The sequence below is a fragment of the Chlamydotis macqueenii genome, chromosome 15 (genome assembly GCF_036417535.1).
Source record: "Chlamydotis macqueenii isolate bChlMac1 chromosome 15, bChlMac1.mat, whole genome shotgun sequence".
Classification (NCBI taxonomy): Eukaryota; Metazoa; Chordata; class Aves; order Otidiformes; family Otididae; genus Chlamydotis; species Chlamydotis macqueenii.
This window is the reverse complement of record NC_141570.1, coordinates 12,355,616-12,426,090: the sequence shown is the minus strand read 5'-3', so window position 1 is coordinate 12,426,090 and position 70,475 is coordinate 12,355,616. Positions and strand designations below refer to the sequence as shown.

At 51.5% G+C, this 70,475-nt stretch overlaps 1 protein-coding gene across 3 annotated transcripts; it reads left to right on the top strand.

The window, feature by feature from the left end:
* Positions 1 to 44,149: 44,149 nt before the first annotated feature.
* Positions 44,150 to 70,055, top strand: TBC1D24 (TBC1 domain family member 24). 3 transcript variants are annotated; one of them, XM_086760173.1, is made up of 10 exons: positions 44,152 to 44,218; positions 44,724 to 44,770; positions 47,618 to 47,660; positions 56,220 to 57,254; positions 59,395 to 59,412; positions 63,747 to 63,905; positions 64,851 to 64,914; positions 67,069 to 67,164; positions 67,624 to 67,858; positions 69,105 to 70,055. In XM_086760173.1, exons 4-10 carry the CDS (start codon positions 56,296 to 56,298, stop codon positions 69,257 to 69,259), a joined length of 1,686 nt encoding a protein of 561 aa, XP_086616299.1. In that variant the 5' UTR covers positions 44,152 to 44,218; positions 44,724 to 44,770; positions 47,618 to 47,660; positions 56,220 to 56,295; the 3' UTR covers positions 69,260 to 70,055. The 3 variants fall into 3 exon arrangements, with proteins under 3 accessions (XP_086616298.1, XP_086616300.1, XP_086616299.1); XM_086760172.1 differs by lacking the exon at positions 44,724 to 44,770 and having other exon boundaries at positions 44,150 to 44,218; XM_086760174.1 differs by lacking the exons at positions 44,724 to 44,770; positions 59,395 to 59,412 and having other exon boundaries at positions 44,150 to 44,218.
* The last annotated feature ends 420 nt before the right edge of the window (positions 70,056 to 70,475 follow it).

The following is a 70,475-nucleotide window of genomic DNA, read 5'->3' as shown; positions in this document are numbered from 1 at the left end:
TTCACCTTTCCAGAGATTTCAATCTTTTTCCTCAAGATGCGTTAGAAAAAGGAAACTGACTTTCCGGAGCCTGGTGCTCACAGGGCTCACTAGAGACCCATGGCTGAGTCCCTGGAGGGCTGGGGCAGGCCACCAGGTCTGTCATGGCCCAGCAGACTCCAGCCCCATCCTCCTTCCCCCAGGAGGTGGCCACACCATCAGCGCCTGGAGCCAACCCATGTGCCCATGAAGGCTGTGTTTTGACTCTTCCAGCGGTGACCAGCTGGAGCTGGAAGAAGGCACCACTAGGACTCCCACCTACACCTATGGGATTGCTCCTTCCTTTTCTCGTCCCAGCTCCACTGGTCTGGTTCAGATCAGACCATAACCCCTCGCCAGTGAAGACCCTTTGCAGCCACCATTGTGTAGACCGGGAGGCAGAGCTGGCAACACCACCGGCTCCCAGACAGAAGGCGTCACTGCCTCAGGTTGGGTCTTGGGCTGTGGCTTTCCAGCTGTAAGAGGAGTTAAAAGGCCTCTTCCCAGGAGGGTAATTTTCAGAAAAACCCAGTAGGCAGCTGGAGACAAGCTCCAAAACCAGCCGGCAGAGCCGAAAATCCTGCTTGAGTGTAGAGATTTCATCAGCAGCCAGCTGACGGTCCCTACGGCAGATGGGATCCTCCCTGCCCGCAGCCCGGGGTGTCCAGCGGAGGAAGCCAGGCAGCCGGAGGACCCAGAACAGATCCGGAAAGGCAGACTGTTCCTGCTGCTGGGCCAAGCCAGAGCGGTGTCCGATGAAAACCACTGCATCTCCTGGGACACTGCAGCTGCGAGCAAACCTCTGGACAGGGCTAAGAAGGACCTGATGACAGCAAAGGGCTTGGACAGGGAAGAGGGAATCTGAGACACTGTATTATTTGGACTCATTAGTAAGCAAAGCTTCCATGCAGTTAACACCCGCCCTGCTCCAGTGCCAGGACCCAGTGTGCCAGACAAATCCATTCCTGACCTAAAAAAAGGGTCTGGGAAAACGGAGGGTGGGTTTATCACCAGCCCTGCGGCCACGGCTGGGGTGGCCATGCCAGTTCCATGGCAGGGGGCTTCCCCGGGGTCCCCCCAGGAGGAGGCTGCACCACCTGTGCCGGGCTTCAGGGCACGGTCCTGCTGCTACAGACCAGTGCTGCTCGCACCCAAACCCCTCACCCCAGGCACCCCCGCAGACACAGAGAGGTCCGTGGGGGCAGCTGGGGTGGGAGAAGAGCCAGGAAGGATGCAAGGGAGGCTGCTGGCCTAATCCCGGCACGGTCAGGCATCCAGGTGAGACCACGGGAAGGGTTTGTCACCTTCCCTGGGTGGCAGGGGCACGGAAGGGGTGGTACTGCATCCTGGCAGGCCCGGAGACGACCGATATTTATAGAGCACTTGGGGATGCTCAGAAGCGAGGCGCCACACAAGCACGAAATGTCATTACAAAGGATATGATTTAAGGCCAGGCAGGGCTGGGAGGGGAAGGGGATCCAGTTTGCATAGAAGACTATACAAAATAAATCCTGTCCAAAAGGCTTCCCGCCTCCGCAGCAGAACGTGGAGCTGTATCAGCCGGCCTGTCTCTGCCACGCTCGCCTTCTTCCTTTTACAGGCATGAAGAGACTTTTTTCGCTCATCTTTGCTGTAAGACTCACTGGGTCCCGCCAGCTGATCCACGGCCAAGGGGACCATCAACGGAGCGGGGAAAATGAAGGGATTCAGCTCTCCTCCAAGGTGAGACCTCCACAGCCACCTCTGCCCTCAGCCGGGCAACCTGCAGGGTCACCAGAGGGATGCAGGCTGCGGAGGGACGCAGCGCGGGCACCACTGGCCACACTCACTGGGCGGGAGGAGGAAAGCCGGTCAGCTGGCAGCCACATCTCCAGTGTGCCACCGCTCCACTCCCCCCAGCACAGCTGAACTCAGGGTTCCTCTGTGTCACCCCGGTACCCGTAGCCATGCATCTCCTCCTGCTGCCGCTCACACCTGGACCTCTGCTTGGAGAGCGATTCAACCAGCTCTCCCCTTCCCATCTCCAGGGACAACCCCCACCGCACTGCTGGTACTGTCCGTGCCACACAGCCAGAGCCGAAGCAGTGCACACGCCAGCTGACATCGCTGCCGCCGGGAGAAGAGCTGTGGAGAAGCTGCAGGAAGGGCTTTGCTCGAGCTCTCAGCTATCACAGACATGCAGACACGGGCAGGAAGAGCTCGGCAGGATCCGGCCGTCAGAGAGAGACCCGTGAGCCACCGGCAGAGGGGAAGTGATGGGGAGGCTTCACCAGTGTCTCAGTCCTCTGCCCCCAGCGATGGCTTGGGCAGACCTTGCTGGTGCAGATGAAGACATGTCCGGGTGCCCGCCCTGCCCCTCTGCCAGAGGCCGAGTCCCAACGTACCACAGACCATGTCTGTCCCTCGCCAGAGCTCTGTGGGGGCCAGGCGGCGATCTCGGGGTGGCGGCAGGGTGCTCGGGGATCACTGGCTCGTGCCCCAGCCCCACCACAGGCTGGAGATGCCCTGGGTCAGGGCTTGGCCCCACACCGCCACCAGAGCAGAAGTAAATCAAAACAGGGCTCCAGTCAGCAGGAAACCCCCCTGAGACTCCTCTCCTTGGCTGGAAATGAGACAAAAGGAAATTGTGGCCAGAAGGGTTTGCCAAAAGTGTTACTTTTTTATTTTAAGGGAAATTTCAAAATGAAAATTCCTCATTTTCAGATTTCCCATTATTTTTTCCCCCTCCCCTCACCCAGGGTAGGTAAGCAGCTGGATGCCATTTCCATGGGAAAAGAAATCTCCTCCTCTCCTCTATCCTTTGCATTTTCTAGGAAGGAGAAGAAATTAAAAATAAAGTTAGAGGAAGGGGAAGCCCATTGAAATAAATTAGCCAGGAGCAAAGTCATTGGGAAATGTTAAATGAACAAACAATAGTTTGCTGCTCTTCTGAAATTTCAAACTGAACGGCTCTGCAGAGGATGGGGACATCCATCCCCACTGAATGGGGATGGAAGACTGAATTCAGGCAGAAGAAGAGGAGGTCCTCTTTGGCTTGTCTTGGCAACACCACTTGAAGATCTTTGCAGTTCCTTCTCGTGGCCACCTGGTCTCCACCTCTCGCTGCGGAGAAGAGGAGCCCATTTCCTAGGAGAGCTCCCTCATGGTCTGGATTGTTTTTTTTTCTCCACAGGCTCCAAAGGGGGGCGAGGAGATACAGCCCCAAGCCTGGATACCTCTGTGATTTGGCCTTAAGTGAAGCAAGACGAACCCTGGCCTGCAGGCAGCTTTAACAAGGAATTTGCAACCCTAATTAGAAAAATAAGGGCATATTCATGCAACATATAAATATAAAACAAAGGTTGAGTTTAAAGATTCAGGGTCTACAGAGGAGCGAAACCAAAGAGGCCCCAAAGTTTCCGAGTTCCTGTTGGATTTGGAGAGAGGTCCACACCTGGGGAAGTTCAAGCTTCTCCAGATCTCCAGGGTCTGCAAAACCTGCATCGAGGCTCTCCAGCGAGCAGGCTTGCTCCCACGGTTTCCGGCATTTCCTAGTACGGGAAGGTCTGGGAAACGCTGCAAGAACAGCCTTTCGCGAAGTATTTTGGCACCTTTGCTTCCAACAGGGATGCATAAAGTACAAAGGCTGCAAAACCTAAAAAAAATATAGGAGGGGAACTAACCAAAGGTTTTTCAAGCATTAGTAAGTTTGGCTTGGGGGTGGTTCAAGTTGGAGGTGAAAGTTGGGGCGAGGTGCTTATTCTCCATGAATCAGAGCATCCGCATTTATCCTAACGATCACACGATGGAGTTGCAGGAAGACAAGGCGACGGCTGAGGGGCAGGGGCTTGTCCCAGAGCCAGCCCCCAGGGCCGGGGCTGTGCGGTCGCCCCGGCTAGGGCAGGCTGGGGCTGGGAGCTGCACCAGACATTGGAGCACAGGTGGAAGGTGACAGCCCAGGCAGCATGTGTGAGACACGCCAATGTGGGCAGGGAGGTTGGGCACCCCAATGGGAGCACCTCCTCTCCAGTTCAGCAGCTGGAGAAGATCCCAGGATGACCCGGTTTCCCTCCGAATCCCTAATGGCATGCGCCCACCGTGACGCGGCACCGTGCGGCTGGTGTCCCCACGCAACCCCGCAGCATGGCACGGCCAGGCCGAGCGGAGGGACGTGAGCCCCCAGCACGGTGCTCAGGCTCACTGGGGAGCGGGGCGGCAGTTGGGACTGGGTGTTGGAAAGCACTCACGGCTGGCACCGTACCCCTCCGAGTGGCTCTGGGGAGTTTTGAAATTCTCCAACAATGGAAAATTCCTTCCTCTCTCTCACAGAAGAAAAAAATAAGCACAACTAAAAAACTCGCTTCGGGCAAACTGAAGCATTTTTGCTCCACTTCCGACTTTCCTTGATTGTGACTGTTCCATTTTGCCTTAGACAACATGATGCAACAGCAAATTACAACAAAGTATCATTTTTTCCCAAATCTGCACTGGAAACGTCCTGTCCAGAATCTGCTGAATGGACATGTGCTGACACTGCTAGAAAAAAAAAATGGAAAATAGATCCCAAACCGAAATCCATGCAGCTTCCCAGGCGTCAGCCACACCGTCCGGCTCAGCGCTGCATCCTCCCACCGGTGTTTCAGCCAAAACACCACATCAGCATCCCTTATTCTGCTGTTTAGCCAGAGTCCGTACTCTGGCCTCCTCCGTGTCCCCTCATTATTATACTGGGTGTCGTACGCTTTGTGCTCAAAGGATAAACAGGCTTGCATACATGTAAGAGATGCTTGACAGCGCTCAGCGCCTGTGAAAAGGCAGAACCAGCATCCCCATTTTCGCAGACAGCAAAGGATGAAGGCTGCTCGTGGGTCGCGTGGCTGCCCCAGTACCGCCATCACACCTCGCTGGAAACGGCTAGAAAAAAGGCTGGAGGGTTTCTTGGGTCTCCAGTGGAAGCTGCAGCTGGGACTGGCCCCCACACCCCAGGGTGGCCTCAGGACCTCCAGGACGGTCCAGTCTGAAGCCCACCCTGGAGCCCCCAGCCCATCCTGAAGCCGTGCTTGCCACCGGGGCCGAGACGCCACAGTCGGAGCACCGCAGGAGCATCCTTAAAAAGGCCTGCAGACTGCGGAGAGCCTCTCCCAGCCCACTCTGCTCGGCAAACCCCCTGCCAGTCCCTGTACAGTAGCACCCATTTCTTCAGAAGACTTTGAACGGGGAAGAAAACAACATATGCCATCCAAATTACAAAAACAAAGCCCAAACAAAGGCCGTAAAATCTAATAATTAACAGAGCAAATAAGCTGAACGCCCATTAGGTTGCACACATTAGGTAATGACAAGTAGTTCGCAATAACCACTTCTGAATGGACTTCACCCAATATGCATTTAATTAGGGTTTAATAAAGCAGCAGCATGTTCTTAAAGGCCAATTAGAAACATATTCACTGAGGTTTAGAAGCTATGTAATAGATGCCTGTAGGAACCAGATACGTGCTGATTACATAGCTATTAATCCTCAATAAAGGGCCTAATAATCATTTTGTGCTTCAGGAGCAGGCAGCTGCTTTATTAAATCTTAATGAAACGCATATTTGGGAGCTTTCCTTCAAAGCCAGCCTGCATCAGGAAGATGGGCTTAGAAGTGGCAGTCTGCTGAGAGAAAAGACCCCCTCCTCACCACCATCTCTGCCACCACCGCGGCGGGTGTGAGGCCGACTCACTCCCCAGAGCACAGCCAGGAAGGGGGCAGTTGATTCCTGCTCTGAACAGAGTGAGAAATCTGTGGGTCTGGGAGCACCCCAAGACATTTCACTTCGTGCTGAATACCTGCTCACACGGAGAAATGTCTCTGTGAATCGGAGCATCCAATTCACGGCTCTGTGTTGGGACCATCCCTGGTCAGCCCAAACCAGCGCTCCAGGCAGGATGGGAGCTGTGGGGTTTGACCCTGGCTGGACGCCCGGTGCCACCAAAGCCACTCAATCCCTCTCCTCCTCAGCTGGACAGGGGAGAGAAAACACAGCAAAAGGCTGTGGGTCGGGATAAGGACAGGGAGATCAGTCAGCAGTTACCACCACGGGCAAAGCAGACTCGACTTGGGGAAATTAATCTATTACCAATCAAACCAGAGTAGGATACGAGAAACTTCTCTGCAAACTTCTTCATGAACTGCTCCAGTGTGGGTCCCTTCCATGGGGTGAGGTCCCTCAGGAACAGACTGCTCCAGTGTGGGTTCCCCATGGGTCCTCCATGGGCTGCAGGGGGATCTCTGCTCCTCCGTGGGCCTCCATGGGCTGCAGGGGGACAGCCAGCCTCACCCCTTCTTAACTATATTATCACAGCAATGCTACCACCATCGTTGATGGCTTGGCCTTGGCCAGTGGCAGGTCCATCTTGGCTGGCGTTGGCTCTGTTGGACACGGGGGAAGCTTCTCACAGCTCCTCACAGAAGCGAGCCCTGTAGCACCCCCACTACCAAAACCTTTCCACGCAAACCCAATAAAGAAGTCAAGTCCTGGGCTTGGTGGGGTGGTGCCACATGTCATGAGTGGTTCAGCCACTTCTCCCGGAATGTAACTCCTGCTGGGATTCATGGCTGCATGGAAAGGAGCCAGACTGAAGCGAGCTCCCTCTCACCATCACCCAAAGAGGAGCTGGTCTGGTGCAGGGTCTGTAAGAGCCAGGTGATGGCATCTTGCCACATCATCTGTAGGATGGGAGGTTGGTCTGAACCTGCCAAGCCATTCCCAAGACCCTGTGGAGACACTCAGACAAGCCATGCCCACTCCTTTCCACCACTCCCTTGGAAAGCCAACAAAATGGCACGGCTGACTTTAAACTGTCAGATTGCAAAAACTTTTAATAAACACCCATCTGTTTCTTCACCTTTTGGTTTCCCAGCCCTCTGACTCATGGGTTTAGGTTTTCCATGGTGGCTGGAAACTTCAGCAACTGCAATTGCGATGCAGCCGTGCTTCACCCCTACACAGCCCTGGAGATGAAGATGTGCCTGGTCCTCACCCCAAAACAGCCAGGAGCAGTGACTACCCCAACGCAGCAGCCAGATGTCAGCTCAGAGTTTGTCAGCTCGGTCCATCCTCTGCCACCGCCCAGGAGGACGAAGGCACAGCAAGCCAGAGCTGGTGGAATGGGGACCCAAGCCCCGTGGCTGTAAGTGGCACCGTCCAGCAGCACGAGGCTCTGCAGTGCTGCCCACCAGTTCAGACTGAGGCTGGAAGGTGCAGGTCCCAGTGGAGTCCTGCCTCAGGCCAAGCCTGGCTCCTAATTAGCAGCCCTTGTCAACCCTGCGGGACCTCAGCAGTGCTGGGACCGGCAGCCCCCGCGTTGTCCCGGAGATGCTCATGGATGCAGTGAGGGTGGGCCATGAGGTGGTCCCCGCAGCGCTGAGCTTCAGCACCCTCCCGTGTTCCTCTGGCAGCGGGAAAGGGTAAATAAGGAAAAACACCTGGGACACCCAAGTACGCCGCCTGTTTGAAAGCCTTCTGCAGTGTCACACTCTAATTAGCCCAATTAAGCAGAGCAGGGCTGGCCTCTTGCTGATTCCCACGCCGGGCAGAGGGTCTGGCTCGCTCCAGCACGGCAAAGTGCCCCGAGTCCTCCTTCCAGACATGGGGCTCTGCGGCCGCGGAGCAGCTCGGAGGGCCAGTGCCCTACCTGCCTGCGGCCATGGGGCCAAGGAGGGCACCCCCGGGACGCCCCAGCTCCGCGATGGGGCTGCCTCCACCTGCCTCTCTTGCTCCCGTGGATCGCGCACTCACCTCACCTGCAGAGCCCCCACCCCAGCTCTGCACGGCACCCTCCCCTCCAGGGCACCCGTATCCCCTCCTCACCCAGACCCCACGCCACCGTCCCAGCCCCATGTGGCATTGCTCATGGTGCCTTCCTGCAACCGGAGCAGGCGTCCCACAGCAACCAGCACCCAAGCATCCTCCATTTTATCATCTGTGTCAGGCATGTGCACACCCAGGATCCACATTCCCCAAAACGGCGAAACTGTCCCCTCACATGCCAACAGCTTCCCTGCCAAAAGTCTCAGAAAAAGGAGTCATGATGGGCCATAGCAGGGTGCCGGGGTGCCTGCGGGCGGCTCCAAGCCCAGGAGCAGCTGGTTTGTGTTAGGTGCTGTTAGGCCTCACCTCGCTACAGATGGACAAAATCACAACTTGTGAGTTATTAATGAATGTGTTTTCACAGAAGTTGGAAACTTCTTTCCAGCCTCGCAGAGGAGTTAATCTGCTGCACAAATTGGCCGTACCGACAGCCCGAGTGGGGCAGGAGCCTGTGGGGACAGCCAGGCCCGGGGGAAATAAAGGGACAAGGCATTTCGTTGCTATTGTTTCTCCCAGTGAAGAAAAGCTGCATCTGGCCAGGGTGCAGATTGCTCCCACCCACCCATCTGTCCCTCTGCGTGCCCTCCCGACTTAGCATCCCGCTGCCTCATGGGGATGGACAGCCTCAGCGGTGGCTCCTGGTGAGACCCTGCGTGTGAGCTGGGAGCTCCCTCTTCTTCTCACTGGTAACCACAGATATCCACTCTTGAGCATCATCTCTGCATCAGGGAACCAGGCCAGAGAAAGATACTCCATGTGACCCTCACAGGCTCTGGGTACCTCCATCAGGAGCCTTGGGTTGGCCCTTCCCATCCAACCTCACTGCTCTGCTGATGAGCTCAGAGTAGAGACACCCTGGCTGAGCAGGGGTGCTCAAGGCTGGCCTCTCTCCATTTTTGGGACATCCCGCTCATCTTGTGCAGCCAAGCCTCGTTTGCCCACAGCATTTCTGGTCAGCAGTTTTCTGGTGGAAAACACAGCTTCTGCAAAACTAATGTTTTCCCCGCAAGACAGTTCTGGTTTTCTCCCAAAGGCCAAGCCTCAGGCTCATTTAACTGAACTGGAATGGTTTGAGGTCAACTAAACATAAAACCTCCTGTGACACGTCCAGGTCGCTGACGTGCACCCCGAGTCCCACCATGAGAGCCCAGACCCCTGTGAAGCTCAGCCCAGTGAGAAGAGAGGGGGCTGGTGATGCCCCACCAGCTTGAGAGGGCATGGGCCGGCATGTGGGAGCTGAGAATGAAGTTTGCTGAATTGAGCGTTTCTGACCTCATTTGGTTTTTTGCTTTTTGGAACTTTCCATCCCACAGAAGATTTTAACAAGTTGATTTTTCCACCCTCTTGAGGACAAAAACAAATTCTGAAAGATCATGATTTCCGCAAGGGCAAAAGTCCTGATTTTCAGCCACTTTCTCACAGGACCTTACCCCAGCAGTGCTGCCAGGAGGCCCCAGCCACCCACGCAGAAGATACCCACATATATATGTTTAGTTTGCAGCCCCTTGGGTGTTTGATAAGGCACAAGCCCACAGCATCTCATCAGAGCCACTTCGTGGTCCTCTCTCCCAGCCCAGCCACAGCATCGGGGTCGAACACCAGGGTCATCCCCACCAGCTTTTGCTGAGCCACGGAGGAGGGAGATCCATGGGAATCACAGGGTGCACAAGGTAGGCCAAGAAGGACACTCACACACATTTGGGGCATCCTGAAGATCAAGACCTCAGAACAGATATGGAGGCAACAGGGCTATATTCAATGACAATGCTCAAGGGAAGGATATTTTCTCACACAGAAGAGCCACCAAAAGACCTGCTTGGAAGTCGAGCTTGAGGCTGAGCCCCCAGTAGAGTGCACAAGGCAGATGCCTTCAGCAAGGATGCTCTTGTACAGGGTCTGCCTTGCCTCATTTCTCTCCCTGTGCTTCTAGCTGGTTGTGTCCTATGTTCAAGAAGGAGAGTGCCAAGAAAAAGATTAATTTTATTGGGAGGTCTCAGGGATGCATTTAGAGACACCCCACAAGGTTACACCAAAAGGCCCATCTGACCAGGGTTTTGTGTCCGACACTGGCTGACCATGGACGTTTAGAAGAACTGAAAAGAGACCTTCCCAGGAGCAGTCAGCTACTTCGGGACATCCAAATCACTGCCTCCAACAGCCACCAACACATGAAAATTGTTCTGACCCCTTTTTGAATCAAACATTGTCAACTGATAGTGTAAAACAAGCTGCCTGTTGGCTAGCTCTGAACAAGAACTGCAGCTGAGGCACTGCAGATCATCACAAGCCAGTCCTCGTCCCACGGGGGCTGCCTGCAGAGACGAGAAGGCTCTGTCATATGGCAATTAGCTGCAAGGAATCCCCAAAACCCTCCAAAGCTGCTGCTCACTGCCTCTGGCCCTGCAATAAACTTATTGCCGCTCTCTGTTTCAGATGGCCAGCTGTTCCGTATTTCTAGACCTGTTTCCTTTCTACTAATTAATCAGCTCCAAATGTCTCCCTGCACAGCCTGCCTGAACATGAGGCCAGAAACACGATGTCGGGACACACTCGCCCAGATCCACTCATGCCGCAGGTGAGGGGCCAGGAGCACCGGCAGCAGAGCTGGGATGACCCTGTGTGGCCACCCCTGTGGCCACCACGCTGCTCAGCATAGCCAGACCTCGCGTTGCTCCGGGTCCAGGGCACAGGCGCAGCTGCCTGGTTGGCAGAGGACGGTGGATGCAGCGTATTGATGCTGCTCAGTCCCGACTCCAGCAGCCCGCAGACGGAGGCAAGCATCGGCCCCATCATCACCTGCGACCGCAACTTGCCTCCAGGCAGAGCTGGGGCTGAAGTCTTGGGGATAAAAAAAATGAGTTCACAAAACAAAAGAAAAGCAACGTGTGGATAAAGCACTCTGCAGAGCGGGCCACACCGAGATCAGCTTGACTTACCCATGGCTGACATATCCTGAGCAGGGCTGCCTGCACACGCAGTCAGCTGTGGGGAAACACGAACAGGGACTGGTGTCCAGGGCACCGGAGCCAGCGGCTGTCCCAGCCCCGAGCAGAGGAGCTGGGACCGGAGGTGCTGCCAACGCGCCTGGGCTCCGCTGCTTCAGCTCGTGGTCAGACTCCCTTCCCCTTGAAAAAGCTGGAAGGAACCAAATTTTTCTTTTATTATCTTGGATCTGACATGCACAGAGAAGGTGCTCCAAGGCCGCCTGGGCCAGGACGTTCACAGAGTTTCCCAGCAGAAGAACAAAGCAAAACAAGGGGAAGCTCTTTGATCTTTATGGGCCTGATGCTTTGAGCCAAGGAAGCAGCAAGCGTGAAGCTGCACTTCCCGTCCAGGTTTGCGATCGCTCCTCCTGGTCACGGCCTCAGACAGCAGCACTGAGCCCCTTCCCACGGCCAGCGGGGTCTCGTTGCAGAAGGGCTGACCACGGAGGGGTGCTGGGGACTGGAGCTCTGACCTCAACTCTGCTGCCCACCTTGGGCACAGAGACATGTCTCAGCGCTTTGTTTTCATGTGACAGAAGGGACATCTCCCGGTGAGCAGGGTGGGAAGTGCATTTAAGTGTGGGGTTCCCTGACGTGTTCAGCCCAGCCGTTACAGACAGCACAGGCTGCCTCACCACCATCAAGCTCTGCAGATGGAGGATGCCAGCTGAACCACAGGCTTTTTGCCATTTAGTCCCTTCTGAACCAAAAGGGTCAGTTGAGAAACTCAAATTGAAATCTGGATTTTTAACGTTTCGTAGTACCAAGGAGGATTTTGGTGCTGCGTTCATCCAACTCTGCTCCAAAGCCCCATCTCCCCTGGTAGCTAACCTCCAGAAATGAGAAGGTTGCCATATCCAGCTTGATGGCCTGTTCCTGAGGTGGTGAGTCCCCTTGGTACAAGGCTGTAAAATATAATGTGCCTTGGGTTTCTGCAATGGAAAGGACTGTGTGGAGCCATGACTGTCACCACGGCAGGAATTCAGGTCCCTCTTTAGGGTCTCAGATCCCCCCAGCAGCAGCAAGCCAGGGCCAAAATAACACCCAGAGCAACACAGGCAGGCCCGAGCTGGGGGGGGCTGGCCAAGTCATGAAAGCCAGGTCTTGGTTTTGTTTGGGCAGTGGTGATTCCCACCCCAGCTCATGATTGAAGCCACAGGATGGCAGTACCCTGAGAAAAATGCACCTTCTCATTCAGCTCCTAGAGGTTACATGGTGCCAGGATGGATTTCCTTGTGCTGCTGAAGGAAGCGAAAACTTACGGAGTATTCAAATCCCACCGTGCAGATCCCGTGCATCACTCATGCCACGGCATGGGTTAGATCACCCAAAGCAAGCAAGGGCTCCAGCCCAGCAAGCCAGCAGCTCTTCATACAGTAGTTATGTACAAAGAGTCCAAACCTTGGCAGATCACACCACACAGGGTCTGCAAGCCCCGGAGCCTCTCTAGAAACCACCCCACGTGGAAAACGGGGTTCTGCTGAACAGGGAGGACGTAGCAGCTACAGCACCAGGGCAAACAGCTCACTGGAGCCATTCCACAGAGCCTCTAGCTTCTCCCTCTGCCCTGCTGAGACCCGCCGCGCTGGCAGTGGGCTGACCCACCAGCACCAACACCTCCAGCCTGGAGCATGCCCTGGCCACACACCTTGTGCCACCCTGCACTGCAGCCCCACTGCCAGCTCTGCTCCGGCACTGGCTGCACGCGGGGTTTCAGGGCCGCTTCCCACAGACAGATTTGTTTGTGCCAGCCAAGTTGCTCAACAGGGTATTAGCTGCCTGGGCGGCTCACAAACCTCCGCTGAAGGGCCGACAGACACCCTGCAGGCATGGGGCTGGCAGCATGTAGCTGCCATCCCACTCTCCTGGGGCTGTGCAAACCCTGCAGCAGGCCCCCAGCCCTTCTTGGCACATGAAGAGCCCTCATCTTCCCCAGGACATGAAAGGACAGATTCAGAGTTGTACCCAACATGTTTCCACATTGCTGCCCAGGGAAAGGGCCAAAACGCCTGTGCGGCTGAGGCCCTCAGACTCGTTGCACCAGTGGCAGCTGCAGAGCAGCCTGTGAGGTGGACGCAGGGGGCAAGGACAGCATGGCCAGCAGCGGAGCTCCAAAACCCCAGCTCTTCCCAGCCCTTCCCAGCACACTGGAGAGGATGTGGGAGCCCCGGCCAGAGGCGCGGGGCGGCTGATGAACGAGGTGAGAACATCTCGGCAGATGGCTCCAAAGGCTGCACCGCGCTTGGGGGGCGTAGACATAACACCGAGGTGAAGCCCAGATGTTTAACTTCAGCATCTGGATGTGATTCCTAAACAGAGACGCTCACATCTGACCACTCTGCCTGAAAATAAATGGTTTGTTTGACCTTCCCCGTAGCCTGCCCAGATATTTTTTGGGTCTCTCCTAAACACACGGCAGCTGCTCCCTCCTTGCTGGGACCAGCCGCGTGTCAGACCAGTGCCGCAGGCACCGCTGCAGGCACGGCAGCAGCCGTGGGTGCCTGGGACATGGCATCAGGGGTGCGGGGCAGGGCAACTGAGGAAGGACAGCCCAGTGGGATGGAAAACGTCTTTCTGCATTGCTCTCGCCCTGTTCTGAGCTCCTGCTTGGCACGTTTTGGAGCAGGGCACCAACCCTGGGAGCCCACCCTGCCCAAGAGCCCCACTCATGGCCTCCACCTGCAAGGTGTGTCTCCTGCCCCAAAATCCTGTGGGAATGCAGGGTGATGGGACTGCAGAGAGGGACTGGTCTCCAACCATGTCCTACATTCAGCCCATGCGAGACCCACTGGACAGCCTGGGTGCCCGAGCCCTGCCTTGGCTCACCCAGGTGGCCTGAGACCCGGCACAGCCCGGCTCGCATTTCACCGCAGCACCATCCCGTTGCCTGGCAGCAGGTGGTTTCTAAGCCAAGAAGGGACAAACCTGCTTGACGCCCTGGGAGCAGTGGAAGGGTTGGGACGCATTGAGGCCGGGCGATCCCTTTCAGAGAAGAGATATGATCTTGGATCACAGACACCACATGCAGGAGAAGCCACCACGCTCCTAATAAGTGGAAATTGTAGGCGTTGGGTGGTGTTGAAGCCGACAATGAAGACAGAGATTAGTGATGACGGGCAGTACCAATTAAGGCTAATCTGCTTAATGGCCAAATCTGAGGATAGTGTGTGTGACTGATGGTGACAAGTAATGGCAGCTGGAGGAGGCTACAGTGACCACAGAGATGTAAGACAATGCTGGTGGCAGACACAGCAAGCAAGTGGTGACACAGTGATCTGTTACTCAGGCTGTTTGTAATCCTGCAGACACGTCTGGCACCAAGCACTGGTCCTGATCTCCAGAAGGATCAAACAGGCAGCACTGGAGGCGAGACCTCTCTCCATGTCTTCCCGTGGGCAGCTGGGACGGACTGGTGTGGCACATCAACAGCTGGTATCTCGGTCCACACCAGCCTGGCTCCACCAACGCCCTCCGACTCGCCAAGAGGAGTGCAGAGCCGGCAGGATGGCGTGGGAAGCATCGGACACCCCAGCGCAGCAGGACAAGGAGCCCAAGGCCCAGACAAGCCCCAGTAACCGGCTGCCTGCCACCAGCCACCCGTCCCAGCACAGCCCCTGTGCCAGCTGGTCCCTCGCGCTGGGAGTAGCCCCATGCTGGCAGTACGCAGCTCCGTAAGCCGCCGACCAGGACAGCTGGCCAAGAGTGATGAACTTGTGCAAGCAGGGTGCCGGGACGGCCAGCCCACGGGGCTACAGCTGCACCGGGTGCTCTGCAGCCACTTGTAGCCCAGCCTGACCCTGGGCATGCTGCCGGCACCCCTGTCCTCTCCTGCGCTGCCTTTAACCATCAGGCGCCAGCAGGAAGGACGGGACAGGGATGCCTCACGCAGCACAAACACCAGCGCGTCCCAGCACCGGGGCGGGCAGCGTAGGGAAGCCAGGCTGGCCCTTAGGGACCGGGGCAATACTTCACACGGGTGAAACGAAAAGGGCAAAACACATCAGCCTGCCGCGATAAGAGCAGTCACACAAAGCAGGCGCCATTCACAGAGCAATATGTTAACTGTCATCAAGCCTGGCAGCGTGACAAGGGCCAGCACCTCATGCCTATCAGATTTATTCTCTGCCTGAGGTTAAAGCAGGGCTATGGTCCAAACAAAGCTGGCGTAGATCAGCCGAAAGCTGCCCGAGCATGGCCACAGAGTCACCAGCGCTGCTAGGGTGCAAGCAAGCTCCAGGCCTGCCACTAAAGGCTGAAGCCCTGAAACACAAGAACTACGCACGGAGCCTGCCAGTTGGAGGTTAGAGAGGCTGGGTTTGTGGCATCTCCCTGGGATGGGTCCCCTCCCACCGGCAGCAGGACGGGCGCTCTGCTTGCACCAGGCCATGCTCTCCAGTACCCAGGGGCCTTCCCAGCCGCGGTTGTGAACAAGCTTTGCCCAAATTCCTCCCTAGCAGGGCTGCAGCGGAGTGGGGTGCGGCTGCATCCATCAGACACCGTACTCGGCACTTGCTTCTCCAAGACGACTCAAGGGCTGCGGCTGATGGAGCTGGGCGTCCCCTGGTGCTCCCACAAGGACGTGGCTGCAGCCCAGGTCATAAGAGCTCACGGGCAGCGTGCTGGCAGCCAGAGACTTGGAAAGGCTGGCGACGGGGGTGCAAGCCCAGAGCTGACCTGGCAGCCCACGCCACGGTCCTGGCTGGAAGATCCAGTGAAGGACATGGGCATCAGCGGCACTCACAGCACCCTCAGCGTCCTGTCCAGAGGAGCCCCAGGTCCCCTCGTCCTGTGTCCCTGCGGGCTCAGGATGCTCTCCACTGGCGATGCTGGGGATGGGCAGCACAGCACAGCGCTGCTCCCAACCGTTTTCAGAAGAAGGGATATGCCCCGGCGTGAGGGCACGGCAGGGCACTCCCTGCTCTCACCCCCCACAACACTGATCTTATCACCGTCCTCGAGACTCAAACACATTTTTTTCTCAATTCTGAATCTGCTCTGGTTTTAATTTGGGGGGCTGATGTCGTATCTAGTGGCGCAGCCCTTGATTAGCATGTGCACCAGCACACACGCACGTAAAACATTGCCAGACTCAATCACACGTGTTTGCTCAAGACCTCTTGGAAATCTTTGGATTCAGACCAACTTTTCTTTTCTTACATGCGTTTGTTGTAGTCCGATATTTATAGTTTACTTAAAATAAATGGCTCCTTATGTTTCCCGCTTCCTGCTCCCGAGGCAAGGGTCTCATGGGGTTGCTGTCTGTCTTATTCTCTCTTTCCTCAACCTTTTGCTATTTTTTTCCTCTTCCATAAACATTTTTCGGGCAGATCCTACATTTGCCAGACACTGCTGTGCCTCGTCCCAGGTTCTTTCAGCGGTTCTGGTGAGCGAGACGCCGGTTCTGATGGAAGCAGACAACTGAGCGCACCACAGGGCCTTCACAAAGCAAAATGCAGGTGAGGAGGAGGAGGCAGGGTGGTCCCCGGGACAAGCATGGATCCAGGCAGTAACACAGGCTCGCTTGCCTGCAGCCCTGGGATGCGAGGCTGCAGCACTGGGATGGCTGCGGCAGGCGAAGGGAGGGGTGGCAAGAGTCCCCGTACCCACTCTCAGTGGAGTTGCAAGCGTGAGGCTCCCACCTGCAGCCCCCCACTCCAGGAGGGACCCTCTTGCAGACCATGGTGTTGTGCTGGCTGGTGGAGCCTCAGGAGGGCTTCTGCTCCCCCTGGGCCGGCTCCGCACAGGCTGCTCCAGTCAAGGTCTGAGTATCTCCAGGGACAGAGATTCCCGCCCCTCTCCAGGCCCCCATGCTGGTATCTGAGCACCCTCATGGTGGTCTCACAATTTGTCCCTTTTACAGGGAGTTCCCCTTGCTCCAGCTCCTGCTCTGCCTCTCACCGTCTCTCTGTGCACCACCAAGACGCCCGGGCTGTGACTTCCCTGCACCCTCCCATTTGGTCTTGGACAACCAAATGCCCCATGCCCTGCAGCAAGGGGAGCATGAGTCCTGGAGACAGGGTGGAAACCTCCCAGGGCCCTCAGCCGCGCGGCTGGGAGGTCTGGAGGAGCCGGAGCGGGGGGCCCAGGAGACCCCAGGCCTGGCCGTGCAGCATCTCGGGGTGCAAGGTGCAGGGATGCTGCTAGGGCATCCCCGCAGACGGCAGGAGGATGGCGGGGTCAGACCAATGTTTGCATGGCCTTTCCCACCCTGCAGCCTCTTGGCAGCTCTCTCCAGCGCTGGGGCCGACGAGCCCCATTTGTTTTGGAAGAGCCGTTTGTTTTCTAACCCTCTGCTCCAAAGGGAACATTTGCGCTGAGAAAATTATCCTCCCTTCTTGTTGCAGGCCGCGGGCTAGCCCACCTGCACACACACACGTGCAGGCTCACCCCCAGTGCGGCATGTAGGCTGTGAGCAGGGTCCCACGCTCCCCGCTTACACACCTCCTGCACCCCGCGTATCCCAACACATGTGTGCAGGCCCAAACACTGCTGCCTGCATGCACACAGGCTCCCAAGAGCACACGCTCACACACGGCCCCTTGCACACACGTGTGAAAGCTCACACCTGCCCCTCTGCACACACACGCACACAAGCTCACACCTGCCCCTTGGCATGCACGTGTGCAAGCTCACACACCGCGCCATCGCAGGCCGCGGCCCTCACCCCAGGACAGCAGCCTGGGGGCCCTTCCCCCGCCAAAGCACAGCCTGGGTGCACGGAGGGGCCCAGGCAAGCGGGGGGAGCGTGGGTTGCACAGCAGTCCCCATCTCAGCCTGCCAGGCGGCCCAAGCATAATGGCGGGCAGCGCAGACTCTGCAGTGGCTTCATGGGAAAAGCGTTGCCCAGCATCACGCCAAGCACCGGCAGGGCCGGGCGGGCAGCAGGGCTGAGCACCCCTGGGAGGAGGCTGAAGCCCCTCTGCACCCCAGGCACTGACAAGACCGCGCCCACCACCCTCACCCGTGCAGCACCCCCCTGCCTCCCCGGCTCCCAGGAACCACCCTGTGGAAAATAAGAGAATCATAGAATCACAGAATGGTTTGGGTGGGAAGGGAGCATTAAAGCCCACCCAGTCCAACCCCCTGCCAGGAGCAGGGACATCTCCAACCAGATCAGGTTGCTCAGAGCCCCGGCCAACCTGGCCTGGAATGTTTCCAGGGATGGGGCATCCACTGCCTCACTGGGCAACCTGGGCCAGTGTGCCACCACCCTCAGTGTAAAAAATTTCTTCCTTACTTCCAGTCTGAATCTGCCTCCCTCTATTTTAAACCCTGACCCCTCGTCCTGTCACACCAGGCCCTGCTGAAGAGTCTCTCCCCACCTTTCCCACCAGCCCCCTTTGGGCACTGGGAGCCGCTCTCAGGTCTCCCCGGAGCCTCCTCTTCTCCAGGCTGAACGGCCCCAGCTCTCTCAGCCTGGCCTCACAGCAGAGCTGCTCCACCTTCTGATCATTTTTCATCCTAAGGTTTCATCCAGGAGGAAACCTGGATGTAAAGGCAGAGTAAAGCCTGGCTTTCTCCTGCAGACAGCCCCACAGGCATGCCGGCCCATCCGGAAGCACTCCCAGCTGATGGCACCACCTGGGCCTGGGCTGTTTCCACACCTTTTACTTTGACCTCAGTTGCTTTTTTCCTTTTCTTCGCCTTCCTTTTCCCTCTTTTCTTTTCTTTTCTTTTCTTTTCTTTTCTTTTCTTTTCTTTCCTTTCCTTTCCTTTCCTTTCCTTTCCTTTCCTTTCCTTTCCTTTCCTTTCCTTTCCTTTCCTTTCCTTTCCTTTCCTTTCCTTTCCTTTCCTTTCCTTTCCTTTCCTTTCCTTTCCTTTCCTTTCCTTTCCTTTCCTTTCCTTTCCTTTCCTTTCCTTTCCTCTCTTTTTCTTTTTCCTTTTCTTTTTTCTTTTCTTAATTATCACCATTTTTTCCTTTTTTTTCTTGCTTTTCTTCCTTTTTTTTTTCAATTTTTCCTTTTCTTTTACATTTTCTTTTCCTCTTTCCTCTTCTTTTTCCTCTCCTTTTCCCTTCCTTTCCCCCTCTCCTCTCTGCTCCAGCTGTATGCAATCCACACAGAGAGCATTTGCCTTTCACACACCCGTTAATCATTTGCCAGCTCGGCCGCGGCACATGAGCACAGCAGCACCATGGGGCTGGGGAGGGTGTCAGGGCTGAGGGGGTTACAGCAGCACAAGCCTCAGCCGCCCGGTGCCCCACAGCACTAGAGGCGATGGGGTGTGGGACCCGCGGCTGGCAGATGCCCCCACTGTAACGAGCAAAAACCCTCCACAAAAATGCTCCCGCAGATAGGATGACAATGAGCTGGATCACCGCGCTTCCTCCAAACGCTCTCCGCTGGGAGCGGGGCCACCAGCAGCCGCGGCCTTGGCAGTGCCGCCCCACAGTGCTCTGCAGGCAGCCATGCCCACCCTGCCTCCGCTCCGGGCTCCCCACGCCGGCATGGCCTGGTGCTGCTGGAAATCCTCCGATCTCTGCGGATAACATGTCCTCGGAGCTACGGGGATTAACCTGGGCGAGGGGCAGCCTCAGCTCTGGGGCTGGAGGACAAATGGGGCTCCTGGGTGCACAGTGACACCAGGCTGAGGGCCCTCCGCGCCCAGGGCAGGCGGGAGTCCCCGGGGATGGGCAGCCATCTGAACATGCAAGAGGAGCAACTTCCGATCGCAAACTCTGACCAGAAGAGGAGCACAGCAAGGGCCAAGCAGGGTTTTCCAGAGTGTTTCTGGGCAGAGGTCCTGCAGGAGAAGGGCAGTGTGGCACCCTGACGGCTGCGTGGGCACATCCCAAACCCCATGGCAAACCGGCTGCAACGGCTGCAGGGTTTACAGCTCAAACAAGCATTCAGGCGCCTTTCTCCTGGCCTTTGTCGAGCCAGGGCTCTGCCCAGCCCCAACCCTGCTCCCACTAGCACATCCATCCTCGGCAGGTGCCCTGGGCTGGGACAATGGCATTGTCCCACAGCAAGAAATGAGACCCAGAGAGCCAAAATGCCCTGGAGGCCCTAAGGGGCTTTGCTCCCCCCCTGAAACCAAGACCCTGCACGGGACAGGATCTGGGAGTCCCACGGGAATGGAGAGCGGGGCCACGGGAGCCAGCTCACAAATGAACTCCCCAGCCCCCTGAGCCACAGTGCAGTGGGAGGGTCCCGGGGGTGCCACGCTCTCCTGTGGCATGCCGACAGCTCTCCAGCCGCTGGGAGAGTAGCTGACATCAACCGGAGCAAAGCAGCGCCCCGCAGAGCCGCGGGGCCAATGTCACCCCCGGCTGTCCCGGGCAGCCTCGTGCAGACACCGCCACCAGCGGCCACAGTCACCCTCGCTCCCTGGGAAGCATCCCCCGTCCATGGACCACAGCACCTCCAGTGCAGCCCCAGGGATGGGCATGCCACCGCCCGCTCCCCCGGGACTCCAACCCTCCCCAACTCTGAGAGCTCCCAGCTCTTTTTCTCCCAGCACAAGTAGTCTTCAGAAAGGGCCAGGGCATCCCATTTGGAGGGGAGCTAGAGCCAAGCGCCTCGGGCAGGCTGCGAGGATGCCGAAGCGTTTCGGCGCACAGGGGCAGGCCAGCGGGGCCTGGCAGGCGATGAGACGGGAGGACAATACAACGGCCCGTTTGTGCTCCCGGCTCCCGGCCCCCCCGGCCCTGCCCCATGCCATAGTGAGGCTGGTATTCAGGAATTAATTGATGTAATTAAAGTGTGGCGTGACTTTGCCACGGCCTCCAAAGGCGGTGGCGGTGGGCCAGGGTCTGCGGGTGGAGGAGGAGCCCCTCGCGTGCTATTCTCCCCATAGAAGAAGGGCAGATCTTGGGCAGATCCCAGGCATGAAATCGGCATAAAGAGATTGTCAGGGAAGCAGAACAGAGATGTGCCGCCATCACAGCTGCAGGATGATAATTCACCCCGGCAAGCTACTGCATCCCGTCCCACCACAGCAACACCTCTGGCACGAGGTGCCGGACCCAACACCGAGCAGTGCCCAGGGGTGCGTCAACTCAGCTGGGCTCCCTGGTTGCTCCGCTCCGGTTCTGCACTGCGGCCCCTGAGCGCAGACTGGGCTTGGGCACGGGGCCGGTGGCCGCACTGACAGGTCAGGGTCCCCTCGCCTCACCCCGGAGACACGACAGGGCAGGAACGTCGCCCGCCTTCCCCCTTCCTCTGCCCCAGACCTGGGAGGCGGCACCACGCCAGCAGTGACAGTAACAACATCCCAACATGGAGAGCACACAGGGTGAGCAAACAGTGCCTGGCCCTGATTTCTGACCACTTGCCCGGGTTGGGAATAATTTTCCCACTAGGGTTCCTGTGTCAGAGGGCCGCTGAGCCCGGGGCTAACTGCCGCGCGCCAGCTGGAGCCCTCCCAGCTCACTGCTGGCCTGGCGAAGTTGTAAGCAAACCCCCTGGTTCCTTCAGCGGCCAGGGAGAATGGAGCAGTGCGGCCCGGGGGGGAGTGGGATCCCACAAAGGGCACTGTGGCAAGCTGGTGACAGGGGATGCCCTGTTGTTAACGAGGTGCAGAAGAGGATGCAGGCATCCGCCTCCTCGCCTCCCCAGGGGCGCTGGCTCCACAGCTGCCCCAGCAGCTTTCTCCGGGTATTGGAGCAGCAGCAAGCCCACCCTGGCGCTCCTCCGCAAATCCCTATCTGAGCACCGAGCGTGCCCATGCCCGCCGGAGGGGATGCGGGGTCCAGGTCGGGGTGCTGGGCCACAGGCAACCAGTCTGACCCTGCTAGCACTGGGGCCTGTTTACTGCGGGATGGAGGAGTCCATGGCCATCCCTACCAGTGACCATCCCACAGTGACAGCATCGGGCCTGGCCCCTGTCCCCCACCAGGACCCCCACAGCTCCTCACACTGCTGCTCCATCCGCCCTTCTTGGCACAGTCCAGACAACAGCCCAACATCCAGGCCGGAGGAAGGACGAACCAGGAAGCTGGGAGACGAACGGCTCTGGTGTAAGCATCTCCCCAGGGTCTCTGTCTCAGCACCGCTGCACCCCCTGTAGCCTCAGGCCATAGGCTGTGCTTTGGATTCCCTTGGGAAAGGGAGAAATGAGCCGTGTGCTGGCCTATTTCAGACGGCCATAGAGGGGTGACAGTTGTCCCAGTGCCAGAGTGGCATCTCCAGCCAGGCACTCCATCCCACGCAGGCCCTGGGATGGCAGAGCAGGATTGTGCAGCAGGCAGGGCATCCATATGGCTGCAGCGACTGGGCTGACAGGGCTGGGGATGAGCCATGAGGGCAGTGCCTCCGGGGATCCTCCCAGCCCCTCATCCGGGGCAGCAGGAGCCACTGGGTTCCCACCACCGCTCCACCAGTGTGGAGCAGGAGGGAAAGCAGATGCGAGATCAACCTCCAGAGCAGCCGCTGGAAAACCAAACAGAGCCATCCAGCTGTGCCGCAGAACGCCGGGGCTCTCCCCATCCCTGCTTCCCAAACCCAGGGCCACCTCTCCTGCAAGCCACTGCCAAAGCCGTACACCGGCTCCTCTGCCTGCAGAAACCACAGCTCCCACGCCTTGCACGCTCCATCGTCTCGTAGTCACTCGCCAGACACTGCGGCTTGGCCCGTGCCCCGCGGGCTCGGCACAAGCACGGCTGTGGCCCAGGGTAAACAAACAGCCTTTCCTCCGCGGCCGTTACCTCCTGCCACCGCAGCCACCTCGGCTGGCCGGGCGGTGAGGTTTAGCAAGGTCCAGGCCTGTGGTTGCTGTGGGCTCCACTGCCAGCGCTGCCTGCCACCACGGCTGGCGGAGAGCAGGGCTGAAACAACAAACAAACAAGAAACATGCACAGCTTGGCTAGGCCTGCGCGTTGGAAACAGAGATAAGCTGCTCCGAGAGCCAAATCCCCGCGAGGTGGTGGAGCAGGGAGGAGAGGGCGGCAGAGCTGCCACGTGCCGGCTGGGGAGCAGGTGGCCCCTGCAGACACCAGCTCCCACCTCTGGGTGCTGTGAAGGGGAAGCACCCCGAGGCGCCCAGCCACGCTGCGGCTGCCAGCTCTGCCGTACGGCACCCAGCTCCGGCCGTAGGGTGGAGGGAGGTCAGGTTGGACTGGAGAGCGCAGTCCCATCCCCTTGCACTGCTCCCAGCCCTGCCAAAGCCCACGTGGCAAGAGCACGCGGTGATGGTAGCAAAACGAAGGGCAGGAAATCATTAAGCTGCCGTGGCTGTGCTGTCAAGACCCCGTGCTGGAACCCCCAGGCACCTTGCCTGCCTGTGGCCGCACAAGGGCTGGAGGCAGGGTCTCGGCGCCTGGCTCACCGCGCTCTCCACTGCACAGACCTCTGCTCTGCCCCGGCAGGAGCAGCAGCCCCGCTCCTCGGGCTCCTTGTATTTTTCTAAACAACCAATCTCACAAGTGCAGTTTGGAGCAGAGAGCCTGTTGTGAAACTGGGACTGGGCGATTTCCGCAGCCCTGATTCCTTGCAAACTGCTGAAGCAGGCAAGAGAATAGTTCACAGTCCCCTCGAACGCACCCGACCTCGCCGGAGGACCTGGCTGAGTCAGTGGTTTGGGAAGGAGAAGACTTGTGCTTCGTTCCCAGCTCTGCCACCGACTCACTGGGTGGCTCTGGGTGAATCACTTCCCTCTGCCTGTGCTTTCTGCTGTGAAGCGCCAGCTGGGGCAGCATCGCTCCAAAGGCACCAGGCAGGCACACTTGGTGGTCTGCGGGACAGGCGGCAAAGGGCACCGCACGCTGGAGGAGGGCAGCTCGAGGCTCTGTCGGGACCGGCCTCTGCCCCGAGGAGCAGGCCATGCCCGTTCACAGGCACGAGGTGGAGTAGGCCGACACCTCAAGCTGTACCCAGCCCGCCTGCCCTACGGCCAGCTGCAGGCAGAGTGGGGGCACTGCCTGCGCCACCAAAGCGCTTTACTTCCTCTCACCCCTGTGCCCCCCTCCACCATCCCCATGTCCTTGGAGCCCATCTCTGCCTCAGAGAGCCTCACACGCTCCGTCAGTTTAGGGCAGACAGTGCTCCCACGCCCCCTCCCCAGTGCCACGTGCCTGGTTGGACAGATCCGGGTCAGCGCCAGCAGTGGTGTGCCCAGGATTTCAGATCCTCTGGGAAAAAGAGGCTTGCTGCTAGAAATAAAACTGTAAATGTTCTGGACCATCATGATGAGTCAGTGCTGTTCGTGCTGTGAAAGCTCTGCATCTTTTGGGCGTGCACGAGCACAGCTGCACACCCGTCGAGGGCTGCACTCACAGGCCTGTGGGCATTGCTCCCGTGCCCATCGTGGCACTGGGCTGGGCAACTGCAGCGTCAGGCATTTGGGGTAAGGATCACCAGGTTCCTGGAAGATCTTCCAGAAGAATGGCCTCCAGACATCACAAGGGGATGATGCGAAGGTAAGAAACGCAGAAACTGGTGGGTGTCCCAGGCCAGATGTCCGGGCGAGGTGCAGAAGGCAGCGTTGCAGTTGTTTGGAGGAGGGCAAGGGTCGGTCCATGAACACGAACCGCCCTGATGGCCCTGGCTCAGTTTCCTTTCACACGGCATTACCCAGGGACACGATGTTCTCTACATTTTACCAAAGAGAGAACAGTGGCAGTGAGAGGCGAGTCAGCTACAGAGATCAGCAACAGTGCGAACTCGGAGAGCGAACAGCTCGGACACCTTGCAGCTTGGAGCACCCTGCCCAGCACCTCCACCACGCACAGCCTTCTCGCGAGGGCACTGCTCCCCTCTGCAGGACACGTGGGTGCCCCGGGCACGCAGCCAGGCGCCAGCCCCTCCACAGAGCAGGATGAACAGCCACGGAGACACAGAGAGGAAAAATGCATGCATCTTCCACAGATAAGGAAGCTACTGCAGGCCCAGGGGAGAAACAGAGAGGATGAGGAGGGACCTGCACAATGCAGCGGTCCCCAGGGGCCAGCTTGGTCCCCAGGGCTGCGAAGGTTTGAGATCAGCTCTCCTCTGCCCCAGACTGCGGCGTGGCCCTGGGCACATCAGTCCCAGTCCAGGGACTCCCCAGGGATGTTCCCACGGACCGTGGCAGCCGAGCCTTCTGCCAGTCAGTCTCCGCGGGCAGCTCCTGGCACAGCTGGGTCACAGCAGCGCCGGGTGAAGGCACAGGGGCTCCTCCTGGGGCTCCTCGGGCCTCCCCTGCCACCTCCAGCCGTTCCCCTCCGCTTCGCAGCCGGCTCCAGGCAAGGCAGGGCTGGGTGCGTTCGGGACAGGCAGCACTGCCCGCCTGCCGGCAGCCGTCTCCGGGCAGGGGCAGGGCACCCTCTCGGCCACTGCTACGCCGGGCGCTGCTGCAAACCCAGCACCCAGCTCCCCGCCCGGAAAATAAGAGACGCTCCAAGGCCCTGGCTTGTCACCAGTTTAATAGGCACAGCAAATGGAAGTTTATAAATCTGGGTCGCTTCTCTAAATGGATTTGCATTTGGCATCTCTTTCAGCAAGGGCAATGAAAACAGACTTTGATATCATATGCTATCATTTTACTAATAAAAACAGACCGCAGCTGCCAAATACATCTGAGTATCTTAAAAGCGCTCTTTGAATTAAAGAGACATTGCCAAATTTAAAGTGCATGTTCTTAGTTTAGAAACTAGACTGCAGCAATTAGACACGAGCAAACAGCAGACACGAAGGATGCAGACCAAGCACACCCCGCATGTTCCTACACACATCTATACGTGCACGCAGCTGCCTGCATATATACGTGTCTGGCTTCTGCTCTGCTTCTTCAGCAGCAGCATCCCGGGGAGTGGAGCGGACATCCTGGGCCCGTTCCCTTGCGCACACCTGCCTGGGAGAGCCGGGCTCCCGCAGGAACCGGGAACACAGCGCTGCAGGAAGCTGCAGCGGCGCAGCACAGCCTGCTCCCGGCAGCCAGCGCAGGCTGCAGCTGGCCATGCCGTGCGCGGAGCAGAACGCCTTGCCAGGAGCCAGTGCCTTGCTGCCACTCTCCTTCGGCTGTGCGGCCTTCCGGGCTGCTCCCACCTGCAGGAAAACCTAGTGGGTGAGATCACCTCAGGGATCGGCCAGCCATGGAGGTGAGTTCACGGAACAGAGCTGAGAGCCCTCGGGTTCAAGTCGGAGGGGACCTGCACTCGGGTGGGAGCCAGCAGCTCTCCAGCCCTGCAGGATCCCCTCCAGCGTGGCTGCCTGCAGCAAGACACGAGTGAAGGAGAGCAGCCCTCAGGCTGCTCAGGCCTTCTCCAGCCACCTGGTCCAGGGTTCAGCATGCCCGCAGGGCTGGTGAGCAGGGTACGGGGGCCCTGCTTTTGGGGGAGAATGGGGGACCCACAGCTGGGACGGTTACGAAGCCTGTCCCTGCAGATATCTCTCAGAGTCACTGGCTGATTCTGGCTAACAATACAGGGAGTTACGAAAAAAGCAACTATCAAAAGGGATAAGGCTGATTGTTCCTGTCCCTGTCTGCCTAAACCTGTCTGCATACCTTCACGCCACGTTGACACAGTCCCCAAGGCTTGGAAAGGCTCCCACTTCCCAAAAGTCAGCAGTTCAGAGCGCCACTTTGAGGAGCCCCAGCCTGCACCCAGCACGCAGGAGGATGCAGGGGGACCCACCACCGCTGCTGCTGCTGGCCACGTCCCCTGGGCAGATGGGACCTCTGTGCCCCAGCACTCTCCATCCTAGGGCTCCCAATCTCAGCTCCTCAGGAAAGGGCCTAAAATGGGGAGAGGTGAATCACTCCCTTCCTCGCCCCTAGGGTAAAGCTGGTCAGGAATTTTCTGTCACTGTCATTTTCCTAAAGGAAAATCCACTTGTGCCCAGCCACGCTTCTCAGCTCTGTGACCTTTAAGACTGACTGTCTGCTGGGAAAGCAGGAAACAAACAGATTTGTTTGGTTCAGTTTGATCCGACTTGAAATATTTTTGGTTGCGGGCCTGATCCAAAGTGTTTCATCTCAGATCAGTTCCACATTAATCCGTAATTCCCTGGCAGGCTGCGCTGCCAGCAGCACTGTCGCTGGGATGCTGCTCCCTCCCGGGGCCCCCCCTGCTCCTACACCGCAGTGGATCTCTGTGGCTGCCCCGCCAGCCCTGGCCAGGTGTGCCGTGAGGGTCAGGAGCGTTTTTCGGAGGTTGCAGGCCCCCGACTGTGCGTGCGGGTCCGTGGCAGCCATCCTCACCACTGTCCCCGAGCAGCAGCTCAGCGCCCGCATCTGTGCGCTGGCTGAAAACTTGGCCTGTAAAGCATCAGACAGGCCTTCGCCGCTCAGCAGGAGGCTCCTCTGAAGCAGCTCCTCGCTGTCTTCTCTGCAACTTTTATTCGCTTTTCTCCACGCTGAGACCGTCCCATTTCTTGCCAGCATTTGCCCCATCACAGCGCCCCTCGTCTCCCTGACGCTGTACCCCTGCCCTGCTCGTAATGCCATGTGTGAGCGCAGCGGGAACTCAAGCTCTGCGTGAATGGACAAAAAAAAACTTCTGCTGACTCTTGCTGCTGAGCTGGTCTCGTCGGTGTAAGTCAGCATTTCAGGACACGGAGACGTGGGGTTGCTGGTAGCAAAGCAAGGGCGTCGTGTCAGGGACAGTGGGGAAGAGGGACTGCAGACAAGCAGTGGCTGCGTGTGCCTGTCCCACGCCAGCTCCCCGGGCAAGCCCGGCTCCAGGAAGACGCACTGCCAGTGCCAGAGGTGCTGACGGAGCTGCGGGTCTGCGTGGGGGCCTGCTCACAGGCGGCTGTAGCTGAGACAGAGCAGGGTTGCTGCAGCCCTGGGAGCAGTCAGAGCAGAGAGCTGGTCCACAGCAGGGTTGGCTCCAAGGATGCCCCTGCCTGCACGCAGCTCACTGCACTCTGCCCTGACATCGCAAGGGAGGACTCAGACATCACTCGCCTCACCTTGCCATGCACTGCAGAAGTTTGTCCAGACACCAAAACATCCCAGCCAGCCTCAGGGCCTTTATCTGGAGGGTGGGAAGGAGCATCTCAGTGAACCTCTGTCCCATGAGTTACCATCTCCTTCCTCTACCTCTTACAGAGCAACTGCAGGCAATGTGGGAGCCGTAGGAGCCAGCCAGTGCATGTCCTCAGGTGGGAGGGAGCAAAAGGCATGCTGACGCTGAGGACAAGTCAAGACGGTGGTCTTGGGTGGAGCCAATGAAGAGCAGGGATCTTGATGAGCACGGGAACCTCTGTGGTCCAGCACAGCCTGGAGCCCACAGTCAGGGCAGCGCTTTCACAGGGAGGATGTGTTTCCTCCAGCAACACCTTGAGTTATCGCAGCTTCTCTGTCCCACTGTCCTGCAAACTGCTTTTATAAACCGATAGTTCTTGGCCACGGGAGGCTGGTGTACACACGGCCCTCAAGAAAGATTTTCAGGTTGGTACTGCAGAAAAATCTTACAGCATCTGCTGTTTCAGCCTGCCCAGCTGAGATAACAGGCACATCATACTACCATCTCAAGCAGCCCAAGGCTCCCAGGGGCAGCATTATGAAGGCAAACATTTGGATGCTCAAGATTGTGCTCCATGGCCCCTAGGCACATCTTTGCTGTCCTGTTTGTTTCTGAAGCACTCCTGGTCTCCGAGCCAGCTCCTGCATAGGGGCACAAGACACAAGCTACACACTCAAACAATCAATCTCTTGAGTTCCCAGTTCCCTGAGCTCTTTTCCTGGGAAAAGACTCGCTTCGCTTCTCCTCTGGTTCTCAAGACTGCCAGCCACACCAGGGGAGCATCATCTCACAGACACAGCTCCCTGTGCCACCCCATCGCTGTATGAGCGCACGCCCCTGCAGAGGGGCGATCCTTACTTCACAGAATCACAGAATGGTTGAGGCTGGAAGGGACCTCTGGAGGTCACCTTGTCCAAACCCTTGGGCAGGCACTTGGGAGGAGGCAGAGCCACATGGCTCTAGGGCAAGGCTATTCCCACACCTCCACAGGCAACCAGCACACGGCTACGCTGACACGCCCGCAAGCCGCCACATTGCTGCTCCTCAGCACATTACTGCCAGCTGCCATCCACGGCTGTGTGGGTGCTGCAAGCAAAGGCAAATCCATGGAGAACTGCAGCCATGAGTGGGCTCCAGAAACACCTGCATGACTGCAGCGCATGGAGCCGCTGTGCAGGGTCTTGTGCCAACTGCCGAAGGAACCAGTCAGCTCACAGACAGCGCCAGCGCAGCAGGAACCACCTCCATCCCTGGCAGCATATCCGCTCTTTGGCATCACAGCTCCAGGGAGGCTACAGGAGGATGTGAAGGATGGGGCAGAAGGGCAATGGATGGGGAGGAACAGTGGGAGAGGAACTGGGAAAGGGAAACAGGCATTGTGACTGGCCATGATAGAAAACAAGGAGCCAGAAAGAGTATTCTTGGTAATCTAAAAATAAGGTCTTTCAGTTCTTTATCTTTGCCACCTCCAAGGGTTTCAGTGCTGAGGACTGAGAAGTATGAGACAATCCAGAGAGACAGTAACTGTGCGAAAACTGCAGGATCCAGGATCACCTTTCACCACTAGTATTTGGTGGGAATCAAGTCACATCACAGCTCCACAGCAGGATAACATGGTCATCCCCCCGACTCCCGATGCCAAAGTCAGTCAGGCAAGACAGCAGGAGCTGAGCTGAGCGGAGCTGAGCCGCCGGCGCACCGCCCTGGGCTCACGTATGGCCCTAACCCATGGTACGTGCTGCCTGCAGCAAGACCTCAAGGTGCTGGGCAGACATGTGCAGAGAATCAGGAACGTGGAGATGATGTGCTGGGGACCTCTGCCAACTCCCTTCTTCAGGCTCAGTGGAGGTCACAGCTTGCCCAGTTGCCCATGGTTTCTTTATTCTGGCGCCCTTTTAAAATTTTTGCAGCTCTTCATCTAGAAACACCTTTGCTGCTTTCAGCAGTTGTTGCTCTTCTTAACTGTAACTTGGTTTGTTTTGTTCTGTTTATCTTTCCAAGGACACTTCGCCTGGTTTTCCTTATCTCCTCTGCTCCTCTTAAAGAGCCTTGAATCACATCAGAGCAGCTACTCCACTCACTGGTTTTGTGGTTCGTAACACGTTGCTTGTGCTAACCGCCACTCACACCGGTTACGGACTGTCTGACCTGCCCTCTCCCTCACTGAGTTTTGTGGGAAGGAAAGCGTGACACACAGCCTGGAAGGCAACTGTGACACACTCTAATTCCGCAGATTAGGCATAATTTATTGATGTAGGGTGAAGAATGAAACCACAGTACTGTGCTGCAGGGGTAGGCTGGCCTCCAGCTTCTACTTTAATGCCACAAACAAAAATCCCAGGTAGCCAGGAGAGCCAAGCAGGCCAAAAACTTCTCGGGTCACCTCTCCCAGCATCTTCATCCTCCTGCTGGTTGAAGTTCAGTGGGAAGGACCACCTTCAAGCAAGCCCACCCCACCAGGGCCAGCACACCTTGGGCCGCTCTGCTCTGCTGTGACTTGCTTTGAAGGACTCCAGCACTTGGGAAAATGATTGGTCTCACTTCTACATCCCCATCGTGTCCAGTGGGGCTTGCACTCTGTTGGCAGAAGCCCAAGACCAAAATCAAGCGTTTCTGAACGCAGTTTTCTCCTCTGGCTACCTGTGCATGCCTTAGCAAAGCTATTTGAAACCCCAGCACAGCGGGATCTGCAGTTTCAGGCCAGCTGCCGCAGATCAGCATATGTCAGCTGGTTCCAATGGCACAGAACTAGTTTATACCAACAAAAGATCCTGTCCAGGAACTGGGAAGCATTGTTCTCATTACCTCTGCAATGCTTTTGGTCGCAAGCTATCCCATAGGGAATGGTGGAGCTGGCTCTTTCAGCCCAGTTTCCAATAGAAATAAAACTTAAGCAATCACGCCGTTTGTGTGTCTTCATCCATCCCCAACAGCTCAGGAACCCATCAGCAAGTTTCACCCAAATCCGACAGAGGAGTCGAGAAGCTAATGTCTGACTCAGTCTGTGACACGTGGTCCCTCTCTCCTATCAGTTGCACAGGAGGAACCCACACAGAAAGCTGCTGTGAGAGCTCAACTTCTATCAGACACCAGACAACGGTACACAGAGCTTCCCCAAATGCCCTCCTCACGCAGAAGCTTTAGGCGGGACACTTTCCGGGACACCAGAGAAGACAGAACCCTGGAAGGTTTCCTTGAGTTGGCTGCTCAGACTTGCTGCCTCTTGTTTTGCACTAAGGCTGCCACCACCATAAACTGAAGCTCACACTGAAAAACAGAACGACCAAGAACGCCAGTACCTGATGGAAAGAAGCAACCTCCTGCCTTGGGAGACTGGCACCGAAAAATGCCCGGCAGCATCAACCACACCCAGGCCCCAGAATATCGGGAAAGGGCCAGGATTTTCTCACCCTGCTAGACAGGTTTTAAAGGTAATGGTGTCTTTTTTCCAGGCTTCACCAGACACTCAGAACAAAATCCAGTGGAAACAATTGATGTCAGTGACTGATGTGCCCACTACAGTGCTTGAGCTGTTTGTAGGAAGAAGCACAAAAATAATACAAGTTCACTGTTTATCTAACACCGTCCAAGGGCAAAGTCAACAAACAGCCTTGGCATCTCGCGGGAGACACAAAGCTGACAGCCCCAGCCTGCCCTAAGCGGACACGGGATGCATTGACTTTGGCAGGGCTGGCTGCTGCATGCTGTCACGTCAATAAACATCCCCACAGATATCTGAAGGAGGTGAATGGTCACGGGACATGGAGGGGAACAGTGTTTGCTATAAAGAGACAAGGGAGAGAGAAAAATCAGTCTTATAAATAACAACGCTTTGCTCTACAATATGCTCATGCATAAGGAGAAGTAGGAGCGCTAATGGGGAGGCTGTCCCGTTACTGCCTGAAGACACAGTGCTGCGATACTGGTGTGCGGTGATGGAGGTGGTGGTGCTGATGATGTGCTCCCACCACCCTTGCTGCTGCTTTCCTCTCTGCTTCCAGAAACACCTTTACCTGGCCAGAGGGTGTGGGTCTCTCTGGTTACTCCTCTCCCAGAACACGGCCCCATGTGCCAGTTCACACGGAGAGGGATGCAGCTCTGTGCCAGCTGGTGGCTGGAGACCTAAGCTGGGACAGGGCTCCTCCAAGCCCACGCTGCCTCTCAGATCCAGCCCCTTCCCCACCTCACAGCCCACAGGCAAGTCAGCCGCAAAACTGCACTAGGCTGGCACAGCAGCTTACGCCTGGCTCCTGGCGATGCTGTGACTATGCACAAAACTACGGCTCACAGCACAAACTTCACTCACTGAGAAACAACTAGCCTAACACAATCCTTTCAGCTGCTGACTTGAGAGGGAAGCTTGTTTCCAACATCTTCAGAGAAAGAGCGTTGCCTGAAACAGAACCAGGAAGCGAACGAGCAGCCCAGGCAGCAGAGAAAAGCCAGGCCATCGGCCTTGAAACGCACACCATAGCGTAAAACAGACGACAGCTTGTGAAGGTCCCTCTGAACAGCAGCTGTGCCCTCCAGCATATCAGCTGTTTGCCCCCAGTCTGGCACCATTCGCAGGCTCCATGACACGCTAAGCCATTAATAAACATCATGGGTCCCAATGTCAAAAAAGCACTCAGTATGTCTGCTTTTTCCATGTCCTTTGTTCCTAGGTCTCCAGCCCCAGTAAGCAGAGAGCCCACACCTCCCTTAGCCTTCATTTTGCTGCTGTACTGAAGACGCCCTTCTTGGTGTCCTCCACATCTGCTAGCTGCAGCACCGCTGAGCTTCGGCTTTCCTCACTCCATTCCTGAAGGCTCAGGCAGCGCCTGGATGTCCACTGCAGGCAGCCTGTCCCCCGTTCTGCTGCCTGTTCAGGAGCCCCCTCTTGGGCTCCTCCCCAAAGCACTGCTCTTACATCAAGGAAGCTGGTCCCTGGCCCAGGCACTGCTATTTCAGTGGATGCAGGATGAAACTGAAGGCAAGGTTGCAGCCCAGTCTATCCAGGGGGAATCACGGGTGTAATTCCACCCTTCCCAGAACATCTAAGCTGCACATACGGGACAGAGCCATTTTAAGAGCAACAATGCCCCCTGCCTGTCTCCATCCCATTCCTTTGAATTTTCTGGCTGCAAACCAGTTGATTTAGATCTGTCCCCTCTCCCATACCACAGCTAGGACATGCAACCTCAGGTTTAGGGGAGATGGGATTTTTAGGACTGGATTCTGCTTCAACATGGTGTAGAGTAAAGGTGGCTTCACTGAAGTCTCTGCTGTTCAGTCTGAGCAGGGCTTGGGTCATGGACAAGCCAGGTCACTTTCAGAGGCCCGCATTCTCAGGAGCACCCAGAAACTCAGCTCCTTCTGTTTTCAGTTTCATAATCCATACTTCATCTTACCTCTCCTTTCAACTGCTTCACCTTTTCCAAACTCCTACTGCACCAGAGAGAGGATGTCGCCTAGATCTTCCCACTGACCTCACTAGGGTGCTCTGCATCTTCTCGCTTGATTCGCTGCCTTCTCCAAGTGGAGAGAACAAGCAAGGATAGAGAAGAGGCAGGCCATGGTGCCAAAAGAGGTCTGCTGGGCTGAAAAGCGACAGGCTTTTGTGGAGTGAGTCAATATGCTAAGCCATGACGTGGCGAGCTGGTTGCCTGAGTCCCCTTGGCTGTGAGGAGGACTAGGAGAGCCTATCCCCGGAGGAGAACGTTGTGACTCCATGGAGAGGGCAGGAGAGCTGTCAAAACTACTCTCTGGAGAGACAAGGCACTGGGGTAGGATCACAGACATCCCTGACGCAGAGGAAACCGGGTACTGGGAACCTGGAATGAGGGACTGAAAAGCACAGCAAGGGAAGAGTTTGGGGCGATGAGTCACAGACTGAACGCAAACACAGGAACAGGCTATCACGTGGTAACCAGTTATTCGTGTCCGCATTACAATCCATGTGCATTCGCTTAGTCCGTGCAAATAAGGTCATTTCAGCCAGCTTAGTGCGGTTCTGTCGCACTGGCTAACTCCACTTGACTTGCATGTGCCATGGATTAAGGGAGTCCCCACCATCAGCTGATGTACAGCAGCATATTCCTCTGTGACAACTTGTCCAGTCTGTCCGTGTCTCCAGCTTCATTAAAGCTTTATCAGTGGGACAGGGAAGTTTCAAGAAAAAGCACCTGGTGTATGGTAAACTATCTAAGGAGGTCAGACACACCGGGTTGCCAGCACGGTTATGTTTGAGCACAATGAGGACCCATCCCATGCCATTTCTGCCTTCCATCTTGGGCGTGCCTTCTCCAGGACCACAGCCTCCCATGTTCCTCTCCTAGGCTGGAGCCTACTGGGCTTGGAGATGGCTGCTTGACAGAACTGCCTCGTTAGGAGGTTTCGCAACAAGCTCCCTGTGACTGTATTAGGCGGCCTGCATCATCTGTTTTGACTTTGCTGAATCTGTCTGTGTTCAATATATTTCTCGCAAGGGTCCCAGTTCAGCCCTCATTGACGTCAATGGGAGTCGGTCCATTCCCTTCAATGAGAGCAAGAACTGTCCCTTGGTGCTTGTATCTCGGCTGTTTCACTTCAATGCCCAGCTCCGTACATTCTCCTACCTTTCCCATCCCTTGAACATGGCTGGCGGCTCCAGCCTGTCCCTCCTGGTTGAGTGGCAGATCCTGTCCCGAACTCGCTCCCTGTTCCCCAACACTGTACTGCTTTCATTTGCGTTCACCACATATCTTGATTTTCTAAGCACCTTTAGCATTGTGTTTCCTTACATGAACCCTCAGCAACGTTTCCCTTCCTTAAATATAGACAAAGCAAGTTTTGTTGGTTGGCCTCCCCACCTGGGCAATATCCTCCTCCTATAGCACAGTCATCCACCTCGGCAGTAAGGAGGGCTTTCACTTCCGTTAGTTTTATTTCTGCATTACCTCCTCAACCTTCAGTTCCCATCCTAACTTAGATCTCTGTGTGGGTGATTATCAAAGAGGAAGGTTGGACAGTCACAGGAGCTGAGAATCTGGTTTCAACATCACACTCTGTTAAGGATTCCCACTGAGATTTCAGATAAGCCATTTAAATTCTTTGCTCCCTCTTGTAAAACCAAGAATCGTGCTCCCCGCTCTCCAGTGCTTTTTGATGGTGAGACGTCCTCACAGTACTTTTGAGACCGCTACTAAATCTCACACAGAGAAATTTACATCTCCAGGCCTTTCTGAGCTAGCACCATCGCTGCTTCTAAAACACTTCAAAAATGGACAAACAAAGAAGCAAAATATCAGCTGATCACCCACTAGATAAACCTTTCATCACATCCACGGACTGCCAGAGAAGAGGCAGGACAGCACACGCCACGCTTGCATTGTTTTAAGCCCTTTCCTAGAGCGCTCACTCCAGCGATGCTGGGGAGAGGATCCTGCACCAGAGAGCTCCATGGTGTGACTCAGTACCGCCTTGCTTACGTTCGCACGTCCATCCTGGAGCCAAACTGTCTGTCTGAGTTATGTTATCCTAAGGAAGATCTTGAGTTAATGGCACTAAAGTTCTTCAGAGAAGACCCATCGCATGGAAGAGGGAAAAAGAAAGGAAAGAGGGGACAACGAGAACTCTTCTCCTTCTACATTCCAGCTGGGCTTGGCTGGAGCTGGCTTCAATTATGCTGATGGAGCCCAGCACTGCGTGCACTTCTGAGGCTGCCACAATATCTCCCAGCGCCAGAGACGCGCTCTCTGGCAAAGCAGGAAGCAGATGGGCTAAACACGGCACCCCCACCTCCTTGCGGCAGGCATAATTTGAGAGAAGAGGATCGTATTTATCAGGAACAGATACTCTGCTGGAAGTGGGTAGGCTTCCTGTGAGCTTCGGCAGCGAGGAGGGAATGGCAAAGCACTGGAAACAGCAGTTTGCCACAGTTCCAGGGGAACACGTTCAAGATGTGGTCTGTCCCACTGATATGCAAGCAGAGACAATTCAGCCTCAGGAGCAACTTCATATCACCCCAGATTTAGAGATGAGAAGGAGGAGAGACAACGCTTCAGAGCTGACAGTGTGCAGGGTACCCCTGCACATCACCTCACTGAGGATCCACTGAGGCCCGTTAACTCTGTCGCAGGGAAAGATGCTCTGACTGCAGCACTCACACCCGGCTCCCATTTCGCCGGCAAATCGTGAGGAACAAACTGTCAAAGCCAAGGCCAGCCAGCATCACGCTCCCTCAGCGCTCCACCTGCACGGCACCAGTACCAGACGGGCAAGGGATGGGGACGCGCAGTGAAACTGCGGTCAGACTAAGGAGGAACCAGGGATGTGAGGAGGGGGACGGAGAAGGGATGGAAAAGGTGAACATGGGCTGCCAGAGCCTTGCTCAGGTGGGAGCTGGGCAGAAACGGCAGTGAATCCACTATTTATGAGGAGTAAAGTGTTACAGAGCACAGCTGGGTCTGGACTGCCTTTACCGACACCACAGCCTGCCAAGCTCCTAATAAAACCCAACACAGATTGACTTGGGTTCTCGTGGTGCTCCACAGCAGCAGCTTCCCCCTCCCCACCTGGGGCCCATGTGTGCTGCGAAGCAAGCGCTTCCCCAGCATCTCACCACATCCAGGGCCTCCAGGCTTCCCCACCCACCTCCTGCCAGCGGAGCAGCCCAGGAGCGGGTCCGTGCCCTCACTGCTTAACCTGCTCTCCCGCAGCCCCACCTCGCCACACATGCCTCCCCATTCCGAGTGGGATGGAGTACGCCCACAGTCTGTTGTTGGTTTTGGCTCAGCAGTAGCAGGCTGCTTCCAGCAAGAGTGGTATGAATAATTGCCCAATTAACTGGAGGAACTTCCAGATGTGTGTTTGCTTTCATACCCATCCAGCCCCCCTCAATCCCACGTGCCTAACGCCGCGGAGAGCGGTGGGGGTGGGAGAGCCAAGGCTCTGCTAGCTCGCACAGCAGCACGGGCAGGGCTAGCCCATTGCCTGGCTCACCTCCCCTTTCTATCGCCACCTCCCTCCCGCTCTTTAAATGGGGAAATGGTCTTTTGTTAATGACCCCAGGGAGAAGGAAATTTGCTCTGCCTGCCAGAGCTTGGTTACACACGCCAAAAGCCGAGCAAGCAGAGAAGAAAGCTGATCCCATGTTATGATTTTTATCAGGTGCACATACGGTGAACCCTCTTAAGACAGGTAGTTTTTGCCATTTCCCCCTCCTTTTCCCATCAAATAATCTCACACTCAGCAGAGGTTTTATAATCAGCCAAAGTGCTTTCACGCTGCTGGATGCACTGAAGCATTTCAAGATTGTGGTTCTTCTCTGTCATCAGTGGTATCCAGCCCTACCATCGCCACCCATCCGCTTCCCGCCGTCTGAGAAAGGGAGGCTCTTCCCAGGGTCGGGCTGGAGGTTTGACCCGAGCATGGGGTGTCTGGAACTCGGTCAAGAGAACAAGGCCAAAAGGTGGCTCAGATCCCACAGGTGAAGTCGGCTGCCCACCATCATTCACTCACACAAAAAGTGCAAGGGGTGGCTTTCATCTCTGATTCTAGCACTCAGTTCAGCACCTGAATAAGTATGCTCCGGTGAGAAACAGAAGCAGCTCCAGAGCAACCTGCTCCGTTCAATAGCGCTTGAGGCAAACGAGCCGATTCACTCACAGGAGGCTTCAGTCTCTTCCCACTGCACAGCACAGACGGAGCTTAAAGGACAAAGTTACACCACATGGCAAACTTCTAGAGCTACAGTTCAGGGAAATGAATGCCATCCAAAACATGCGCTCTGCCCAGCCACAGCATGAGTGAAGCAACTCCAGCACAAGGCGTTCTCCCAGACCAAAACCTCAGCCCTGGGACCCTATGTCCAGAAATAACAGCAGCCAGGGGTGATGACGCTGTTTGGAAGTGGCATCAGCTGGGCACTGTGGGCATCAGGCATCGTGTCATCCAACTCCCGAGGTTTTATATTGCAAACCTTCAGATGGCAACTAGCACAGAGCACCTGGGACTTGCGCTGCAACACAACCACAGCCAGAACATCTCCGTTAGCACCGGCACACAGATGTATGTACAGCACTGCTGAAGCAGAAGTCTCATAAGACCGGCTTTTCACCCAGCAGCTGGCAAAGACTGAAGCCAAAGAAAGAGGACAAACTGCCAAGTGATCCTTCCCCACGGGGTACAGAGAGCAAACCCTCTAAGTGAGCAGCTTCAGGGAAAGTGTGCTCCTGCAACCAGCGAAATGGCGTGGACAATGCTCTGCTTCCCCATCCTCTGAATCAGGACAACTGGACAGCACAGACAGCCAAGCTCCAACTGCCTTTAAAAGATGAACAACAATGTTTTCCCGAGAGAAGCTCAACAGCCAACATTAACTTCTCAGCAATCAGCAAATAGCCTGGTGTCAAAAACACTCTTCCATGCCGAGTTTCCATACCACACATCGCAAGACTGGGGTATAAAGTCCCATTTCTCACAAGTCTCTCTTCAGTCACTGGAAAGGATTCTGCCAGGAATGTTTTTTTTCCTTGCCCCCTAGATTGCTACTCAAATCCAGCCCACCTACAGCAATGACGATTAATTTGCCCCTTCTCTCCACAGCACATTTCCAGCTCAGTTACAGATGTGGTGACCTAAATGATGGGGTTGTTTGCTTCAGACAGAGCATGAACCTGCTGTACTGCTTTCCTTCAGGAGGAGTTATTCGCAGCTCCTGTGCTTCAGCTGCTGCACATGGGGCAGCTCGAGCAGGCTGGCATTTGTTCTTCCTCAAAAGGACAGGGTGTTGGAGCATGGGGAGGGAGGAGGAGGTGCCGCATGTATGAGGAACAGGAGGAAGGCAGGGGCCGAGACCCTGGCCTGAGGGGTGAGACTGTACAGGAGCAGAAGCAGTAAAGATGGAGAATTCAACAAATGCCCAAAGCAAGACAAAACTGTGTGTTTCCTAACGACAACAAGGCTTTACGTCTGTCCTGAGCACCGGTGTCTCAGGCTGGTTCGACACCCACGGGGCTGGCGTGCTGAGCCCGCCCGCCCACAGCGTTGCTGTCCGGAGGCGGAGGAAGCCTTCGGGCTGCGCAGTATTTTGCAACTGGCTTCCCCTCCACAGCCGTCGCCCTCCCCACCGCCCCGCAGGACTCTAAGTGGGCCATAAATGTTTTCAGCGTGGCACTTCACCAAGCATATGCCATAAATTACAGTCCCGTGCCGATAATAAGTCAGGTAATAGCGCCACTTTTTTGTCCTGCCAACTGCACAAAAGGTGGCAGAGGGGAGGGAGGAAGGTGGGGGAGATGCCTATTAGCACCAGCCTGGATTTTACACACGATGGAAAGTGTTTGTTCAGCTGGAAGTGAGAACGGTCCTCAACCCAAGAGCACACGCTAATGAAAACAGAGCGTGCGGAGGGGGCGAGGGGCACCGGCACAGAGTAGCGATTCACGCTCCGGCGCAGGTGCAAGGGCTGCGAGGACCAGGCCAGGGTCAGAGCACCCACCAAGTGCTTTTGCTCTGGCTCCATTTCACACCTTTTAGAAACACTAATTGTGGGTTCTGCTTTGCCCTAGGGGTGAATGCAGACCGGTCTGAGAGCACCCAGTGCCATGGGTTTGGTGCAAAGCCCACTTGAAGGCTGAGCTAGGGACCTGCCCCGGCCGTTCGACTGGGACAGCACAGAACCCACTGCAGCCACAGGCCCTCTGAGCTCCACATCCTCTCCTCATCCTTCACCCAGGTGGGTTCAGCCTGCTCTCAGGTCTCCAGAAAGCAAAGCCATGGGGCTGCAGCCTGGTTTTGCACTTGCTGGTCCAGCCACCTCTGTTGTGAACTCTCGCTGCTCCCACTCTGTCACGCGATGTGGTAAATGCACCCAAGACCCAGAGCCAGCTGCCCAGGCAGATGCACAATGCTATGAGGGCATCACTGCCCAAAAAAACAGATCCTGCTTTGCCTGGTGCACCAGTAAGTCCCCTGAGAAGAGGCAGTGCTGCGTTTGGGCTGGTGCAGAGGAGTACAGGAGGAAGGAAGGGACCAAGACAACATCAAAGACAGCACAGGGCATAAATCAAGCAATATCTAGTTATCCATCCATGTCTGTGGCATGTGACTCACCAACAGTCCCTGGAGCTCATATAATACACCTGCACGTGAGAATAAACCAAGCCTCTTCAAAATCACCTTCTCAGGGAAAGCCCTGGGAAAACAAGCCGTTCCCTAAGACCTCACAGGTCATCAGGCACGCACTCCATGGGTGGAGGCAAACTGCCACACGCAAGATTCCTCTGCAAAGAACTCTTCCTCCAGACAGTCAGAAGCTGACAAGAGTGCCTCAGAGGAGCCCAGCAGCCAGAGGGATCTCTGTGGACCTGACCCTACCGAGTACCTAAAGCAACAGCGTACCCGCAGCCAAAGCCAGATGCTAAGAGGCAACCGTCACACGCTGGACACCTGATGCAATATGCTGAGAACACAGCACACGTGGCACCACACAGCGATGTCCTGGTCCCCTCACGGAGGAAGGGCATTAAAGTCATCCAGAAGGGAGGCTGCTAATTCCCTCCTAACACATCCCCTGTCCGCACCAAGAGGATCACCCAGCACCAAGAGCTAACCCTTCCCACGGTGTTCACCTGCGACACGATGACCACCCGCCCCTAGAAGGCAGGAGCTGGGGAGAGGGAAGGGACAAAGACACAGGAAGAGCTGGCTGCAACTCGTCCAGCCAAACAGAAAATGTAGTGTCCATAGAGTACCTCTTGGAGCCACAGAGAAACGCGTGGCTGCCTTCACGACAACGTCCCTTTTAGCATCACTGAAACATCTGCCACACTCTCTCCATTTTGCACCTTTGGCTTTAGCCTCACCCTCATTGCCAGAAGGAACATCAACAGCTCATCCAGAGGGGCAGAAACAGGTCTGGCTGCTGCCGGAAGAGAAGCTGACCCACACCACTGGGCAGACCTCCCATTAAGATGCTGGCACGTGATATGAAAGGATTTGCTTAATTATTCCATGGTAATTCCCAGTTTTACCCACAGGAGGTCACACTTTGCCAGGCTTATCAGCTTTCCATGCAAGCTGCCCTGCGCAAACAGCATTGCTGTGGGACCAGCAAAGCCACAGTTTTACTAGTCCAGCTCAGGTTTTGGCCTAAGTCCCTGCCGCGCATCCTGGCATTCTCCGCCGATCCTCCAGCCGCTCCCTGCCCACCTCACCAGTGCTGGCCTCTGCTCCAAGGCTGTTTGACACCCATACGGGCAGCTTGCCTGTGCGACGGCCCATTACACCCACTCAGCCATTCCTAGCTTTCTTCTCTTTTCCTGTTTTCATGTCCTTTCCCAAGCCAGTCTTCCAGTCCCTCTATTAGTGCCTAGACCACAACTCTAGTCTGGTTTCATAAGAAAATGAGAGATACACAACTGCACGCACTGGAGAAATTTCTGTTCCAGTACGCTTCAGGAAAACGAATGCTCAGGTGGAACAGCATCCCCACACAAAGAAATGGTTCAGTATCAGCTCACTCGTTATTAGTCTTCAGAGAACAGACAGAGAAGCCGCCCTGAAGACACAAACGCACAGGAAAACAGGCCTCACCAAACACTGCACTTGTGGAACTACTTATGCCGTGTGAAACTTCTCCAAAACTCGGGAATGTTGTTGATTGGCAGCCCTATAAAGGAATATCCTTCATTTATCCCTAGAAAGCCCTTGCAGGCTCATTGCCCTCAGTGCTCAGTGGGTCACTGGGTCTTGCTCTTTATTTGAGCCGCTGCAGGGTTTAGTGCTTAGAGCCTTAGCCTTCATTGGCTTCTGTAAAGCTGCTAGCAATGAACACCTTTCTCCAGGAAAGCAGACGCACTGAAACATGTTTTCCATCAGCCATCAACTAGCTAGTCAAGCCTGGTTTTCACTCTCTCTCACACAGTCACAGACAGTCTGACAGCCTGAATGAAGCTAACAAAGATTATGCAGTCTCCAAGGTTTTAAGATAGCACACAGCATCTGCTCTGTCCACATCATCTGACGTTTTTTCAGTCTCTACTACTCCACAGGCTGCTGTCTCCTTTTACCCTGCCACCACACAGGCCCCTCTTCTGAAAGATGTCTCTGCCCTGACCTTGCCTCCTTGAACACCATCCCTTATAGCACCTGGTTTACCGGAATGGTAAAACCATCAGGCAATGTAGAGACTGTGGTGACAAAAGTGTCACCATTATAATCCTAAAAATATCCCTGATAGCGCACCACTGAGCCTTCCATTACTTCTACTTTCTGAACACTGAGAACAGCCGTTTGGCGCAAGGCTCTGTTCGGCTCAAATCACAGTTCACATTTCAGCAGCGGAATTCCTGAAGCCCAATCATCTCGCTGTGCCTGGGCTCACTTCTCTAAAGCCCATCAATTCCCAGCTCTGTTCACACCATGTGAACACTCTCTGCCTCAGTTTCCCTGGAGAAACGTAGGAATACCAGCACTGCTTTACCTGAGAGAGGCACCGTGAGCCCAAGCATACAGACTACATAGCACCCCCAAACTACAATGAAAGGATGCTGCAAATACGGAAGACAGATGGCAGCTTTTCATCTTCCCACAAAACCTTATCCAATACTGCCCACATTATGTTTCCACACCTCTCCATCTACTTTCATACTGCGCTAAACCTGCTTTCCTTGCTAGCTCAGCTTCATTTGGCATAGGAAACACAATCCTTTCCATGTGTGCAAGTGCCCTCTAGGACCCTACAGAGCCAAACAGAAGTGAATGCAAAATAATTCATTATATTTCCAGCCTACATTTAGATAAACAAATGATTTCTTAGTACAGCTTCTGGAAATGGCTCTGTCATGTGCTTCCACCACACCAGTTTGTTGCTCTCCACAGCAGCGTCACCAGTCACAAGGAAGCCCTGAAGGAAGCGCCCATTAACAGCTCGTCAGTGCTCTTACCCAGGCAGGAGCCCAGCCGCTCCGGCGGGACCGCCCTGCCTCCTGAAGCACCAGCCACCTCAGAGGCAGGGTGCCCTCCTGCCTGTCACCGCACTGCCCGAGACTCGCGACCCTGGCACGATGGATGCTGTGTCTATCGTGCTTCTGATCACTGCCCAGTAGCTTTAAGATAAAGATGAAAAATCCTCTTAAGACCCCATTTGAAATCCAGCTGCAACAGCTACAACTCCTCTTTGTGTTCTACGTTTCGTTATCACGTCTTCTACTTCTCTTGCGATTCTTTGTGGTTTCTTTTAGATTGTAAACCCCCTGCGTAAAGGATTTGTTATCTGTTTGGCCAGAGCCTGCGTTACCAAGCTGTGTACATTTACAACGCCGTATAAAAGATCAGTACTTTATTGGTCACCCAAGCATTCCTAGTTAATAATCTTTAATGTGGCAGTTATTTATCCAGTCGTAAACAGAACACTGCTGCCAAGTCAAGTCAAATAAACACTATGGAAGTCCTTCAGCTTTCAAATGAACTGATTTCTGTCCCGGCCATTTCAGGCTTTGCAAAAAAACCAGTCACTTCGTTACTGAGCACGAAACTATTCAGATCTTAAAGTGTTCTTAAAGCAACAATTGTACCTAGCATCTGCACTGAGCTTTTCCCCAGAAGCCTCTGCCAGGCTGGTAAACAGCGTTGTCTCCAGTGCAGAACCACAAGCTCAAGTCCTCTTTACCCCACCCCGCCACCCCCAACAGCCCTGCCTGCCCACAGCGCCAGCACCGCACCTCACCGCCACCCGTCACCCCTCACGGCCACCCCTGCCACCCTCAACGCCACCCGTCACCCCTCACGGCCACCCCTGCCACCCTCACCGCCACCAGCCACCCCTCACCGCCACCCCTGCCACCCCCCACTGCCACCCCCACCGCCACCCGTCACCCTTCACCGCTGTCACCCCTCACCACCACCCTTTGCCCCTCACTGCCACCCCTGCCACCCCTCACCCCTCACTGCCACCCCTCACCCCTCACCGCCACCCGTCACCCCTGCCACCCCTCACAATCCCCCAGCACCCTCCACAGCCCCTCATCATCGCCCTCGCTCCCCTGGCCCCGCACAGACCCCACCACCCCTCACAGCCCCTCACCATCACCCTTCATCCCTCACCCACACCTCAAAGCCCCCCGTCACCCCTCACAGCCCCTTACAACCCCCTCATCGCCTTCCACAGACCCTCACCACCCTTCACAGCCCCCCACTGGCCCCCATCACCCCTCATAGCCCTTCACAACCCCCCATCACCCCTTACAACTCCCCAGTCACCCCTCACAGCCCCTCCCGACTCCCCGATCGCCCCTCACGGCCCCCCACGGCCCCTCTCCCCGCCGCGCCGCCACCGGCTCCCGCTTCAACGCCGGAGACGCCGCGCACGTGCCCGCGCCGCCGCGCCCTTCGCGCATGCGCGCGCCCGTCCGTCCCGCCGCCGCGCCCTTCGCGCATGCGCGCGACGGCCCGCTGCTGTCTCCCGCGGTCCTGCCGGAGGCGGCCTGACGGGCGCGGCGGCGCTGGGGGCGGTGGCGCTGCGGGCGGCCCCGGTAAGGGCGGCCCCGGCCCCGGGAGCCGGCGGCGGGGGGTGGGATTCGGCGTCTGGGGCGGCGGGACCTCGGCGGTGCCTTCCCGGCGACTGGCTGGGCGGGACCGGGAGGGGGCCTGCCCCCAGCCTGGCCTTCGTCGGTCCCCCGTCGCGGGCGCCGAGCTGGGGCTCGCTCCCGGTGCCGGGCCGTGGGTCGCTCGCCGTGCCCTTGCGAGGCCGGCCTGGCTGGGCAGGAGCTGCCCCGGGAGGGTCGGGACGCGGGCCCGAGCCGCCGTTTCCCTGGGCTCTGGTACCCGCGCTGGCACCGGTGGCACCTCCGGGCGCTGTCGGTGTGCGAGGGAGCTGCCGCCCTCCCCAGCCCTCTGCTGAGAGCCGGGCGTGGGAGGCCTTGGATTTAGCCTTTCGGTTTGTCCCGGGGTTTGGAGGCTCTCGAAAGCATTTAAATGGCTTGTGTGTGCCCCTCGGCGTGAATCAATACTCTCTGCTGTTTCGCTTTTTCTGCAAAGCATGTCAAGACCTGGGGATGAGGCGAAGACGGATCCTCTGATTTCTGGTAATGCTCACCCAAATACTCACCGTTTGCACTTATTCTGCCAGGTGGGCCCTGTTCGGGGACAGTTTATATGCACATGAAGAGCTCTCTAGACCCAAAGCTGGTGTTCTGCTGCATCTTCCTTGAATATTTTAAAATTTATATCATGAAAGTAAATTTTTTGTTATCAGTTTGTTTTCCTGTTTTTCTTTACCTAGGAGCTGCTTTCTGAAACATACATATGCATATACAGCCCATCCTTAAGCGGAAGGGGAGATTGCTGTTGGGATGCCGGGGCTGCCAGAACGTTATCTGACTCAACGCCAGATTTAGGGTGCCTGCTAGAACTTGCCAAAATGTTCCTTGGCCTTTCTGGGCCTATAAACATGGAAGCAAATAACTGAGTGGATGCGGTATGCTTAGGTGACTTCAGCCCCAGGCGGTGTCCGAGGGCAGCAGGAGGGATGGTGTCTTGCAGGTGCTGTGTAGTTGTGATGAGAGGGAAGTGTGTGGTTCTATATTGAACTGCATTTATCTTAAAACCTTGCATTTTCTGTCTGGTTCCTACAGGAAGCCAGAGCATCTGAAAGCTTTTCTGGCTTACAGGAAATCCCAGTAGGATTGTCAGAGCGTCCAGGAATACCCAGAGCACAGAAATGACATGGATCGCACCTAGGACTCTGTTACCAGAGAAGGGAATTCCCTGTTGTTAGAATTTCCTTCTTTGTGTAATCACTAGCAGTTAGATCGTGTTGCAAAAGACTGCTCTCTAAGATAGTTACTTTTCAGAAACAGCACCGATAACTCGAGCCCAAGGACTCCAGCCACATTTTAGGTTAGCTCTTCTTCGTTGCTGCCACGCAATACATGATACGTATGTCCTTTGTCATTTGCAGAATGGCTGTGGATAGTATTGCACAGTAGTTAGCTATTGGGAATCTTTGTCCTGAATGTCTCTTCTGTCATTAATATTTGAAAGTTTGGGAGTGCTCCTGCTGGTAGAATTTGAACGCAAGCAAAAGCAGCTTTCTGCTTCTCTTTTTTGCTGTTAATAATTAAATGCTGCCAGGTAAATGTTTCTAACAGGCTGTCTGTGGGCTCGTCACATATTTAAGCACCTCCGCTCTTCTCAGCTCTTTCATTTACTGCGACCTTTGTTTTTTCCCCTTGGTTGTCTTTTCTGCTTCATTCTGTTAATTTGAAATCTTGAAAGAGCCTTCTTCCACTGATCAGCCTTGTCATTTGGACTGTAAAGAAAACTGGGGGGAAAAAAAAAAAAAAAATTAGCCTGTCCATAAATTTAAGGCAGGCAGGCAGGCAAGCAAAGCAAACCAGCCTGCACTGCACATGTCTCTTACCATCTCCAACGCCAAGGTTGTTGCAATCTGATAATACTGCCCTGGCATTTGTTACGATCGTAGGTGCCTTTGCTTCAGCGCCGAAGCCAGACAGAGTGACAAGCAAATTATTGGCAGACCATGAATTTAGTCCTTGCTGTTCTTCTGGCCCTTGAGAACGCACCCTGCCCTGCCTGTGGGGTTGGAGAGGCCGCTGAAACCGCTGGTGCTAGGCTGCATGGGTGCGCCTGCAGTGGAGTCTGTAGTTTGTCGCAGAAATGCCAGTCTTTAGCCTTTCACTTCTTTTGTGCTTGACCAGGCAGTCGCGTGACGTTTCTGATATAAAAATAGACCTAATTGCACTGCATTAATGATTTACTTTCTCGGAGTCCGTGTGTATTGGTGGGGAGTATGGGCTGGAGATGTCCAGCTGTGGAATCAACTGGTTTAAATTCTCAAAGATGTATGTATGAAAGTGCTTGTGTCTGGGTTATTCGCACTCTTAGACTTTACTATATTTCATTTGTTCTCCTCAGGACAATTACCTGAGCTTTCAGACATGTTGCAAAAAAACATGTGTTGTTGCTTCCCACTGTCTCAGGAAAGAGACTCCAAAGAAATCTCATGTCTGTATTAGTGCCTGTGTCTGTACTAATGAGCATCCTTAATTGTGCTTGGGGTGTGTGCAGCTACATTGTGTTAGCACATAGTTGTAAACTTGGTGTAGCTTCACCAACACTGGATTATTTTGTTAAGTTTTTCAGGGGAAAATGACTTAAGGAAGAAATAACTTGTACACAAAGTTGTTGTAATGACTGTATTTTGCAGGAAACTATAACTGGGTTATTTCAAAATCTGCTAGGCTGAATATCATTCATTTGAAAAAAAAAAAAATAATGTCCATCGGATGAGTTTACGCTTTTCTACCTCATAGGGCAAGGGCCTGGAATATCAGCCCTCAGCAAGTCAGCTGATCTAAACCCATGCTCCATTGCATATCTTCAGAATATAGTTATTTTTGTTTCAGAGCTGGGGATCTAAGTGCTGTAAGCTGTGGAGCTGGTATTCTAAAATCCCCTGCCTTGCAGCGAATACCTCTATAGGTCCTAGGAAGAGAGACTCTTTCTGGAGATCTCCTGTTTAAAACAGAATTTTGTACTCCCAGTAGAAAGGAGGGGCGTGGAACACAGCAGTGAGCTACAATGAAAATGTTAGCGAAACATATTTATGACAAGGGTGCCACAAGTATTAATGCTGCTTGTGGTTTTAGAGACTGAAATGAGTTGTTCATGCTGTAAGAACTTTGATAACGTCATTAATTAGCTGCTTTTCTTTGTTGTGAGGATATTTGTCCCCTTCTTCTCTATATTACAGCTGGAAGTATAAAGGTTGGAAGCCATACAAAAATGCAGAGAGACACTTTTTTTTTTTAAGTATGAAGGTCAATGGTGCACCTCATGCATATGGATGTTGCTCAATGTATTGTTTAAAAAACAGTCTAATTTTTTCATTCCCCCCCCCCCCCCAACAGTCCCAGAGGAAGAGAGTAAGTCTTAAGAAGGACAAGTTATAAGGTAAGGATTAATAAAAGCACTTCAGTCTGGGGGAGGAATGTGTGTTGGGGTTCTTCGTTTTCGCTGGGGTTTTTTTGGTAATACTTCACTGCATACAGAAAATGTTGGCTTTATAATATGGTTTCATATGAAGACAAGATTCCATTCCTGCCCCTGCTTTACGTTTCAGTGTGCCTGTAAGCCCTGTCCTCCAGTTGAGAGGCTTTGAATCCCTTGGCCGGTGCCATGACACTGGGCAGAGTAGCAGGCACAGCGGGTGTGTTAAGTGCCTTTAGCTTTGCTCAGAACGAGCACAGGGGTACAGAGCACCACCAGCAGCAAAGCCTCTTGTGTATCCTGTGCTCTGGTGCCGTAGCTACCTCGATGTCCTTCTAGCAGGGCTGGGCTGCCCAAAGTTTTTCCCCTCTAGTAGGACTAGAGATTAGCAGTATACACTAATAGTAAGGTTAGAAACTCCACAGCCCATGTGTTATTATAAATGCCCTTTGATTTTAAAATCAGAGGCAAAATAATGCAGGACTAGTTTGGGATTCCACATGAATTAGTTTTTCATTATGAAATTCTGTTTCTGTCCCTTTGCTGCTGCAGAGGAACTGTTTGCTACTCTTTGACTTTTAATAGAGCGTAACTTTGGCAAGACTACAGAAATAAGTATCAGAATGAAGCAATATCTTATTCCAGGTTCCCCGAAATGCAGGTGTTGGCATTCTGCCTGAGATTAGGTCCCCCTTTAATTGTAAAGTGTATTTGGAACTGGTTTGATGTTGGTGTCTGAACTCTCTCTCGTGTGTAGGATAATCTACCCTTTCTTTCAGGGAAGAGGTAACCCATTAATCCGTTATCGGGGATACCAGATTATTCGAGCTTTTCTTCTGAGCAATCTTGGGGGAAAGGGAGAAAATCTGAAGGGTTTTGTAGAGCAGAAAGAAATTAAATTCTGTATAAAATGGCAGCTTTAACTTTGTAACTTTTATATGCTCATCCTACTGTAAATTGGCTTTTGTTTTCTAACAGAGAACTTCTACACCCTTAGCACTTATTGCAGAGAATAATGAAATAGTCTGAGATGATAAGATTTTCCTACCCTCTTCTTAGCTGCTGGCTGAAATTCTGGGAGCACAAAATTTACCCTGGAATAAACAAGATCTAGGGATAACTGCTGGTGTGAGTAGAATGTGCCTCCCATGTGCTTACTACAGAGGCAAAGAGTGGATGCAGCGATTTCCATAGGCTCACTAAGAGAGTAAGGACTGGCGTGCTTGATTAGACCAGGGTTACTGGTTCATCTGCCCGTTTCCTAGTTTAGGTATCCCTTAAGCTCTCCAGCACTGCCACATTGAGGCTTTGTATATTCCTGTATTGCACTGGGAGGTCTTAAATCAACTGGTAAGACATGTTTGTATTGATTTAACAGAACAATTAAATTGGCATAAGTATCCACGCTGATACTCATGCTGCTTTGATTAAGCTGTCTCTTGGAAAGATGATGTGGGGAGTTGGGGTGTTGGCCTGTTTCCTTAACAGACTTTAAATCGCACAGTTCATGTTTTGAACCTTTCACAAGAGAGAATGTACAACGTTCATCCGTGTAGACGTAATTGTGAATGTTGTGAAGAAACTGAATTTGAGCGTTCGTTTTAAAAAAGGGATATGTATTTGTCTATATATTGTATATGTACAATGCAATGTATGTTTTGTGTGTGTATATATATATCGGAACGGAAAGTGTATTTATATTCACAAGATACAGGCTGAGCCTGAAATGAGTTGGTTCTGCTTGTACAGTACTTGAACAGCAAGGACTTCCTTGGAGCCTGCAGACAGGGCTCCTGGTTCTACCTGGCCCAGCCTGGCAGATGTATTGTTAAATCCTACATAGAAAACACCGCTATTTCATGGAACAGAAGGATAAAACCAAACAAAACAAACAAACAAGAAAACCCACGTGGTTAGCATGGTATAGTTCATGACTTGGAGGGTGCTGAGATTGTAGGCACGTGTATGGGGCTTGGTAAAAAGGTGTGTTCATCGCCGTAAAGCAGCTTGTGTTCTTTCTCAGTGCGATACTAACCGTGGCAGTGGGAGGCCGGGGGTTTCCTCGCAGCTGGGAGGCTTGTTGTGTTGGAGTCAGGCTGCTTTAGTTCTGGGACCTGCACTCACTGCACTATGGGATGCTAAGTGTTCAAGCAGCTTAGTGATTGCACAAGTGCGCTGTCCTGTAACAACTGTCTCTGAGTAGAAACTAAACACTTCATAGAGAAAGCTCCTGGAGATGATGTGGTATTTGTTCACAAAAACTATTGAAAAATTATAATAATGTGCTGTTGGAACTGTCAGCCAGTGGGAGGAACAGGTCTAGCAGATATGTGCTCTTTAACCTCTGAACGGTTTTCTCATGCTAATAAACCCATAAACATTGCCATTGCTTGTGAAGTGCTTCTTGGCAAACATCTCTCTCAGGTAACAGAAAAGGTCACACCTAAGTTTGTGTCTTCTACTTGTAAAAATCTGTGTGTGCTTCATTCCTGCTGTCTGCTGCTGTTCTGGACCTAAAGAAACTCTAAACACATTAAGAAATAAAACATGGTTACATGTACTCCTGTAGGAGTAGATAGGAGGAAAAGAAATAAATCTGTGTTTAACATAAACAAATGCAGACACTATGTCTAAAGGGAGAACACTTCAAAGCACAGATGTTTAAAGATAATTTTCTGTCAGTAAATGTTTGTAATGGAGAGAGATCTAGAGGTGGTAGACATCGCACTGACAGAGCATTCAGTGCAAGAGAGCAGGGAGATGGATTGATTTATTGCTATGGATTTGCTATCACATCGGAGATGTCACTGGCAGTTACGTTGCGTCCTTAGTCGTACGTGGTAGACTGTACTTCCAAATGCAGAAAGATATTATTACACTTTGGGAGAAACCAGAAGGAAAACAATCAATATAGTAGGAGGATTATATTGATTATTCTGCACTACTTTGACAGGTTTGTTTTTTTTAAATGGATCGTTTTCATACATCATGTAAAATAGTTTTGCCACTTAAATACAGTTTTATTTTGGTTTGGGGGGAAAAAGAGGAAAGATAGTAATTCTCCTGTCTGATTTTACGGTTGTTCCTTGGTTTTTTAATGACGTAGGCAGGATCTATGTCTTTGGTGACATTCACCATCCCGTATCCTCTTACAATGCTCTGTTCTCTGGCCTTTATCACCCTTAGTGGAACCGTTAACCATTTCTTTTCTCTTCCATTTTTCAACAAGAGTATTTTGAGTTTTTTCCCAGCCTTTATCTTGTTTATTTTTGTGTGTTTGTTTTGTACCTCTATACTACCTTACAGTCAGTACAGCTCACAGTATTGACAGTGACTGAGCGTTACAAGTGCAGGTGTCGTCCCAGGGCAGGGGATGGGAAGGAGAGGGTGCTGCTCCCTACAGAAGTGCTGCAGATGTCAGGCATACACATTCTCCTAAATATAAGCTGCTGTCATTTGTCTGGCCAGCAGTGAAGAGCTCTTTGTGTGTCTGAATGTTTGACTGTAAGAAGGTATACAATAGATTAATGACAGATAATTTAAAGACCTTGTTTAAGAAGGCATTAGTACTTTCCTAAGAATGAAAGCATGAGATTCTAGCACAAACCTTCTGTGATGGTGCTTCATGTGCAGGGGTGACATCCCAGGAGAAACCAGCTGGATGCCTTAAATGATTTGCTGTGTCGTGTACTCTGATATCAGGTCTTTATCAGTTACTCAGGAAAGTGTGAAGTGTCTAGACTTTGTCCCAAAAGAATATGAAAAAACCAGGCGAGAGCAGCTAACTAATTGTTATTGGTAAACTAGTCTTAGAACTTTATCCAGAATTGTAATCCTGGAGCCCAGCTTGCGCTGCACACAGTGCCCAGGGCAAATCATAAAGAAATCGAACTGCATTTAAGCTCGTTAAAGCAATCCATCGAACTCTGTGCACTCTACCGAAGAGGATCAGTGCTCCAGAATGCATCAACATGGTCCAAATTGGTGTCCTACACAAGATGAGCTTGTTCTAGTGGTAAATCGAGTGCTTAATTTCAGCCCTGCTGCATACATCTTCCTCAAGGATAGGAAGTAACGGAAGCTGTGAACGTGACAAAACATGCTTCTGACCAGGAGGTGTCTGGGCGGAGTGGGGACAACGCTGTAGCAGGGATGTCAGGGTATGCTGCGGGAAGTCTGGGCTTGAGGAAAACTGCAGGAGGCACTGAGGTACTCGGGGAGGAGAGAGACTCACTGTCTGCTAGTTCTTTCGTTCTGCAGTTATCACTGTCTTCCTGTGTCGCTTTGTTCTTCTGTCAGATTCTTTGGTGTATGAAGCAAACATCTCAGACGTGATTGAGTATTCCTCAAGGATGGGAAATCATCTGCTTGGAGTGTTGGGTTTAATTTTCTCTTACTGGGATGAGGACCAACAGCTAGCAGTCTTGAGGAAGCAGTTCTCATTGTCTCTTTATGTGCCTTCTGCACGGATTAGTTTGACGAGGTTGTGAAAGAGTAGACTGGAGTCTTTTCCCTGGCTACATCACTACTCAACAGTATAGAGAGCAAACAATATGTTGCAGGCCTGGGAGTCTAGCATTAGTCTTGTAGACCAGCAAAAGAAAATATTTGCTTTCCGATAGCACAGTATAAAAATGCATGCCAAAATTTTAGCCATCTGTTTCTAGCTGTATCTGTACAGCGCGTAGCAAATAGCTGAATCAAAGGTGTTGTAGCTATCCACAGTTAAGATGAAAAAATGTTATTTTCAAAGTTGGGGTTTCTTATTATAGAGCAGCTACGCTAGATTTGAGTGAAGTTATCTTAAGCTGTTAATCTGTAGTCAAACTTTCAGAAGACAAAGTTGCAAGAATAAACAGAGGACAAGGTTTTCCTGATCAATGATAATTTGGTTTTTAGGAAGCTTTCCTGTGTTTATTAAAAGCAGTATCAAATCACATAATCTCAGGTTTTAACTTAAGTTGGAATTTATTTTTAAGAAGTTCAGAAGGTAAATATTTCACTGCTGTGGAGTACTGCATGTACTCTGGATTTGAAAGAAATAATTTCCCTCTGGGTTAATCGTACTTCAGATATTTCACTTTGCTAATTCCTGTATTTTGGAGATAAAAGGAAATTATTAAAATTAGTCCTAGCCATGGTATCTTTAATAAAACTGTAGCCCTGTATTCCCCTTAATGATCCAAACCTTCTCTTTTCCTGCTTATATATATATATATATATATATATATTATTTTTTTTAGATGCTTTCATAGGCAGTATTGGACTTTTGACTCTCACACTCTCTTATTTGTGTGTTTTGGGTTTTTTTTTTTTTATATATTGCACTTAACTGAAGAGCTCCATTATGGACTGGTAGATCTAACAATCTCAAAATCGTGTGGCAGCTGCTAAAAAAAAAAAGCTTTTTCTCCTGGTCCTGTTCTTTTGTGTTAACTCCTACTGGTTTATGAAAGTCAATCTGATTAGAAGGGATAATGATTGCTTCCCCTTAAATAAGGTATACATAACTTTCAAGCTTTCTCACTGTTATGAGTAATGGGGGTGTTTTTGTTGATTTTCACAATCCCCTTGCAGTTCTTTTCTAACAAGTACTTGAAAGCAGTTCAGGTGCTGGTCCATCCTGTTGGCCCCGCGTCCAGTTAGAGGATACTTAGCGCAACATGAGGGTGACTCCTCTAAAGTTACTTTAGCAAGAGGGAAGAACAGGTTTGCTGCAATAAGGGGGTATAAATGGCACTCTGCCTGCCTTTAACCATGTCTTTATACAAGCATTTCATTTTGAAATGTATTTTCTCTTCTGCCTATGTCTTACCCCTTCTTTCTATGTGAAAGCTAAGTAGTTTAGATGAAGGTGGGACTTTCTGACCAGGCACGCACTCTTACACAGCCACCCTCCTCTATTTTCACTCCTTAACTGACACTCCAGCCTTCCGTCCCTCTGAATGTCACAGTCTGTTCTGCCTGCTTCTCCCCTGCGTGGGAAACATGGGTGGGAGACAGCCCCGACCAGCCAGCCCTTTGCCGCTGAATGCGGAACAGTTTGTCCGCTCTCCCACCAGCTCAAAGTCAAACATTGCTCTTTACATGGTTGCCAGAAGAGAGAGAACTTGCCCGGAGGGAGGGAGGGATGGAGGAGGTTTTGGAAGGAGTGGGAGGAGGAGATGAAGACTGGCTGGAATTTTCCTGAGGTTTGTTTGGGCTCTTCTCCTTTGGCAAGTGAATACTCTGCGTTTGAGGCTTGCTGGCTTACAGTAGCTGTTGGCACAGTGTCAGGAGCTATGCACCATTACACTGAAGCACACTAATTCTGTTGGTTTTGCAAGCACACTTAAGAGCTGGTCATGCTCTGGCAACCCTGACAATGCCCGTTTGCTTTGCTGTCATTTTTTCGTGCAGCGTCTGGGGCCGCTTGAAAAGCATAAGCAGCCAGACCGACTTGCAGATCCAGCAGATTTGTCCTGGCCAAAGTATGTATAAGACTGTAAGCTCAAATCGAAAGTTCTGGTAATCTGACTTCCAGCCGCTAGCCACAGGCTTCAGTGAGCTTGCTGAGGAGCACATACTCATCAAATTATTTTGTTTCTTGAATGTGTAGAAACTTCTAGAGGGGAAAAAAAATGACTGTTTGATGTAACCTCAAGGTATGCCTTGAGGTATGTCTCTGCGTGGTAGAAAATAAGACAAGGAGTAGTGAAGAGGAGGGAGAAGAAAGTTTGCAGGAAAAAGGACAGCCAAGATGTAACTCTGAGTGTCTTAGAACTTGTCTCATATGATGGACATTTCACATTAACCCTCCCCAGTATAAATATAAGCAGCTCCCAAGGGGTGATTGCGGAAGGGTGAAGCTGTTGCATAATGGCGACTCCAGCAAGCACAGGACAGTAATAGTTTCTGTGCTGAGCTGACCATCAACAGGATGGGTCATCTCTCCGTGCTTTGGTCACTGCTAGATAGGATTGAATTTCTCTTCTCCACAAGGATCTTATTCTAGGATTTGAATTAAATTCTGTGTTACTGCCAACCTTTTAAAAGAGGAGTTACATTTTGGATTTTCAGCATGTGTTTCCGTAATACTCAGATTAATATTTAGTCAGAATCTAAAACTGTCTGAATTAAGCATATTAAGCATATATTAACCATATATGGCTGTCCAAGCTAATGCTAATTGTATGTTTACAAACTTCTGTCTACTTGAGGCAAAACATTTGTTTTACTTTCCTGGAGTGAAGCAGGGAGGATGAGCCCTCTGTCTTGGAGGGGTATCTACTTTAGGAGTTTCAAATCACTTAATGCACCTGTTGTATGAAAGACCGTGCTGGTAAATGTCAGGTTCCATGCGTGCTCCAGTCTGATACAGGAATGGCAGCAACTATCTTAATCGTACAAAACAGTTTTATAGGCCTGTTGCATTTTATAGGGATTATCTGCTTTTGCAGAGCACGCAGCATCAACGGCCATGTGCTTCCTAGCTTTAATCTGGCACCGAGAACACATTGGCAGAGAGGTTCCATCACTGAGCAAACTTGTTGCCTGCTGTTATTAGTGCATTTTTTTGTATCTCCCCTTCTCGTTTTGCTGACTTCATTAAAGCTGATTGAGGTACGGCCATTAGTGGTTGCAGTCGTGCCGTCTGCTGGGACACAGGTGTACTTTAAAGCTGGAGTCAACTGGTAGAGCGTGTAAACATGTGGTTTGCTGAACTAGGGGCCAGAACCTGATCTTTCAGCTCCTGGTGCTATTGCAGTGATGTGCGTTTTTGAAATCTTCTAATATTGGTGATAGCAGGCCCTCTAGAGGGTGATTTGATCATAGGAGTGTGTGCAAGGTCAGGACCAGAAGTCCGGTGCAGAGAATTAAGCAGCAGTTTTGTGAAGCTGTTTTAAGCTGACTTGAGCCCGTACAGCAGTCAGAAGGGGTGGCTCTGTCCTGTGTTCCACTTTTTTCTGGCCCTGATGTGGATCTGGCTGACCATACAGCTGCACACCTTGCTTACTCAATGGAAAAGGAAAACTGTACCAGATTAACAACCTGATCTCCATGACGGTGTGGCCACGTGAGTGCTAGTAGCAGCACAAAGAAAAGACTAAGGGCACATGGCTGTGGCTAGCAGGTCAGCATCTCTTGTCACTGACCGCACTGTCTTGGAACAGTGCAAGCTGCGTCCTTGTAGTGTGAGGAACAGTTACTTCCCCAGAGAATTAGAAGGAGAGGTTGCAAGTTGAACAGACCTTACAATGGTTATTTTTGAAGTGGGAGCCTTCTGTCCTCTAAGTAAGAAGTTAGCATAAAGGTCCATGCTGCAGCTCCTCAGAATCAGTCTCTTGGCTGGTCACTGATAAATTGCTTCAGTATTCAGTTATTGACGGAAAAGTAAAGTTTGGCTTAAAAATAAAAAGGCATGTGTCTTTAACTTTCTTTGCTTTAGAAGAGTTTTGGCATTGCAGGAAAGTATATGTCTGTTCCTGAAGAAAGTGGGAGATGACGTGTTGCTCAAACATCTATTTTTTTTTCCTTTTGCAGAAAAAGCTGCAAGTCATTTGATGACTAAATAAGGTCTCCATTCTCATGATTTATCTGATATGCTTCTCCTGGAGACATGGATGAATACAACCGCTTTGTGGATTGGGACAAAATGGATGTTACTGTCCAGAGCCAGGATGTGAAGGAGCTAAGCTGCACAGAGTTCCAGGAGCTCAAGCAGCTGGCGCGCCAGGGCTACTGGGCCAAGAACCACTCTCTGAGAGCCAAAGTGTACCACAAACTGATTAGCAATATCCCGTGCCGCACGGTGACCCCAGATGCGAATGTGTACCGGGACATTGTGGTGAAGATCGTTGGAAAACGTAACAGTAGCTCCCTTCCGCTACCAGAGTTTGTGGATAACAGCCTGGTCCCCACGTACTGCTTGAACGCAGAAGGCATCGGAGCCATCAGGAAGATCATTCTGTGCATTGCGAACCAGTTCCCAGACATATCGTATTGCCCAGCGCTGCCTTCCGTGATAGCCTTGCTCCTCCACTACAGCAAAGATGAGGCAGAGTGTTTTGAACAGGTTTGTCGCATCCTTGCTTGCAATGACCCGTCTAAGCGACTCATCGATCAGACGTTCTTGGCTTTTGAGTCGTCCTGCATGACCTTTGGTGACTTGGTTAACAAGTACTGTCAGGCGGCACATAAGCTGATGGTGGCCGTGTCCGAGGATGTGCTGGAGGTGTACTCCGACTGGCAGCGGTGGCTCTTCGGAGAGCTGCCTATGGTATACGTTGCTCGTGTCTTTGATGTGTTTCTGGTGGAGGGCTACAAAGTTCTTTATCGTGTTGCGCTGGCTCTTCTGAAATTTTTTCACAAGGTCAGGGCTGGGCAGCCCATGGAGTCTGACAGCATACAGCAGGACGTTAGAGCTTTTGTGAGAGACATTGCCAAGTCAGTGTCTCCGGAAAGGCTTCTGGAAAAAGCCTTTGCTATCCGCCTCTTCTCGCGGAAGGAGATCCAGCTTCTGCAGATGGCCAATGAGAAGGCTTTGCAGCAGAAAGGCATCACGGTCAAACAGAAAAGGTAGGGCTGTCACTACCAGTAGCCGGAGTGATCTCGTGGGTTTTCCCTGGGTGACTGGTGGGGAAGGAGAAGAGCTCTACCGGTACATGCTGCACTCTCTGCTGCTTTTTTTGTGCTCTGCAGAAAAAGTCAGCAGCCCCAAAATTGAGCATTGCTGGGATTGTAATGGGAAGTGTAACTGAAATTTTATGATACAAGAGAAACATAGCGGTTTCTCACAGCTTACTCAGGGATTGGTTTATAATTACTTTTAACAGGTGCGTATTCATTGCAAGTGTTGTATCTCAGAAGTGTCTTTCAGAAGCTGTTTTTAAACTAAAAGGCATTTTAGCAAAGCCGGAAACAAACACTGATAAATCACTTGGAAGAAAAGTGCCCAAATAAATGTGAAAATTAATTCTTAAATATGAGATTATGTGTATAAAATATCCATTTCATGTGACCCCGTACTGTGAATTCAGCAGTTTCTTTAGGGTAAGTAGGCAAACATTGTCCCAGCTGGGAATATTTTGCTTAAGTGGGAAGTTCTTTTAACAGAACAAGGAAGAATTAAGTCTTATTTACAGGTCACTTTTAAAATTAGTTTGACTGCAAGCCTCCTGAAAGTCAAGAGTATGGTAATCATAGGTAGGAGCTGATCTATTTCGTGACAGGTCCATGTAATATTAGACGTAATGATTTTGAAAGAACATGAAGAGTGAGGATACTGATCCAAATGATGATTGCATAATCACAGTGTCTTTTCAGAAATGAGGGTGGAAAAGCCAGCTGTGAAACTAGGAAAAGAAATCCTGCTCCAATGTGATGGTAAAAACCACAGTGATGAAAAGCTGAGCTGAAAGACCTCTCCATGTATCCAGAAAAGGCAGCAATATATTAATCCAAATAAAATTAGCATCCTGCCAAGTGCATGTGTATGTGCAGGTAAATATTGGTGGTGTAGGCATGTTCTGTTTCTCCTAAGGCTTTCTGTGACTGCAGAAAGCTTCTCCCAACCATTTCTTAAATCAAGTGTTGAACAGTTTTATCAGCTGTCCTGACCTCTGAAGGGAGGATGACTTCTAGAAGTCTGCTGTGGTCAGTAAGTTTGATATCTAGAACTTTGTATTATAGAGGGACAACCTTTCATTTTCTGCAAATCTTTAAAAATCAGAAGTTACCAACCACTGCTGTGTTACAGCCAATTGTGTGGCTGAGTTAGTCACAGTAGTTGCAAACAGATATCACTCCGTGGTACTGAAATAGATACTTACCGTGTAGATGTTAGCTGAACCTCTTTCATGTGCCCAAATACACGTAAAGTCCCCTCCAGTCTTTTCCAACAGTTTATTTTCAGACACACAGTTTGGTATACAATGAGCTTGTGCTTTATCTTACTGATATCTTGGAAGAGACCGCGGTGTCAGCCCAAATGTTTCAAGGCCTTTAGCCACTGGAATGTCACGTCGGGCAGCATTCTATTTGGAACTCCTAACCAGAAGTATTAACTCTGCTGGTTTGTAGCTTTTCTTCCAGTACAAACAAACAAAAGAACAGCTGCAAAAAAACGCAGACGTTCGTGCTGTGTTAAATGCTGTAGAGGTGTTCTTGCTCAGAACAAGCGATGCCTTCAAAGCAAAATACAGTAAATTTGTACCCAAATAATGCCAGCAGTTACTGCCTTACCAGGCAGAGTTGCTAGTGAAGAATTTTATCCTCTTTCAACTGCTTTTGTAAACACACTGAAACTTCTCTGTATCCTCTGTCGTGGGACTGCTGTGAACTTGGCTCAGTTTGGATCCCAGTGCGGGCAGATGTGGGCACTCTTCTCCAGCGCTCGACAGGATGTGAGTGAGCTCTCTTGTCCAGGTGTGTTTGGCCTGTGCAAGGAGGTGGTGAATTATTTCCCAATCGGGTAACTGTGAGCAGGTAGCATAAAAGGGGAAAAAAAAATAGAAATTGGTAATATTTTAGCCTGTCTTTGTTTTTTCTTTGTGCTTGGTGATTCGAATCAAACCTTACTTTGTTTCTCTTCAGGTTCCTCTCATTCACTTTGTTGCTGATATTGGAAATCACTGAACTTTTCTGTCTTTTTTTGTCTTTCTCCTTACACGTTCTGCTTCTGTCAATTCCATACCTACTGCACCCCTCCTGTTCGCAGTGTCACGTCTCCCAAAAGGTAGGTTAAAACTCTTGAATCTTTGCACTGTGCTCGTTTCTTCTGTCTTTGGCTGGTTGTTTTTTCCAAGGCTGTCATTGTTACTAATGCTGGGGCGGGAGAAGCAGGGCAGCAATTACAGCATCCAATGTTGTGTAACGTCTCCTGAATAGCCTCTTGCAAAGTTAGTTCAAAGCACCTGCAAAATTGTAAGATAAGGGATCGTGGGCCCAACTGGTCAACATTGCGCTTCCATTCAGCTGTGCAAGCTTCTGTTTTCCAGAATGGAGAAGCGTGGTGTTAACGGTGGGATGTAAGCCCAAAGTTGGTGTATGCTGTTGCAACAAATGTGAGACGTACTCAACGTCTCTTCTTTGTGAGCTTTCCACAGTTATTTGGAAAGATGTTGGGCTGAACCCAACTTGGCACGCTCCTGAGAGTGACGTGTCTCTATTCATACTAGATTATATCTATTTTTAAGCGGATAGGGGTTTTCTTAGGGGCAAGGAGACAGACTATTTTCCTTTGTCAAGGAGGTCAGAGCTACCCAGCCGTATAGCATTAATGGTTAATGAAGTCATTTGTCAAGTCTTGGCCTGAAAAGCAAATCTTAAAGAACAAAACCTCGTGGATTGTGATACCTGATAAGCAGAAAACTTGGAAAGGAGAAAGACTGCCCTGTGAGTATTGAGTACCGCAGGTGTGTGGGTTTAATGCCTTTGAGAATCTTCTGGCCTTGTTGCAGGTGCCCTGAGTTAACTATACTGAGTGATGTACACTAACATTTGTACTAATCTATAAAATCAAATTTGGAATTAATTTCCTCATGTTTTCATGTCTGAAAGAACACCTTAAGCAACTTCCCAAAGCATGTTCCATATCGTATCCTGCGTGTTGAGGATTTTACCTCTTGTGAATCAGCAGGCTCTTAACTCCTGCCAAGCCAGTCTTCAATGTCTGTATATTGTTTTACTGAAGTTAAAATGTTCAGAAAGAAGCAGAAAGCCTCGATTTCAGCTGGGAAGCACGTAATTTGAATTTGAGGGGACTTGGGTGATTCAGGGTGTCTGTTGGCACTGATCTCAGCACAGGAGTAGGTTTCAGGCTTACACACTGCATGTGGCTTATATTGCCGTGTCTGACTGAGTAGCCACCTGTATCGTTTCTACCATGCATTTACGCCCTGACTGAAGTTGTGATGGATTTTAAAGGTAACGCAGAGCCTGTAAGGTTTGACCCAAAACAAAGTGTAGCAGGAAGATGTGCTTCAGTGAGTCATACCTTGGAGCGTGGTGTTTGTTGGTTTGGAATACGTACAGAGCATATCCACTGCAGCAGCTGCTACCACATGTCCTCAACGTTGGCTTGGTCTTCAGGAACTCTGAGGTCTCTGAAGCACATTGTGTTGATGATATAGCTGGAAAAACAACAGTCCTATGAAAATGGCAAACAGCGGCTTTATTAAATGTTTGAGTAGTGCTGCTTCTCTAAATCATTTGGGGATAATAACAATTGAACTGTCTTTCAAATGTCAGTAGTCAATACAGAATAACCATGCCGATCCCAGTAAGCCAACATGGAGATTAGAGGAAAATGCTAGTGCAGGGTAAACTCTTGATGAGTTTTTTCAGTTCTGGTGGTAGACTTTAATGCAGTGCCAGTCCAAATTTAGTGTTCTCTCAAACTACTGGGTTTTTATCAGGTAACCCTGAAAGACCTCTGGTGTAGTGAAGGCTAAACTTAATTTTCATCAACCAATGTAGACCAAAATGTGGGGTATTTGTTGGTTTTGTTTTTTTTTTCTTAGCCAAGTTGTGTGCTGTTCATTTTCACTCTTTTACTACTTTGAAAAGCAACTACTCAACCAGAGTAGATGGTTTTGAGTGTCACTAGAGAAATAGTGGCAAAAATGAGAGGATGAATACAAGTTAGTTACTTGTAACTCTAGTTGAAATTTTTTGAAATATCCCCTTCCCCCCACACCCTCCCCCAAAAAAAAAAAAAAAAAACCTTGTATTTTTATTACGCAGCACAGAGTTTGGTGTGGGTGCAGGCTGTGTATTGATGCTGGACTCAGCACAGGATCAAGTTTCAGCCCTAAGCACCTGCAGCTGTGATTTTTCCACTGGGAAGCAGGAGGTCATTTCATTTCAAATCCTTCAGTCCAGCTACAGTCTAGGTTTTACCAACTGAACGGTGACTTTAAATGCAAAGTGCTTCATCATCGTATTCAAGGGGCAGGAACACCATGCCTGGAGGAGTGTTAAACGGCCAATCCTATGCTAAACACTTTCTAGTAAACCAGAAAGATCTGTCTGTAAAGGTGATGTTCTGTCTACACAGAAGAGTGGTAGGAAGACAGAGCGTATGGAAAGTGGTGTGTTACTGCGAATACTGCTAAACACGGGGGTAGAGCGGGGTCTGAGCAGGAAAGTCCTGAAACCAGCTGTAGCCAGGAGAAGGAACAGAGGCAAAATAAAAGGTCCGCTGAGGCTGAGAGCCTTTTAGGAACAGGTACTTAAGTTTAGTTGCCCAAACAGATCTTCCTAAGTGTGAAAAATGTACTGACTAAGCATACAAATAAGTGGGGCTTAAATAAGTTTAAAATTATTTTGATTTTTGCTACTCACTCTTGGCCTATTCATCAGCATTATTTTTCCTCCATAAATTCACTGTAATAAACTAGTTGACTGCCCTGAACATTTTTTAATTCCTTGAATGTGAGAAAAATCTGATTTCTGATAAACTGATGACTTTGTTTCTCAGCTGTGTTTTGTAGCGCCACCAGTTTTAGCTGCAGACCAGAAAGGACCAGGAGGGCTGAGACCCAAAGTAATATCCTCAAGTCTAACTCATACTTTGCTGCAGACCGGTTGATCTCTCCCGTGCCTCAACTTGCTGTGTTTAAAAGCACAAATAATGTCAGTGACAGTCAGTTTAAAACCCACTAGTAGTTGCAGCCAGCTTAAATGTCCTTGCTAGTGATATAATGCAAGTAGTGATTTGGTTCATTTTGCTAGAGGAAACAGTTATTTTCTTATATTTTTTAACTTTTTAAGGGACGTAAGGAGTCACCTCACTAGAAATGCTGACAATTAAGGCAGTTAAAATAAATGTTAGAAAGCATTTCCTGATTTCTCCTGGCAGGCACCACTCTAAAGTCCAGTACAAATGCTGATGATTTCTTGGCAAGAAGAGTACTAAAATGTGTAGTGTGTGCGTTTTGGGGAGCAAGCTGAGCTTTCAGATACATGCAGATACACAGTATTGAGGTTGTCTTTATATTCCATGAAACTAAGAGGAAAGAAATGTGGTGTTGTCAAAAAAAAAAAAAAAAAACCAAAAAAAAAAACCACCACCACCAAAAGTTGCTCTGCTTGCAACTGAGCCCTTGCATGCAGAGCAGACTACCAAAGCTTGGTTTACCTAATGGCTACCCAGTCACTTAGTATCTTGTGTAAGTTCCTCTGTCATTTCCACCATGTTCTTGGCTCTCACACTTGCATTTTGAAAACCTTTAACATCAGTCACGGATGCAATAACACTTGTTTAACCTCCATGCTCTGAATTTGTGTGGTGGTTAAGATATTATTATTGTTATTACTACTATTACTACCTTCAAGTGTTTAGAAGCCATTAATCAGCTCTCATAATTGTATCAGGTCCCTGGTGTGGGGGGTGAGGTGCAAGGATTTGCTTTCCAGTGTGAGTCTCTAGCATTCCTTTACTTCATATTTCAGGCTCTGTCTGTAACCGTGAGGCTAGGAACTTATTTGATTCTTAACGAAGTAGAAGTCATTGGTAATGACATGTTTCCAAGAAGTGAAACTTGCCAAAAGCTTCAAATATTTGCCTTGGATTGAACTTGCTCAGCCTGGTAGTACTGATTCATCTCAGATTTCTGAGGGCTTTAGGAATTCTCCAATTCCATGGTACGGGCAGGACCTGAGCAGTGTAAAAAGCACTACCTGTTCCTTTCCGATCCTGGCTGGCTCTGTAGGGATTCTGCTTAAATAATAGCACCCATGAGGCTGTCTCAAACAGCACGTGTGCTTCGGTCTGTTAAAGGTCATGGTCATTCCAGCTGGCTCACCGTAACGTCCTCTGTATGTACAGGTGCCGCACAGAGGAATTGCTCCAGGTATTCCATAAAGCCAGATCGCTGTCTCTCAAAGATTATGTTAAACTGCAGTAGTTTATTTTTATCACCAAGTCATGGCCTTCTAATCCCATGGGCTGGAGCTTTGGACAATGGCATATCTGCTAGGGCTTTTTAGTGTTTAGCTCTTTGCATGTTGCTGTCTTGGTTTGTTGTTAAATTACTGTTTCTCACTGGTTTGTACTGTGTTTCTCAGGCAGAATGTGCACTTAGCAGTTCATGCTGAGAACTTCAAGTCTGAAATAGTCAGTGTGAAAGAGATGCGAGACATCTGGTCATGGATCCCAGAGCGATTTGCACTTTGCCAGCCCCTCTTGCTCTTCACCACCTTGGAACATGGCTGTACTCTGAGCAGGTAAGGAAAACCGTCCCTGCTCCCCTCTACTGCAGGGCAAAAAGGAGCAACTGATGCACTGCTTGCTGGATTGACAAACAGGCCACGCCTCATCCGAACTTGATCTGAAAAACGTTGTTAGTGATGAAATATCAATGTGGCAAATTCCTATCGGTTTCAGTGTTTGACGAGGATACTTCGTATGCCAGAACTTGGAACGCCGTTTTAAACTGTCCAAGACCAACTGGAAAAGTCAAACTTGTGTCAGTTCACACAACATGCTGCTCTGAGACTGATTCATTCCCCGCTGTGTATGACTGGTTTGACTCGGTGGCTGCTCTGCAGACTTTTAATGGATCAGTTTGAATGTGGTTAACCAAAGAATAAGGGAACTGGAAACTGGAGATTCCTCTATCTAGGAATCTCACAGTTGCTCTTTTTAAAGTAGACATGAGTTCTTCTCACGTTTGACACACAAGACTATAACCATCCAGCTCTAATAATGACTCTGGCGTCTGCAATTGAGATGCTGCAGTGGGGAGTGGTCTGCTCTCCCAGCCCCCTGTGCCTGTGAGGAACAGCAAAAGCAAGCAAAGAGAATGCGTCATCATTCCTTCATGTGAAAGCCAAAAGCTGTTCAGACACAGCCATCACTCCTCAGAACAGTCCTTTAGGTTATTGTGATTCAAAGTGCCGCTGTTGTGGTAGGTAGACTTCTAGCTGTTCTGCGGGGGCGTGAAGACCCATACAGAGAACTGAGCAGAGAAGAACTGCTTGATAATACTTGCTTGCACTCAACTCTGTTATTTACAATGGACTGTAGAAGGCGTTTGTAGGAATATTTGTAGTCTTCAGGTGTATTTTTTTTTTCACCATGCCATCAGTTGGAGGTAGTGCCTAAGGAGGAAAAGAACTGCAGTTGGTGGTGGTAGTTGCGTGCTCATTTTTGTGTACTCTGCACTGCAGGTTCTACTCTCACAGTGAGGGACATGAACCAACTCTTCTCCTCATCAAGACCACAGCGAAAGAGGTGAGTGAGGCGAAGGCGACTGATGAGATTAGGTTTTAGGCAGTTGTGCAATGCTGTATTGCAACATAGAACTGTCCATAATAACATGAAGAAGCGGGGGGCCTGAAGTTGCTTCGGGTTTTGTGTGGGTTTTTTTAACAGTGCATGCTTTAAACGGTTCCATTTGTTGATTATGGGACTATGCATTCTTGGGTAACTCTTGTAAACTAGGTCTTGGTCAGCTCTTCTTTCTCTTGTAAGTAATGTGGGGTGATGGACTAGAGGAACTCGCCGAGCTCTTGGATTCTCTTAATTGCAGAATCGGAGGGAGTGGCTGGAAAACTGTGTTATGAAACTCAGACTCATAGAGGATGTTTTCATTTTCTCTGGGATATGGGGAGAGAATGGTATTGGACTACATAATGTGGAAACAAAATCTTTAGCTTCATCTCATTCTTGTTTAGAAAAAAAACAAAACCAAACCAATAAAGCTCTGAGAACCTCAGAAGGAGTGCGTGTGGGTACCTTATCTAATGAGCGCTGGTTCTCTGCCCTACTGTGCATGACAATATTGGACAACCAAATGTGAACACAGAAGCGTTAGCTTCTTCTCATGCTTGTTTAAAAAAAAAAAAACATAAAACAAGAAAGCTTCCCAGCACCTCTGAAGGAGGGCACACAGGTGCTTCCTGTAATGAGCACTGGCTGGCTGTGCCACTGTGTGTGATTTCTACAAATGCTGCGTGTAACACTGAGCTATGAGTGCAGCCTGTGGGCTTCAGCTTCTGCTTATGTTCCGACAGGACGACAAGCCCCTTTCTACTCTTACTTGCATCCACCTGATGCTAACACTCCAGGTGGTTTCGTAGTTCTGTGTGTGGTTTCTGGCCATCCCAGGCCTGCATTAACGTGCCAGTGGCTTATAGAATGCCCACGGTATCTAAAGGGAAGAGGGAAGATATTTATTTATTGGTTTGCTTCTTGTCTTGGAGCATGTCACAAAGTCGAGCTTTGTAAGTCATGCTGGTTTTTGTAGTGTGGTTTGTTTCTCACTCTTCAAAAAAAAAAAAAATTCCAAACAAAAAATAAAAAAGTAGGAGAAAAGTATGGGGGTTTTCTGTTTTGTGGTTTTTGGTTTGGTGTTTTTTGGTGGGAGTTTTGAGGGTTTTTATGTTGGGGGGTTTTTGGTTTCTTTTTTTTTTTTTTTTTTTTTTGCAAAGTATTATGTTCATATGCCTATTGTTACATTTTAGAAAGAAGAAAATTTGCTTCTGATTTTGTCTCTCGTGCACTTCAGGCGTATCAGATGAAACGGCATTCTGGGCCATCTTTTTGTTTATACACACAATTTATCTATGTAATAAAACTACTCGTCAATAATTTTGTCCTAGGAGCTGTGCTCATGAGGCTAGTGGAGGCTCAACAGCAAATGTACCTTTGAACAGTTCTGTTTAACCATAGTTTCTGGGGAAAAAAATGCTGGGTTGCTTTCATCCCATTCTTAGAGCTTCGTTGTTTGGTCTGTGTCCACTTGGCAGTGATGCTTATTGCTGGTAGCAAAAAATTCTTCTAGTGTGAACAAATAACTCCACAGAAAAGCTCAGCCCTCTGAGGCTATGGTTTTCTTTATTGGAAACCAGTGGACTATTCAAACCATGCTGTTTGAATAGGCTGCTTTAAATATCTGCCAGCTCGTCCAGCGTTGGCTTAGCTAAGCTGATTTTTAACCTGCAGTTTGAAATGGAGAAAGACCCCAAGTCTGCCGTTTATGACCAGAGAACGTTCAGGCAGAGCCGCTCGTGCGGTGACTGGTGACAGTGAGTGCTGTTGCTTTGAGTGCCAAAATGAGGACGTGGAAGTCAGGCTTTACACGTACAGGGTGATTTGTGTTTCGGTGCCTGGAGTTATGTTGGAACATTTCTCCCTTAAGGCCTCAGAGATGTGAAATAATTTATGAAACTGTTGAGATTTAAGGGTGCCCACAAGTGGATTAAAGCAGTTTAAATCTATCTTTAGATGTAAGTACTTGTGCTGCCTTAATCCTCTGGTACAGAGACTTAGAAAAATCAAACTAAAATAAAACCTTCAGTTCTGGCCTCTGAAATGCTGGTATCCATTGGTTTCACGCGCTTTCTCCATTGATGGAAAAGCTCCTGACCATGCTGTTTGTGCTAGGTCTGTGGGGCTTACCTGTCAACGGACTGGAGCGAGCGCAGGCGAGGAGGGAACAAGCTGAGTTTCTTCGGAACTGGGGAGTGCTTTGTATTTCGGGTGAGTAAACTTTTGTTGTCGCTATCCAGTAGCAAGGCAGAACTGCTGTACTGGTGTGAGTAACTCTTACTTCCCTTGCACTTGAAGAGGCTGGATTTATGCCTTCGTCATTTATAAAGTCTACTGAATTCTTAATGTGGAGGGGAAAACGTTACTTTTCACTTTTGTAGCAACCCTTTTTCTCCCTTTGCACAGAATTATTTTCTTAGAAGATATAATAAGGTAACTCAGGAAACACTGCATCATTTATTTAATCACCTAAAAAGCAAAGGTGTAAAGAAAAAAAAAATAGCTATAAAGAAAGAAAATAACATCTGGCCTAAAAAACAGTCTGATGCAATCTTTACCGCTAATTGTGCGGGTGGAATCTAAGCGGCATGAATCTTCTTTGCTGAGCAGAGGTCTCTGCGTGGTGCATGTGCCCTAACTAAAGCTGTGCTCTTCTTTGCCCCCGTGCAGCTGCAGCCAGAAGTGGAACGCTACGAGTGGGTAATCATAAAACACCCAGAACTGACCACAGCTGGTTCAGAGACAGAAAACCGCGCCTCACCAGCTTCCAGCAGCCTCTCTTCTGGCAGTGTCCCATCAGACCCCTCAGATCGCCTTTCTCCCTTCTTAGCAGCTCGGCACTTCAACTTGCCGTCCAAAACGGCCTCCATGTTCATGGCTGGCAGCAGCGAGTGCATCATTATAGGTAAGCTGTGTGAGAACTTGAGCCTGTATTCTGCCAGCTCTTCCTCTCAACCTTAGATAAGAGAGTCACCTATACTTACCATACGTGTTTTTCATTATTGCTGCAGATAGAGATAAAAGTGGCCAACACCTGATAATTTTTGTCGGGTAGCAATTTCTGTGGGAAAAGTTGCATATCAAGCATTAGAGAGTAACTCGTAGCTTTAAGCACAGCCATACTGTCATACTGCCTCCTTCACGATGAGCAGTAGTTCTTGAAGAGGAACTTACTTCACACTTTTGAAACACAGGGTAAACTATAAAAATGCGTTAATTCTCCTGAAACTCTCTCTCTCCTGTGATGCTCCTGACTTTGGCAAAAGCCTGCTTAGTAAAGTTGTCACCTAAATGGGATTTACAAGGAACAAGGTATAAAATTGTAGTCATCCTTTTCCCAAAAAACTTTGCTTGACTCTTGTTGGGAGAGCAACCAGCCTGGTTGTTTCCTCTGGAGCATCGCGTGTCCACTGATTTCCCCCTAGCAGCATGTGCTCTGAGCGACCGTAAGCTGGTAGCGATACGAGGAACACAAGCTTGGCAGTAGGTGTGCAGCAGTCAACGCTGTACACAATTCCAGCTGTAGGCCAGAACTTCCACCCTCTTCTTCAGATGTTTCTGGTAGCTATTCGTAGACAGTTGTCCTGGAAGCAATAAGGAAAGCTTCCTTTTCATTTTCCTAACACATTTCTGTCTAAATTGTTTTCACTGCACTGCATTCTCTGACCATAAGCTCTGTGAAGCAGACCCACAGATAATCAAAGTGCTTTTAACTCCAGTGTGTTTTGTAATGATTCAGAAGCCAGGGCTGTTACTTATTGATCTGTTCTTCTCCTAGCTTTGATTTTTTTTTTTCTTTTTTTACTGCTAACAGATTTGCTAACGGATTTCTTTTGTTTTTCTCTACTGGAGGGAAATACGCAGTTGATTGCTTCCAAGATCTTCCAGCACTGAAAAACAAATCTTAAATTTGGGTCAGGCTTCTTGTTCTCACTGATTTGCATTAATATTTTTTAAGTTAAAAAAAAAAAATCCTGTTCTGACAGTGTCATTTAAAAGCTATGTGTTTGATTGTGTGTTACACCTGAAACCAGCAAGCAAACGTGACCTAGGGCTTCCAGGTTTTCTGGGGTTGGTTGGTTGATTGGGTTTTTTTATATAGCAGTTTCCCATCCTAAGAAGGCCTTACACTCATCTTTGTCTCTTCACAGGAGGCGGTGATGGCCAGGCTCTTTACCTCGATGCAGACCTGAACCACGGAAGAACCGGCCACTGCAATACTTTCAATAATCAGCCGTTGTGCTCTGAAAACTTCCAGATCTCTGTCTTGGAGGTGTGGGGCTTCAGGGATACCATGTTGATGTGACTATCGTTGATCAAATAGTTTTTGAATTGTCGTAGGATTCTCAAGACAAATTCTGATACAGGAGCCAAGTTAGAACGTAATTTCTTCTGGGTTGAGTGTTTTTTTAGTAATTTAGTGGTGCACTTGAATGCAGGGCTTAGTTGGTTACTCTTGTTTAAGTCAAGGTGAAGTAATGTATCTGATTAACTCCTCAGCTCTTTACCTCTAGAGATCTGTATTCAGGTCCTGTTATTAAGTAAAAGTGAACATGCAGTTATTTCAAACCATCCTAAACAGATACAGGCCTGTATCATAGGATAGGTTTGCAGTTTGATGCAGTTCCTCAGAGGAATTGTAGAACTGTGGAGCTGTGTGCCACTGGCATCAGTACCTGGCTTGAGCCAGGTTCACAGGGAACGTTGATGACCTCATTACCTACAACAACAGTTCATAAAATCACTGCACATTATCTGCAGACGCTGTGCAGACAAGTCACGGGTTATCATCAGTACTATTTCTTAGGTTACGAAAACCCTCAATTCACACAAGAACTGTGATTGCTAGTTACCCTTCTTGTACCTGAACTCTTAGCACATTCCAGTTGCATCCATTTGAGGAGTCTGCCTCTGAGAAAGGCGTTCAGACTGGACAGCACTATCTCAGAGGTTGATTTTGTTTACCTTCCTATTCCGTTTCAGTATAATGACTTCAGACTGACTCGTGTTTCAGGCAGCTGAAAGCCAGAGTGTATAGGCAGGTCTCAGAAACTTCCCTTTCTTGATCTTTCCTGGAAGCTGCAGTGGACCTTTAACTCTGAGGATAATTGTGCTGATATCACTACGTTTGGGGAATTAGACGTTGTGGTACAGAAGCTGAATGCTCTCCCCAGAAGTAAATGAAGGGACGACGTCTGTGCTCAGCCGCCGAGGCAACAGCTCCGCAGTCGGCAGGCTCCGCAGCGGCGCGGCGCACCCAGGGCATTCCCGAGGCAGGGAAGCGCGGGGCGGAGCGGAGGGAGGCGCCAGGGGCCCGCAGCTCCCGCGAGAGCGGCTGACGGGACGTGGGCGGAGCCAGGGGGCACCGGCGGGAGATTTAAACGCGGTGCAACCGGCTCCAGTGCTCAGTCGCCGAGGCAACAGCTTCGCAGTCGGCAGGCTCCGCAGCGGCACGGCGCGGCACGGCACGGCACGGCACGGCGCAGTGCAGTGCAGTGCAGAAAGGGCATTCCCGGAGCAGG

Coding starts and splice junctions, on each gene's coding strand:
- TBC1D24 (XM_086760172.1), top strand. CDS start 56,296: ATGGATGAATACAACCGCTTTGTGGATTGGGACAAAATGGATGTTACT. Junction 63,906..64,850: donor CATGGCTGTACTCTGAGCAG/GTAAGGAAAACC, acceptor TCTGCACTGCAG/GTTCTACTCTCACAGTGAGG. Junction 64,915..67,068: donor TCAAGACCACAGCGAAAGAG/GTGAGTGAGGCG, acceptor TGTTTGTGCTAG/GTCTGTGGGGCTTACCTGTC.